This window comes from Cornus florida, unplaced genomic scaffold (assembly GCF_030987335.1).
Source record: "Cornus florida cultivar Cherokee Brave unplaced genomic scaffold, ASM3098733v1 CherokeeBrave_3.0.0_Hap2_Chr07, whole genome shotgun sequence".
Classification (NCBI taxonomy): domain Eukaryota; kingdom Viridiplantae; phylum Streptophyta; class Magnoliopsida; order Cornales; family Cornaceae; genus Cornus; species Cornus florida.
In genome coordinates, this window is record NW_026775577.1 from 8,482,687 (window position 1) to 8,540,697 (window position 58,011).

A 58,011-nucleotide genomic window follows, 5' to 3' on the forward strand; every position below is an offset into this window, starting at 1 on the left:
TGGAATATTTGAATCTTCAGTATAGCTCCAATTCCAATGAGATAGAGAACAACATTACTAAATCACTCATGAATATATGTGTATGCTCTCATAAATAAATTAAGAATAATCAGATTTGATTTTCTGAATTTTCTCTCTCTAGAAGGCTTTCTCAAAATATAGAATTGATTTTCCCTAAAGCCATGAATAAACCTAGAAGTCTAACAAGATTTATATAGAGTTTAGAATGTCCTAGTCCCTTGGAAAATATGAAAAATTTCGTGCATAGGACTTGGAAAGAAGTTGGGATCAAAAAGGAAACAATCAGAACAAGAAACTGAAAGTTCTAATGCTGTCTGGACCCTTCACTACAACATATTAGTTTTTTACCAGCAATTTTAGAAAAAGCGCTGGTATAGGTCTAATATTACCAGCGCTTCTTTTAAAAGCGCTGGTATAGGTGTAATGGTACCAGCGCTTTTTCTAGAAGCGCTGGTATAGGTGTAAATGTACCAGCGTTTTTTTCAAAAGCGCTGGTATAGGTGTCATCATACCAGCGCTTTTGAAAAAAGCGCTGGTATAGGTGTAATAGTACCAGCGCTTTTTATAGGAGCGCTGGTATATTGTCCCCATTTTTCCACTTCCCTCTATTTTTTTTCCCTCCTCTCCATTTTTTCCCTCCATTTATATATAGAATATTTGGGCCCTAAAACTACGTTGTTTTGTGGGGAATTAACATACTATTCTCCACTTTCCCATTTCAATTTGCAATAGCCCTAATCCATCAGTCGTTCTCTCGCCTTCTCATCACGGTCGTGCCTTCCATCACAACTCTCTCATCACCGGTCGTGCCTTCCATCACAGCTCTCTCATCACGCCGTTCTCTCGCCTATCTCAGCCGTTCTCTCGCCTTCCATCACAGCTCTCTCATCAAGGTCTCGCCCTTCCATCACCGGTCGCGCCCTTCCATCACCGGTCACGCCCTTTCAACACCGGTCAACGATTCAAACTTCTTCAAGTGAAAGCTTGAACCATCACTCTCTCTGTCTTCCTATTCCCAACCCAACCATTCCTATTCCAGACATCATCTAAGTAGATTGTGAAGCAATTTGGCTTCGAGTGCGTAGGGGAAGAAATGCCGTCATCAAGCCGGGAATACAGAAACAACCAAAGCAGTAAACAAGATCAGGTGGGTCTGATTTGAGATTTTTATAATACGGAGTATTATTATACCATGTCAATTTATAGAATGAGAATTCTTATATTTATATCATTGCGTATGAATAAAATTCATAAAAATCTAGAACAAATATTGCTTAAAGGCACTTCTATTTATTTATCAAGTATTATACGAATCATGAAACCATAATTTTGAGTTGATGAGGAATGAAATTTGTTGACAGCTTAGCGACCGGAGAATTTGGGAGCGCAACTATGATCATTGCATAGTGTTCCAGTGTAATAATTTTCTCAATGTCAAAATGATGAAAAAACCAAACTTACCATTATTTAGGTTGAGGTCATTGTCCATAGCAAGGAGATCTCAAAAGAGGTCGTACTCATAAAATTATAGTTCTATTGATGAAACAAAAGTTGTTTATAAGTGCCGTGTAACTAAATAACTTATAAGCACAAAATCAGTTTAATCACAATTGATCGAAAAATCACAGTATAAACAAGATCAGGTGGGTTTGATTTGGAATTTAGTTCACGCAATAACACATCCTCCCAATTTCAATGATTCTGCAACCACTATTTGATCTCATTCTGTACCTAAGATTGTTGTTTTCAATTTTTTTTTTCTTTGTACAGGAGGAAATAATCGATCGTAGCTTGGATTGTTGGAACAAGTTTTGTCGTTGATTAGTCTGATTTCGTTTTTCAAGTAATTTAGCCTTGGATCATAAATAAATTTAGCCTTTTTTTTTTTTTTTTTGTTAAATTAATAAATTTAGCCTTTTGTGTGGGTGAAGTTTGTTCAATTTAAGTTGCATACATGTTACCTTTCAAACGCAGCATAGTGTTTCCAAAAAAAAAAAAATCGCAGCATAGTGAATGCATCTGAGTCTATATGTGTGTGTGTGAGTGTGTGGGTGGGTGGGATTGAGGCGGTGGGCAAGTAGCTAGGAAATGTTATTGGCCATGTTATAATTGACTAACATAGTAATTTAAACGATATAATTGACTTTGTTGTTATCATTGAGAAGGACATTTAATTGTCTTAAGAGGTTTTGGAAACAAGTAACTCAAAAAATGTCTTACTATAATAATATTACATGTTACATTCGCTGATTCAGATCTGGAATATAAGCTCAACCTACATTTTTATTCCTATTCTAGCTTGTCAATTTTAAAAATAACAAGCAAATACGGAAATGAAAATAAATAGAACTTTTGTGTTTTTACACCGCCTTTGAAAAACTTCATAAATCTAACTAGCTAGAATTAGATGGTTTTTATGACCAAAGTTAGTGCCAATTATGGTGAAATCAATATATGTTACAGATAGTTTTTTATATGAGCTTTTCCCACTCTTATATATATTGTTTTTGTGAATAACTAATACTAACTTGATACAAATAAATAATAACTGATTGAGGGCATATCTTGAAGAACCAAGAATGCTTATGCTTCGGATTTTGATAAAAGAACGAATATGTCCAAACTGAGATATAATCCTAATAATTATAACTGTGACCATAGGATATTTTCCTTGGCAAATTGGGATTTAATCCCCAGTCACTAGGCCGTATAAGCCTCTTAAAGATAGCTTTACTATAAGTAAGAGGACTATCTTTGGAATTCAGAAATTGCTTCGTGTGGTTGATCTCCACAGAGGAAGTTTCAGTAAGAATGGCTTCATAGATATATCTATGGCGACCATCTGGTGCAGCATATTGTTGAGTTTGGAAATATCTGGATTTTACTTCCCAAGGATCTGGCATCCATTGCTCATCTTGAGAATCCAGTATCAGTACTATTTGAATATACCTTTGATTAGGTATCCATGGAGTTTCTTGTTCAAGAACCTCTTTCATGGTTGGTTTCTGTTGTTTTTGCTGGGAACTGCTGCTTCCTTTAGAAAGTGTGTTGAGCAGATCAGTAACATGTTCCAAGTATGGAAATTGATCATCAGTGAGTGGTATAACCACCTTGGCCTTAGCCTTGTTTTTGCCACAAGCCTTCGGAGTATTACCCCGGCCCTGCCCATGGGGGGGCGGATTCATGAACCCTGCAAAAATTCACGAGTTAGAAAATCAGGTAAAGAATTAGAACTGCCTTTAATATATTCAATAGAAAAATCAAAAGCAGATAAATCAGCTTGCCAACCAGCAAAAATCTGTTTGGACACTAAATTCTTGACATCTTTTTCCAGTACTTGTTTAGCAGCACTACAATCAATGCGTAACAAGAATTTCTGATTGATTAAATCATCTTGGAATTTATAAATGCATTTAACCAAAGAAAGAATTTCCTTTTTGATGGTTGAATAATTTAATTGTGCATTTTTCCAAGTTCCTGAAGTGAAGCGAACAAGCTCCTCTGTTCCTGTGTTTGGATTTTTCTGTTTAAGAATACCACCGTATCCAATATTGGAGGCATCTGTTTCCACAATTTTGAACCATGAAGAATTGGCTAGAGCTAAGCAAGGAATTTGTTTGGCTCTGAGTTTAATCTTCTGGACTGCCTTGGTGTGTTCCAAAGTCCATGGGGAAGGAGATTTCCTTAACCTGGTGTACAAAATTGCTGTGTCCTGTGCAAGATCTCTGTAGTGATTTCGAATATAATTCAAGCTACCCAGAAATTTTTGAAGCTGAGTTTTATCCTTAATTTCATCTGGAAATTTAGAAGCAAACTCAATACTGCGATTAATAGGTCTAATTTTCCTATCACAAATTTCATGTCCAAGAAATCTGACCTTAGTTAAAAACAGTTTTAGTTTAGGAGCAGAAACTACTAAACCACTACGGTAAATGACATCTTTGAAAATTTTCAAGTGTTTATAATGCTGATCTATGGATTTTGAAAATATGAGAATATCATCAATATAAACAATAGAAAATTCAGTAAAAGGATTAAATATGTCATTCAAAATATGTTGAAATTCTGAAGGGGCATTTTTTAATCCAAATGGCATCACTGTCCATTCATACTGTCCAAAAGGTACACAAAAAGCTGTTTTGTACCTGTCTTCTTCTGCAATCTGTACCTGGTAATATCCAGATTTAAGATCAAATTTAGAAAAGATTACAGCAGATTGTAACCTATCTAAAAGATCTTTGATGTTGGGAATTGGATACCGGATCTAACTCAAAGCAAGATTGAGTGGTCGATAATCAATAACCACTAATACTAACTTGATACAAATAAATAATAATGATAATTAAATGAAAGGTGGTTGAAAGGTATGGTAATGGCACGGCTAAGTTGGCAGCTTGTGCATTAAATTTCAAAACAAAGTCAGAAAGAGATATATACTCGTTCCCCCACTAATTAAAGACAAGTATGAAAAAACGTGAATAATACTATTTAGCCTCCACCACATGGCCATTGTGCTCCCAAAACAGGAACTTTCCAGTGAAAGCTTGAAAGCTCCAAATACATTTTACCATAGATACTTATAACCTTCAAATGTATCATCATGTTTAATTGCCTAGATGTTTTTGAAAAATATCAGACCTGAAGTGTATATACACACACACACATATATGCATGGAATTTTACATCTTCAGTAATATTACAATAGAATTTCATTGCAACAAATAATTCTCTCTTTCTCAACTACACAGTATAAAATAAAAGTAAAAAATAAATAAAATAAACCTACATACTACACAGCATAAAATAATGTTGGTTAGAGTGTTTGGTTGATAGAGTGAAACTCTTTAGATAGTTGATAACACTTGAAGATGGTAGGATATTTTATAAAAACTGGATAGTATCATTGTTGTTGGAATTTAGGTGGGATCGGTAAAATGTTTGGCTAAATTGTTACTTTTTTATTCTTTTCAAATACCTTGACTAAATTGTTATCATGTTTACCAATAATATTTTTCTTGTCCATATTTTTTATTTAGGTTCTTTTTATTGATTTTTCCTGAATTGTGCACTGCCTTTTTTAAACAATTTGATTGCATTCTCTTAAATGAATTCTCACTTTTTGTTTTCTTTTCTAGGAAGGATAAATAATAAACTAACAATGAAACGAATGGTTAGAGAAGTGGAAAAAGTGAGTGAACAAAATAGCGAAGCTTCAACTTCAAAATCATCCCAACCACCGCCGAAGAAGAGACAGGGCCCGACACGATGCAAGAATGTCGTAACCGCGACAACTTTATTACCATTAAGGTACATATATATAGATATCATCTTATATAGTTTACATAATTAGACTATATTCAATATGAAGGAGAAAAAAGGATTTCTATCTTTATTTTTGTACTAAACATCTACAATTGTTAATTTTTGTTTAGGGTTAATAAGTTTGGACAACCGATCGGCCCTAGAAGTGGTACATATACTAATTATTTGGGAACACTTGCCCGGAATGCTAATTTAGCTCCTTTGTGCTACAAAACTTGGTGGGAGATGCCTAAACGGCTGAAGGATGATATGTGGAACGTTGTAGAGGTAAAACCCTTTAATGATATTAAAATAAATTTTATGGAAAAAGTGGATTAACATGCATCAATTATCACATTTTCAGGGAAAGTATGATGTGGGAATCATGTCAAAACATTGGACAATATCCTCCATCGAAAAAAAATGGAGGGGGTACAAGTATGAAATAAAAAGTGAATATTACTCAGTTAGGGATATAGATGCAGAAAGATTGGCAAACCCACCACCTGATGTTGAAAAGGAGCATTGGGAATTTTTGGTTAGGCATTGGGGTACGCCTATGGCGAAGGTAATCCTCAATCTACCAATTTTGTTTAAAGTCAATGAGTTGAATTTATAGTTTACCTGTTTTCAGTCATTATTTTAGGTGGAATGTTAGAACGTTTACTTTTTCTCACTTTTTGGAGGAGGTCAGTAAAAAAAACAAAGAACGCCGTGGGATGTAGACAATGATGCATACTACAGGGACAAAAAGCTTTGCACGTATTTCTGCCGAGGTTAGTTGAAGTTTTAGTAATATAAATTATTTCAGTTCTTATGTCGTTGAATGATTATAAATGTTAGTGGTAAATAATAATATATATCACAATGTCTATGTTTCTTTTATAGATTGAGGAAGACGAAGGTATTCAGCTTTCTCGTGCAGATTTATTCATTTGCACACATATAAATAAGGATGGCAAAGCTATTGATGCTGCTGCTTCAGAGATGATTGTAAGTTTTCATGTTTCCATTTTGCACAAAAAAGGTCACGTGCCTTGAAGTGACCAATTTTAAAACTCTTTGTGGTGTATTAGGGGGTCACATGCCTTAAAGTGACCAATTTTTAAATCATCGGCCCATGTGGAGGCATTTTAATTTCATTGTTTATCATCGGCCCATGTGGAGGCAATTTACTTTCTTGTATTTGTTGAAAAGCATGGGAGTATGGGATCATTGTATGTGGAGGCTTCTTGTTGATTGATTTGTGTTGTGGAGGAGAAGTATTTGTTATTTATTGTTTGTTGTTTGTGTTAATTTCTTACTCATACCAGTGTAGTGGTCTTTTGAATCATGGTAAAAGTATGATATACACATATAAAGTTAAAACAAAACATGCACCATGAAGTTTTTAAGATCCATCATCACCAATCTCACTTGTTGTATATGACTACTAGAAGCAGCCAATAACATCTGCCCCATAAATGCCAAAAATTCAACCCAAATATAGCAAAGAGTAAAATTCTGTGAGAAACATAATTTTGGACTAACATAATTTTGGACAATGGTTAATATGATTTTGATTCTTAATATCAATTTTGAAATGATAAATCATTCAAATCAACCAAATAAAGTAGCTAAAACTAGTTACTACTGTATGACTTCCTAGGTTGGCAACTCTGCTCTAGATAGCGTCGGTTGGGCAGGACTATAGCGAAACTGGGGAAATCTGCAAAAGCCAAAAATTAAGTCAAGAACAAAACATAAGATTGAAAACAATGTAAGTGAAGTTCAGAAGAACAGAAATAAACATTTTGTATGTATGTAGCTCATGAAGGTTCTTTGCACTACTTTTTCAACGGAACATCTATTTAATGAACTAATCCAAATTGAACAGATGATAAGTTAAAAAGGAACTCATTTAGAATTATTATATGATATAGATGGATAAAAAGTTCCAAAACTAGTCCTCCGCTAACTCAAAAAAAACAAAAAATATAGTGTTAATTTAAGAAAATGTGGACACAAACTAAAGAATAGAGGGATTATGATAATTTGTAACACATATAATGCATGGGTATAGTAGTTGTCTTCTTTGTTTTGCAAATTCAAATCTTGTTCAAGAAGATCAACAAGCCCATTAAACTTAAGTTTGACCCTTTAATTTTAATTTTATGTCTTTTTAGTTTCTTATATTGTCATGCCCTAATTTTTTCTACAACATCCTAGGGGAATGTTCATATGAATGATGTGGATGAAGATGCCATTGGGTAAATAAGACTTTTTATGCGAAAATTTGTAATAGGGCCTAAAAGACATTAAGTAGTCATCTAACAACGAGTTTTGATGTGCTAGGTCAATTTAAGTGTGTAATGATGAGTTAAATGTGATTGTCCTTTGTAATGACATCCATGTGGTCTCACAAACTAGATTAATGGAATCATAGATTTAATAATAAATGAAAATGTGATAGGCACCTTACATGTCCATATTTATCCATATTTATGCATGATTGTAATTTTTAGATACTTATACCATGTTAATGACAAAATCAGTTTATTAATACATGAATGCACACACAAAAATATTTTTGAGGGTAAAGATCCTAGGGGGTTCTAAGAGTACTTGCATAGATATATATGGGTTAAGAAAATGTAATTTAAAAAGAAAAAGAAAAGCAGAACTTTAGAGAGATGCATGCAAAAGAGAGAAAAAGAAAAAATCAAAATAGAAAAACTCTAGTGATGAATATACATAAGGGGGAGTAACAAAGACAGTTAAGAGGCCTAACTTATGAAACAAACAATTTTTAGGAGGTCATTGGAATGTAAAAGTATTTATCACATTTTTTTACTAGACTTCTAGCAACAAACATATTTTTATAGTGTAAAACATTTTGTCACGAGCGTTTAGCAAACAACCAGGCGACAAAATTCTGTCTAGTGAATGAATCCCCCTTTTTTTTCCTTGAAGTACTGATCAGATTATAAAGCATTAAAGTTTTAACCCCGACCCACTATTGACAATTGCACTATATTTACAGAAAACCGCAACTATGAATCAATAAAGTGTTTTTTATACGAGTCTTTGGATTTCATTGGGACCTCCACAAAAGGTATATCCCATGATTTTCATTTCTGATCATTGGTTTCCCCCAAAGTCATACCAGAAATAAATCAAGACCTGCTCCAACCAGAAACTGGAGAGGAAATCAAGCTTGTTAATCCCGTCTATCTCTTACGTTGCTATCACTTACATTGCTTGCTATCATGATCTGAAATTGTTTCTTATTTCTAATTAAGATACTTTTGACTGCTATACCCTTCTCTTGTTTGTTATGTTAAGTTGCAATCCTTAAGTTCCGCCTATAAAATTGGCTTCTGACCATTGCTCCGGTAAATCTACAACTAACACAGTTAGATTTAAGTAGTGTAATTTCTTAACTTAAAAGTTTTTCAATTTAGAAGTTTACATTAACATTCATGCCTGATTCTTCACCTTTCATGTCATAATATTTTCTTTTTGGTGGTTTTACACCAGTTGTCTTGTGTCTTGTCTGTGTTTCAATAAAAAGTTAAATTGTTGCCTTAATTAAATGACAACAAACTAATCTGTCATTAACTAATACTGTCTTACTTGGTTTGCCACTCAAAAATAATCATATATAAAAATTATTTTTAACTTGTTTGGAACTGATTTTTTTATTTTTAAGAATTGTTAGAAAAACAAGTTACATGAATGTAGTAGTAGGTTTGTAGTGAATGGAGCTTTGGAAATCACTTCCTGTGCATCATCTTTGCCAAGTACTCGTATTACCAATTAACAAGTATCCTGAATTTGTAAGTAAAATGGTCCTCAGACACACACACACACACAAACACAAATAAATAAATGGGCCTCAGACTTCAGGTTGAAGCTAAGTACTATTATTTAGGTTCTGAAATGTCAGTATATTGCGCACAATTTTTAGCATTCCTTTAATTTCCATCATTTTGTCTGTAAATGAAGTGGGTGTGAATATTTTGAAGCTTTAGATTGTATGAAAGTTCAAAGGTATGTACAACTATATTTTCACATTGTGTGATGCACTGTTGTTTCAGAACACTTTGGCTTTCATCATTACCAATTTGTTATCTAATTACTTTTCTGTTCAGCTGTTTCTGGATTCCTGTTCTATTATTCATTTCATTAGATTTGTCTGGATGTTTCATAGCAGTATGTCATGGTAGTTCAAACTTTTTTTTTTTTTTTTTTGGCAGTAAAATATAAAAGAACTTCAAAAAAGTTACTCTGACTCGCCTATTGGCAGTTCCAATAATTTGTTCTCCATTGTAAGGGGAGAAGAGAGAACTGGTCATGTGTGGATGCTTGGCTTCGGGCCTACACCAAGCGATGGTTGGGGGCCCTCTCCAAGTAAAGTTGAACTAACTAATAATGCGAAAAAATCTGATGAGGAGGCACGTGCTGCACGTGTAGAATTGCAGGAGAGCATTTCAAAAATGCAAGCCGAGTATGACAACAAGTTGGAAAATTTACGAGCCAAATATGATAACAAGTTGGAAAATTTACAACAACAAGTGGCTATGCTAATGTAGATGCAACAACAAAATTGTAGTGGACAGGTATATTTATTATTAGTTTTACTCTTTACTAAATATATGTTTACTTATGCCAAGATTTCATGTATTTGTTTTCTTATTTTGAAGGGTTCTGATTCTTTAAATGCTCCTCCTAGAGTATCCCCAAATTCATTTTATAGTCGTGATGCCAATTCAATTAAGGTTATGAACTTTTAATTTCTCTTATATATATGTTAAATTTTCATTTATTATAATGTGTGCGTAATGAATTTATAAAAAATGTAGGGTAATTCAAATCAAATGGGCAACAAGACTTGTTGAAGTTGAAGATGGGGTTGTGGCTGTGCTTTTTGAATTTCCTTCGCTTTGGATGGGTTCTTTTTGAAAAACTTGTACTACATTTGTCAAAAATTCTTAATTCTTTTTGTCTTGACATTTAGTAGCTTTATTTAGACAATTTGGGTGGTATATTGGCAGGTTAACTTGTGGTTGTATTAGTATACATTTTTGCTTTTTGGTTTACATTTATCAGCTTAACTTGTGGTTGTATTAGTAGCCAATTTCGATGGTAATTTTCATATTGGCATGGTTAACTTTGTGGTTGTATTATGTAAAAACAATTTGGATGGTATTTTTATATTAACTTGTGTTATATTGGATAACATTTAGTAGTTGGTAGTTGCAATAGTTGTACTGATATTTTTTCCCAAAAACTATAAAAAATATATATATATATATATAAATTATTTTCCAAAAACTATTAAAATATATATATATATATATATATATATATATATAAAAAATAAAATAAAATAAAATAAAATAAAAAAACACCCCTTTACCAGCGCTCCTTTAAGAAGCGCTGGCATAGGGGGGGGGGGGGGGGGGGAAGAAAAAAAATTAAAAAAAAAAATTAAAATTATTTTTTACCAGCACTTTAGCAAAAAGCGCTGGTAAATACACTCTACCAGCACTTCTGTAGAAAGCGCTGGTAAAGTCTTTTTACCAACGCTTTTCCAAAAAGCGCTGGTAAATACTCTATGCCAGCGCTTTCCGGAAAAGCGCTGGTAAAAGGACTTTACCAGCACTTTTCCGGAAGCGCTGGTAAAGGCCTATCGACACTAGATTTACCAGTGCTTTTTCAAAAGCGCTGGTAATTGAATTACCAGCGCTTTTTTAGACTTTTACCAGCGCTTTTGAGCGCTGGTAAAAGCCAAAACTGTCTTGCTACCAGTTCGCAAATTGGCTACTGCTTCAAGATGGACTTCTGCTACCGGTTCCCAATTTTGCTACCGGTTCAAGAAGGTCAGAAGCCTTTTCGACGTACTTTGGCTACTGGTTCCCATTTCTCCCACCGGTTTAAAGTTGGCAGTGATCAACCTTTTGTGAACCAATGTTTTCTACCGGTTCTAAAGAGGCAGAATAGAAATCTTTGTTTCCTTTAGCCTTTTAAACTCTCTAAGTGTTCTCACTCACTCACATACCTTCCTAAAGCATTGTTCTCATCATCTCAGAGTGCAGTAACCCATGAACACTTGTGCTTCTTCAAATCCGTATCCGATCTTCAATCTTTGAAATTTTGAATAGAAAAATTATAACTCGATCGGACTTATTTTGACAATGAAATTAGCCAATTATAAAATATATCTCACAGTAAATAGTTTCAGTATAGCAGAAAGGAAAAAAAAATACAAATAAAAAGAGAAAGAAAAATAGCCTTCATACTCTTCCCTCACAAACCCGGTAACTCATAAAAAAAAAATAATAATTAAAAAAAAAAAAAGTGTTGGGTTTGGAGGTAAGGCTATTGATTTTACAATTTCAAAACCCTAGGGACATATACTACATATCGAAGCCCTAATTTTATGTGAAAAATTTCTAGTTATGTTCTTTAATCTTGTAAATTGTATGTTATTTGTTTTCCTCTCTTCTCCATTACCAAAATTTTAAATTGAAATATATAACAGATTATAGAGTAGTGAACCATTATCTAAGTCCTAAACGCAAAACCCAACACGTCAAAAAGATGATAAGGTTTTGGATTATTTTTCTTGGAGCGATCGGTAACAGAGCCATATGTAACAAAGCTCTCTCTCCTACGCTAATTGTGGAGACGTTTTAGTTTCCTGGTTTGTGAGGAAAGAGGAAGTAAGCAATCTTTTGTTTCTTATTTTATTTTCCCTTTTAGTTATAAACGTAAGGGAAACTCTTTCTATTTTTTAAAGTGTATGATGTGGCCAGCCACATCAGATTCGGGGACCTTTGGTGTTTAAAGGTAACAAATGTTACTACACATACTTTCGCCACTTATTTATGTTTTTCACCTATTTGATAACAAAAATATGAAACAAAAGACTACTGCTAAACCAACCAGTAGTTTTTGTTTTTCACCTTTTCCATAACAAAAATATGAAACGAAAGACCATTGCTAAACCAATCCTTAATTAGAAATATTACTTATTTATTTACTTTTTTCCTTCTCAAGAAATTCAAATATTCATTTAAATATTCATTTGCCCCTAAAATTATTTAAACCCTAAACTCCTACTTTAGTACTTTAGGAGGTTGATAAAATATCATTCCGTCTATTACTGAATGAGTGAATTTGGTATAATAATAATATGGTGATCTTATAATTATTCATGCGCGTGAAATACTTATACGAACAAATTATCAGTCATTTTATACAATACATCACACGGAACATCACGTGTGAGTCTTTAACTGAAAAAAAAAAAAAAAAAAAAAAAACATCATATGTGAGTGATCACATCATTTACAATATTAGCTTTTACCATATTCAATCCCAGCTAAAATTATTGAGTTGTATCAAATACAACTATTGTAAAGAGCACAAAAAGGAAAAATAAAATTTAATTGCATGATTAATATATGCAGCCACTGAAGTACCGACACGTGGTATACCCATATAAGGATAGTGATGCAGCTCTGAAATTTTTGAAGACAATACAACTGAAATGGAAATAGCAAACAAAAACGACACATCTGCTGCCACTCTCCCACATGGCGCGTCTACACTACTTTCCAAATGCAGTCCCTCCCTGTTCACATCCACAGTCTCTGAAACCCATCAATAAGCACGACACATGGACCCCACCTCCTCAGATCACTTAATTGCAATCAAATCAAAGAGATTTGCTTCCACGCGCACCACACTGCGCGTGGGTCACTGCCTTTACCAATGGGTTAAAAAACATGAAGCTTCAAAGTGGAAAGAACACCAACCCTAGCTTTCATTTCTGGTGTGGGGGTGCAGAAGGGTAATCCCTGAGGGTTCAAATAGAGAATCCAAGGAAGAACAAAGCTAAATACAGAACACCCTCTTTCTCTCTCATCACTTCTCTATCACTTTCTCTCTCTATAAATTCATACACATATACATTTACTTTATGGGGTTTCCAGTTTACACCTTTCTTTCTTGGTTAATTTGAGTACTCTCTTGCAGAAAGAAAATAAAACTGGTAGCTAAAAGAAGAAGAAGAAAAAGGGTACTGTAGTTATAATAATATATATAGATATATATCTATATTTAGTTAAATATAAATCATATTATATAGAAGTAGAGATAGAAGAGGAAATTATGGGAAGAGGAAGAGTAGAGCTGAAGAGGATAGAGAACAAAATAAACAGACAGGTGACATTTGCAAAGAGGAGGAATGGGTTGCTCAAGAAAGCCTATGAGCTCTCTGTTCTTTGTGAAGCTGAGGTTGCTCTCATCATCTTCTCCAACCGTGGCAAGCTCTATGAGTTCTGCAGCAGCTCCAAGTATATACTCTATCTCTCTATATATATAAATTTGTGTTTGTGTGTATAAGATCTGTAATTGACCTTGCTTTCTCTTGTTGGGTGCTTGGATTTATATGTTTTGTCATCAAGATTTCTCTTTTATGGGATTTTTGGTGCAATTCACATTGAAATAATAAACTTTATTTTCTTTTTTATGATTATTTCTGTACGATAATAACAACTAAGCCTTTTCTCAATTATTTGGGGATGATTATCTCTTATATTTTAATTTTAAAGTAAGTTTTTTATTTTTGTAATTTGGTATTGTAAAGGTTGTGTCTTGATCTGCTCACATCTGTGACTGATTCTTGCAATGAAGGTCTTCTTCGATGTTTCGCTTTGATTAATTTCGATTTCTTTAACAATTGCACATATTTGAGGTTTGCAAATCATCCGAGAGTTCAAAGAGGCTAGCGGTGAGTTGATTCTTCATTAGCAAAAAAAGAGATATGTATATATATATATATATTGTTTTTTAACCCTTCTGTTGCAGATCTTTCACTACCACTATATATATGACACACACCCAACAAATATGTATATAGTATTTGTATTTTTATACATACATAAATATATATACGGTACTAGCTTTTAATTCTTCCATGCATATGTATCTCTCTAATTCCTTTCTTTGTTTTGTATGCAATTTGAAATTAATATAGGGTTTCTATTAGAAGTCTTCATATATGTAGCTAATGATCTTTGATTTTGATTTTTTTTTTTTTTTCTCAAATGGTAACCGAGCTCAAACCCCTCCCCCTCCTCTCTCAGGATAGAAAGGTTATACCGCTAGGTCATTATACCGCTAGGTCTTTGAAATGAATTTTGCTGTGGATAGTTTATATGTTTAAGGGGGTTTAGGTGGAAAGAGAAGATTGTCCCTTTGATTCCATACCTGTGAATTTGTTAAAATCCTGAGATGACTAATTGAATACAATTTTTCTTTTTGTGGGCAGAACATCAATATCTGATGCAATGGCCAGATAGAGAAAGTTCTTTTTCAGTTTACTATTGTTTTGGAACCTAAAATATTTCACAGGTTTCAATGAAGCATGCTACTGCAGTATTTAAGTGATTGATTTAAATTGTGTCCTTTTTCACTTTAAGTAATATTGTTATTTTATTTGGAATTTATTGTTATTTTATTTCAGTTTACAGGATCTGATAAGCATTATAAATTCTTTGTTCTTTATGCTTTAAATGTGTAATTAGTAGGAATTTGTTAAAGTGCAATATTACCTGCTATGAAGACTGAAGTACTTCAAATTAATGTTATACGTTATTGATTTGACCTTTTAACACTAAAATAATCTTCACTTATTCCTTTTATTCTCACTTAATTAAGATCTGGTTTTGACAATCTTACTTCAAGATCATCACTTGTCATTAATACGTTTTGTTCTAACAATCCTCTCTACAATCAAATTTTTCAAAAAGATTGTCACCTGATATATATATATATATATATATATATATATATATATGTCAAAATAGAAGGTATAGAAAAAGCTGCTACAAAAGAAGCCTTGGCACCCCTTTGAAATTCCATGCACATAGAAAATTAATCTAATTGAAATTTGTCTAATTATAATAATTACAAAAGAAAATATTCCTAGTATATATAACATATAACAATATTTCAACGTTCTTAATTTGAAACATTTTCAAGATTCCTTGAGGAGATCGATTGTAAAAAATAAATAAATAGATATTGTGCTTGGTTTTGTTTTTTGAAAACTGAAAATACAAAAACTGTATAAAAATTTACTCGGTTGACAGTTTCAAAGAAATATTTTTTTTCGAAACTCAGTTGAATTCGAAAAGAAGCCTTGTTTCATAGAATTATGCTTTATAGTTTTTTTTTTTTTTTAGTTAAAGGGTAAGCTTGTATAAATGAAGAAAAATGTACAAGAGGGACCTATAAGATAGGAAACAACAAGATGCACAACAGCTGCAGAGACCCAGCGAAAAACAAGTGATAGGAATCCAGACCTAGCAAGCAAAATACAAAAAAGGCTACAGACTCAGCCTTCTGCAATTATGCTTTATAGTACAAGAGGGAACTATAATTATGCTTTATAGTTCTCTAAGAACATAATATGAAAATAGTTTTCTATTTTCTAAATCCTCAAGAACTATATTTGAGTGATAAACGAAGCAGGTACGTAATGTTTTACCAATTTTTCAATGAAGCAACCTAGAATCGATATGTAAATTTATTATTATTTTTTTTTCTTTCAAATAAGTTATAGAAGTATAGTTATCTGTCGGTCTATTTGTTAACCATCTCTCCAGGATTGTGAAAGATGCAGTTGGTTGCACACTTGAAATGTGTAATGAATTATTTGAAGAGTAATGTCATCCTGGGATTTGTGAAAAGTCAAATGAGCATTTTAATGAATCTTTTAATTCACTGGTTAAATAAGGAGATCAAGATCATGGGGATACGGGGCAGCGCCAGAAGGAAATTTTTTTAGTGGCAACTTGCGTTGGTCACGATCGAAGTGGCATCGATCGTAGTTGTGTTAACTTCGAATTTAGTAGGCAATGTCATGCACATAATATATTAGATGCACTTTTTTATTTAGCCCATTCTGTCTTGATTCTATGATTCTTATCATCTCCAATTTTTCTTTCATTATGAATAATTGAATCTAAATAACGAAAATATTCACTTTTTTTATATTTCTTGGTTCTCAATCTTTACTACAGCTTTATTTATATTTCTAAATTTACTAAAGTTATACTCCACAAGTTCAAATTTATTTCTACTTATCTTAAACTATTTTAATTCTAGAGTTTCCTCCCAACCTCTAATTTCCGCGTTGACTCCTTCTCTAGTCTCAACGATTAGAACATGTGTGTCTATATATATACACACACACTACGTATATGTTTAATGGAATCTCACAAGTCAAATGAAGTTCTTAATAGTCTGAAGTGCCACAAATTCTTAAGCGGTTGTATGACTTGTGCTATTAATATTTTCTTTTGAGCTTTTCAAATGACCATTTGGTCGAACAAGCAATTAGAAAACCTGAAAAAGTTTGTTCCGCGATTAGTGATTTTCTGGTTTTTTATTATTATTATTATTATTATTATTATTATTTTGGTAAATAAAAACAAGGATGGTTGTTGTTTTTTTTGGATGGGTAATTACCCTTGATTCATTTGTCTAGGGTTTGAAATAATATAATTACTTGAAAACTGAAAGGTAAGCTGAATGAAAAAGGAAAGAGGAATAATAAGGAAGAGAACTGGGGGACTGGTGTTAAAAAAAAATATATATATATATATATATATATATATATATTATTTTTCTTTTTTGGTAAGGAAAGCAAGTTGTAGTAAGGTAGAAAAATATACAAACAAGCTCCAGTGAGGAAGGGAGCAGCAAGGACTATCACAGTAAAACAATTACAAGAAGTAATAGAGCATTAGCATCTAGGACAGCAGACCGGCATAGAGGTTTGAGTGGCAGTAAAGGAACAGCTGGGAACTTCGATCTCTAGTTCCCAATGCCTAGCTGGTCTGGAGGCTTCCATGGTGGTCTGATAGTGGAGCTTGGGGAGATGCCAGCGTGCTGCGAGTGATCTAGCTGCTCTGCTGTCCTTAAAAGATCATGTGTGAAGTCTTAGTTGTGGTAGTAATGGAGTGAATGAGGGACTGAGGAGAGGAAGAATAGCATGGATGCTTGTTGCCAAGAAGAGAGTATTAGAAAGGTGAAAGACTGGGTGGATCCAAGAAGAAGATGCCCATGAGAGCATAGAAAGCTAGGTGGAAGGAGTGAATTGGAATTTGTAAAGCAATTGAAAGTGATTCCATATGGAGGAGGTAAATAGGCATTGAAAGAAGGAAAATGATTTTTAGGTTAATTTGATGAGTTTTGATTGGTCGAATATGCAAAATAAAAGGAAGTGGGATTTCTACTTTAGAAATGACCAATAAAAAATTTAAGAAGTATCACTACTCTAGAAAGAATAAGTTAGAAATCAAAAATTATAAGTATCACTACTCTAGAAAGAATAAGTGAGAATGAGATTCCAAGTGAGAGAGAGAGAGTTTACAAACCTTTGGGATCATTAGTTGGGCTAAACATCTGGGATCATTAATTATTTCTAGGTACTAAGGTATTATTCAGTGGTCTAGTTAGTAGACCGCCCAGCTCCTCCAGCGGGTGTGCTCGTGTTCTAATCTCCCTCATTTTAATTTGTCAGGATAAAAAAGTAAATAAAAAATAAAAAATTTGTAAGTACCCAAGATAGTATAATCTTCAGAAACGAAATATCACTGGAATTGTAGTTGATTTAACAAAATAGAAAAAGAAAAAAGAAAAACTCAGAAACCCTAAGAGCCATTTGTTTAATGGCTCATATGTTTTTCCGAATTACAGTTCCTCTTTGTGAGCCATGAGCTTGTTCCCTCCATTTAAACTGTTGATTTTGGTTAATGCCCCTTTTTGCCTTGTTCCCTTTGGGCCCTTGGAGGTGTTTTCCCCTCTTGTACGGAGTTCTTTCTCATCCCTAGTAAATTTTATTTACCCAAAAAAACAAATAAGAGCCATTATTCAGAATTCAACTTCAGTACTTCGTTCTCTCCAATGAATGCCACCAAAGGCTTTATTTCCAATGATGATTTCGAGTAGTGAAATGATATGAATTATCTTGAATGGTATCGTTTTATGACCTTTTATGAGTTCAACAGGTAAATTGAATTAGCTTGGTTGTGTTTACTATACCTTGATATGATCTAGCTGTGATAAATCTTTGAAAGCAAGGGTTAGGAGACTAGTTTATTGCTTAAATGGCTCTCTTGGTTACTTATCAAAAAAAATTGCTCTCTTGATTAAGCTTTATGCATTTTCCCATTAATTTAGAGATATATGAACCTGACATTCATACCAACTTTTTATTCAGTTCAGGTACAAATGCGTACATATATACATTCTTTAATCAAATTCTTGGAGTGGCCAAACCAAGATTTGTCACTAGAAGAAACTCAGAATTTATAATAGCAAGAAGTGAAAGTCCCATGAAAATTGTAATTGTTTATATTAGAAAAACCTCATTTAGACCTTAAAATGTTTGACTCAGTAAGTTCAAGCATGTTTCACCATATGCAAGACCCTAAACAGTGTGCCTCCTAGGAGCTTAGCACTAATATTATGCCAAAATGCACCATTGATGAAACAATTCGAGGAAGCCCTTTTGCAGCCCTTACTATTATCATTTCTAGAACTTATTTTTGTTCATATTGACTTGAAAGTTTGCGTGATTATCAAATCGAATACAGTATGATCCCTTTAAAAAAAATGCATTGTTCATGTGCGTGGATCCCCTCAATCCCAAAATCATCTCCTTCCCTTCATATAATTGGCCATAATAGTCTTGTTTCATTACTAGAGAACTAGTACGTACCATTGAAGCAATGCAGTTTCTACTAGCTACATGCCGGCTGTATTTCAAATTATGTTGCTTGTTACAGGATTGGAATTACTGAAGAATCCAAATATGGAATCACTCCGCAATCAATTAGAAGAAAACAAACACAAATAGCAAAGAATAGTATACATATAATGAAACAATCTCCTTATTCTATGTTCATATTCAGCTATACTAATCCACTTTTTTTCATTACTGTCTCAGCATGCTCAAAACACTTGAAAGGTACCAAAAATGCAGTTATGGTACAATCGAAGTCAGCCGCTCAGCTGAGGCCGAGGTAACTTTATTTTCTGTTTTGCCTTTAATTTCGTCACAGGGTTATAACGCCATCAATTAGCACAAAAATACAAGAAGCTTTTAGGTTCATTATCTGCTTGTTGGATAGTACTGATCAATAGAGAAAAAAAAAAGGGTCATTACCCAGTGTGATTTTCGTCAATCGAGAGTATTGGGAAGACAAACGCAATATAAACGAATCCTTTAGAATGATTTGAACCTGAACCAAGTGACTGCTCTCAGGATTCAAACTTATATTCTCATGCTTTTCATAGTTTGTTTCAATTATGTTCATTCTGTTTTCATGACTTTTAACATATTTATCTATTGTCCTGTCCTATAGCAAAGCAGCTACAGAGAGTACTTAGCACTGAAAGAGAAATATGAGTCGCTCCAACAATATCAAAGGTAATTAGTCTTCAGGACAAGTACCAAGTAATGTCAAATGTCGATATGGTCTTGAGTAGTTGAGTTCCTTATCTAGTTGAGGCACTAGATTATATGCCTAAATCTTATTAATTGCTATATTCATGGAACTTTGAATTCTTAAAACTGTAGACACCTTCTGGGAGAAGACTTGGGCCCGCTGAACATAAAGGACCTTGAACAACTTGAGCATCAGCTGGACTCATCCTTGAAGCAGATTAGGTCTACAAAGGTAATCAATCTTTTATTTCATCGAGTGCCTTCACTGTCTTTAAAGGAAAATGTTCCATTAATATTAGATTATAAATTTATAATGGACGAAAATGGTGGTTAAACTCAAATCTTTCATTCTTTTTAATGTCAAAATGCTGAAAATGGAAAAATCTCGAGGGTGGGAAGAAAATTGTGAGAAAGTTGATATGGTAAATCAGAAATGGTGCATTTCACGAGGTTAAATATATAATGAGGCCATGCAAACAAGGAAAATATATGCATGTGTGTGTATCAATCTTCCCCTGTTGCGAAAATTAACAGTAAAAGAAAACACAAATTCAAGCATATACAAGCATTTACGTAGTTCGTCCAAACTTGGGCTATTCTACATGGCAAGCTGAAATTTCACTATAATGAATAGCTGAAGATGCAAGAAACTCCTTCTATTCTTTCTCTCTCTAGAATTCTTACACCTCAACCCGAAAAAGATCCCTCTCCTCTTCATTCCAACTCCTATTTATAGATACTTACAAGATATTTACAAGATATTTACTAATTGCTGGACCTGGGCCTATTCCTCTGTAAGCCCTGGTCACCCTTGATGGGCTTACTCCCGCTCGGCCCATATGGCAGTGTCTTTCTATGGGCTGACCCAGCTGTTCGGACTGAAGGTTGTGTTTTGCGAGTCGGACCTGGCCCATGTCATCTGGGGCCTCCTCAACTGCCCCCATAATTGCCCCTTATTTAATAAGGGGTAATTATTGATGGCGTCTCATCATGACGCTGACGGCTCGAGATAACCACGTGGGGGAGCGAACGGTCAGATCCAGAATCAATGTTCCGGGGCTCGAGGGATTTCTTGCCTTCCCGACGCTTCGGCCCTCGGGCCCCCTTGCCTTTATAATGCTCTAGAATTCCACTTCACTTCCCTTTACCGTCTCCATCATCAGCCAAATCTCCCTCTTTCTAGAACTGTGCTAAGCCTTTTCCGGTGAAATCCTTCGAGAGTCATTCTCCCAGCGATCTTGCAGTCCTCCGAGGTTAGTTTCGTTCTTTTTACTTTCGGCAGGCTTCCATTTTCCCTCTTTTAGATTCTTCTAGCACTTCCACCATGGTTGTAGATCTGGGTGTTCTTCGTATGAGACTTAGACTTCCTGACAACATCGAAGTTAGGGTTTGCCCCCAAGACGTTAATATTACGACCGGCGCCGGCCTCCTGCCCGGCGAAGTCTTATTCACGAACCTTCAACTGAATGTTGTTAGGTTCCCTCTGCACCCTTTCTTTAGTTATATGTTCAATAGATTGGGGATATCCCCTCTGCAGGTCAACCCCAACTTCTTTAGGATCATATCTGTTATGCTCTTATTGATGCGTGACAGAAATCTGGACCTTGACCTCATAGACCTCCTTCTGTGCTATAAGGTCAGTAAGATCCGTACTAACGAGCCCTTCTACCACCTCTACCCGTTCGAGAAGATGTCCATATGCACTGACACAATAAAATCTGAAAAGGGTTGGAGGGATAGCATAGTGGGCATTAGTGGGGCTTGGTCTTCGCCGGCTGCAGAGGATTACCCAATCCCGAGCGCCTTTGGTGTCTGCTCTGTCTCCTCCTATAAAAAATTCAAATCCCATAAACATGACTGCCCCTGTGAAACATGCGTTCCTCGTTTTTGCACTTACTTATGCCGCTCCTTGGGAATACCTTGTGATGACTTGAGCTATAGTGTTTGCAGGGATAGGAGTAACTACTTGAAGAGATACGTTCTGAACGATATTCCTTCCTGCTCAGATCTCCTCACTTCAGACAACCTCTTTGCGCTCTCATCACTCGGCTACAATATGAGCAGACTGCAGATTCCCTCTTTTGGCAGGAGGAAAAATACTCCCCCAGCCACTCCTGCTACTGGGGCGACCTCCTCTCCAGCGTCGGCTTCTTCTTCAGCCACCATATCTGACACTGTCCCGAGCGCAGTGGCTACTAACCCTGTTGCCAGCGCCCCTGCTGCCAACCAGAACGCGCCCTCCCCAGCTACCATAGCTCCTGCTGCTGCGGGGGGCGGTCGGGACAAAGAGCGAGGCAAAAGGCCTCATCCTGACAGTGAAATCGATCCTGAGGAGGAGCCTCTCATTAGAAGGACCCGAGTCTCTGGGCCGGGTACTCTCTTGCACCGAGCGATCAGAGCTCCTTCTCCCTCTGGGCCTCCTGCAGCTGGTGGCTCTGCTTCTGCTTCAGGCCCCCCTTCTATCCCCAGCTTACCGCCATGGGCCCCTCGGTACACCTGAACGGATGGGACGTTCGTGAAACCGAACGAGACCATGCTGAAGGATGGCCAGACCGCTATGGCCTACTACAGGAGCATGTGGACTCCGAAGGACATTGAGGCGGCAAAGGGCCTTTCCCAGAAGGACGTGTTCAGTCGCTTTCCCCAATCTGCTATGGAGGTGACTTTTATTTTCTAACTCATGAATTCTCTTATATTACTTGGTCTTGCCTCCGCCCGTTCTGACTATTGGTTTAACCGTTCTTATTGTGCACCTATGCAGACATTGTTCGGGATGATGGCCATGCAGAAGCAGGTGGAGATGGGGAACGCCAGGGCCCGAAAGTATTCTGACAGCCTGGAGGTGGCTAATAAAGAAAACGACCTCCTTGCCATGAAGAATACCGAGGTGCTGGTTCGGCTTGACAAAGCCGAGCAAGAGAGAGATGTCCTGAAAAAGGAGAATGATTCCCTTCAGGATGAGAAGGACGCCCTTCAGCTTGAGAAGAGCGTCTGGCAGACTGAGCAGGAATCACTCAGAGAAGAGAAGGCAGAACTCCAACGCCTTCTAGCTGATGAACAGTCTGCTCGGATGGCTTTTGAAAAAAGAGCTCTGGACGAGCGTACCGCTCTGATCGACGCTATCAGCAGAGTGGGTGGTGGGATGCTGGCCCTTCACGCTCGGTTCTCCAGGGTCGGTGCTCTTCGGTATGCTCAAGGATTCCGGGAAGGTTTCGCCGACCGGGTTCCGGATGAGGGACAGACCAGCTCCACTCCGGATGAGGTAGACAAGGATCTGGGGATCGAACCTCTGGGGGTCTATGTCGACCCAGAACCCACCGAAGCGGAACGTATATTTGATGAGTGCCAGGACATCGCATCCTCAAGGATCATCACAGCTCCTCCTACCGCTCTGCCACTGACCGCTCCCCAATCGTCAACCGTGGCTCCCTCTGTAGCCACTGCTGACGCTGAACCCCAGCCGAACGACTCAGTTATTCACCTGGATTCCCCACCTCATGAAGGTGAGGCGGCTGATGGGGCCGAGGAGGCGAGTCGGCAAGACCAGGATGCTGTTGGTACTGAGGCGTCTAGCTAGGGCTCCTTCGAATTCTTTCAGTTCATATCTTCTTGTAATGATGGACATCTCTCTTTTGTAAACTAAATGTTCAATATTAATGAAATGGCCGAACTCTTTTTCTCTATGTGTTGTGCTCTGTTCAACTTATCTTCAGTACATACATATCTTTTCTCTCTTTTTCTTTTTATATTAGCTTCGCTGTGTGTTTGTACGGCAAGTGCCTGGCGCTCGGCTAGAATGCCACTTGCCACTTGGCTTTAAATTTTTAGCAAGTGTCTGGCGTTCGGCTTATAGTGCCAGCTGCCACTTATCTTGCTTAAGTGCCTGGCGCTCGGCCAGAATGCCACTTGCCACTTGGCTTTAAATTTTTAGCAAGTGTCTGGCGTTCGGCTTATAGTGCCAGCTGCCACTTATCTTGCTTAAGTGCCTGGCGCTCGGCTAGAATGCCACTTGCCACTTGGCTTTAAATTTTTAGCAAGTGTCTGGCGTTCGGCTTATAGTGCCAGCTGCCACTTATCTTGCTTAAGTGCCTGGCGCTCGGCTAGAATGCCACTTGCCACTTGGCTTTAAATTTTTAGCAAGTGTCTGGCGTTTGGCTTATAGTGCCAGCTGCCACTTATCTTGCTTAAGTGCCTGGTGCTCAGCTAGAATGCCACTTGCCACTTGGCTTTAAATTTTTAGCAAGTGTCTGGCGTTCGGCTTATAGTGCCAGCTGCCACTTATCTTGCTTAAGTGCCTGGCGCTCGGCTAGAATGCCACTTGCCACTTGGCTTTAAATTTTTAGCAAGTGTCTGGCGTTCGGCTTATAGTGCCAGCTGCCACTTATCTTGCTTAAGTGCCTGGCGCTCGGCTAGAATGCCACTTGCCACTTGTCTTTAAATTTTTATAGTAGACCATTGGAAAAGAAAATTCTTTTTTTTGTAAATTCCAGTAACTTGCTCATTCATACGTATTTGATTGACAACAAATAACATCCAATTAAAGCCAGAACTTAGCTTCTATTGGTAGTACCTCTTCAGAGACGTGGCGTTCCAGGGCTTGCTGACCAACTTTCCCGCCATGGTTTCCAACGTATATGCCCCTTTGCCAATGACTTCTGCAATTCTGTATGGGCCTTCCCAGGGTGGCATCATTTTTTTGACCATCCCCACCTTTCTTTTCAGAACCAGATCGCCCGGGGCAAAATCCCTGTGTTTTACTCTCTTATTGTGACTATTCGCCAGCACTTGCTGATACGATGCTAGCCTTATAGCCGCTGCGTCCCTCCTTTCGTCTATCATGTCGAGGTTCAATCTTAACATCTTGTCGTTCTGATCTCGACTCCATGCTAAGCTTCTGATAGTGGGGACTAAATGCTCAACCGGTATAACTGCTTCGGTACCATACGCCATTGCGAACGGGCTCTCCCCAGTCGGCCGCCTTGGGGTGGTTCTGTAAGCCCATAGAACGTTCGGGAGTTCATCCAACCACTTCCCCTTATGATCTTCCAGCTTCTTCTTAATGCAGGCGAAAATGGTTCTGTTTGTGATTTCTGCTTGTCCGTTAGCCTGAGGATGACTTACTGCAGCCAACTTCTGGTTGATTCCATACTCCTCCAGCAGCTTTCTTACTTGCCTGCTGTCGAGGTTTGTGCCATTGTCCATGACTATTGTTCTGGGAACACCGAAGCGGCAGATAATGTTGTTCCAGATAAATCGTCTCACCTGAGTCTGAGTCACGCTAGGATACGGTTCTGCCTCCACCCATTTAGTGAAATAATCCGTGGCCAGTAACACATACTTGTTCTGAGCTCTTGCAGTTGGCAGAGGACCGACCACATCCATCCCCCATTGCGCGAAAGGCCACGGCGAGGCCATTACGTGCAATTCCTCAGGTGGTTGGTGGATCATTGGTCCATATCGTTGGCACTTATCGCACCTTCGAGAGAACTCCTCCGCATCTCTTGACATGTTTGGCCAGAAATACCCTTGTGTCATTGCTTTATGCGCTAACGATCTTCCCCCAGAATGATTGCCACACACACCCTCATGAATAGCTCGCAATACCTGCTGCGACTCCGCGGGGGTGACACATTTCAAGTAGGGGCCAGAATAGGACCTTCTGTACAGCTGGTTCCGCACGATGGCGTACTTGGCAGCATTCTTTTTGAGTTTCCTAGCTTCATCCCTTTGCATAGGCAAAACGCCATCTCGAATATAGGTAATGATTGGGTCAATCCAACTCGGTTCATACGGTATGACGTTGACTTGCCAAGGGTCCGAGTCCATCGGTTCTTCGAAAATGGACGGCTGGGTCACTATTCCCACTGGAATCACCCTCGCCAATGTTTCACCGCAACTCGAAGCACTGCATGCTAAACGGTCTGCATCTGCATTCTGTTCCCTCGGCAACTGTATGAATTCAATCTTTGCAAAGTCCTTGGCTCTACGCAGAACGGCAGAACGATATGCCCCCATCATGTCATCCTTGGTTGCGTACTCACCATTTACCTGCCGAACAATCAGCTGCGAGTCACTATACACTGTCAAACTTTTGATCTGTAGCTCTCTGGCCAACTTTAATCCATTTAGCAACGCCTCGTATTCCGCTTCATTATTGGTGGCTCGGAACTCAAGTCTGAGTGCTTGGCTCAAGGAAGTACCCTCTGGGGTTTGCAGTTTGATCCCAATCCCAGCCCCCATCTGGTTAGAGGAGCCATCCACAAAAAGTTTCCAAGAGCCGCTTCTAAGGTCCTCTTCCGTATCTTCGGCATCACATTCTAGTAGGAAATCGGCCACCGCTTGCCCTTTAATAGCTGTTCTCGGCTCATACGTTATGTCAAATGAACTCAACTCTATGGCCCACTTTGTCATTCTGCCCGAGAGCTCTGGCTTGTGCATGAGCGTTCTGATTGGGAAAGTTGTTAGAACAGCTATGGGGTGGGATTCAAAATAATGCCTTAACTTTCTTTTTGCATTTACAAGTGCAAGTACCACCCGTTCGGCCTTTGAGTATCTTTTTTCTGCCTCCATCAGTGTTTTGCTTACATAAAATACCGGGTATTGCACCCCTTCCTTACAACGAATCAGAACGGCACTCGTCGCGACACCAGATACTCCAAGATATAGAAATAACTTTTCTTCCGGTTCTGGGGCTGACAGGACTGGTGGATTCTGCATATATTGCTTCAAATGAGTCAATGCCTGTCGTTGCTCATCCCCCCAGACCTGCCTTCCATGGCTCCGAATCGTGTCAAAGAATGGTTTGCAGTGGTCTGACAACTTTGAAATAAATCGACTTAATGCAGCTATTCGTCCTGTTAGGGCTTGCACCTCTCTGATCGTCTTTGGCTCGGCATTCTTAATCAAAGCCTCTGCTTGAGCGGGGCTAACTTCGATGCCCCTGCGGTTGACCACGTGTCCCAGAAACTGCCCGGAACTCACACCGAACGAGCACTTGGTCGGATTGAGCCTCATCCCATATCGCTTTAGTACATCAAATACCTCTTGCAGATGCTTCAGATGATCATCCTTTTTCCTACTCTTTACCACCATATCATCAATATAGGCTTCGACAATCTTACCCATTTGATTCTTAAAAACTTTGCTAACAAGTCGTTGATAAGTTGCTCCCGCATTCTTTAATCCAAAAGGCATAACTTTGTAGCAGTATGTTCCTCGCTCGGTGACAAAAGAAGTTTTTTCTTCATCTGCGGGGTCCATAAGAATCTGATTATAACCTGAATATGCGTCCAGAAAGGTTAAACGCTCATACCCAGTGGTGGCATCCACCATTTGATCAATCTTAGGCAACGGGAAGCTGTCCTTCGGACAGGCTTTGTTCAAATTGGTGAAATCAATGCATACTCGCCATTTCCCATTTTTCTTCTGCACCACAACGACGTTGGACAACCACTCAGGGTAGTGCACCTCTCTGATAAATCCCGCATCAAGCAGCCTATCGACTTCTTCTGTTATGATCTGATTACGTTCTGGAGCAAATCTTCGCTGCTTCTGTTTCACTGGTTTGAAATTAGGATTGACATTCAGGGAATGACAGGATACGGAAGGACTAATTCCAGGCATGTCGAGGTGACTCCATGCAAATACGTCGACATTGTGGGACAAGAAATCCACTAGCTCTTGCTGCTCTTCTCTGGTCAGTCTTATACCCACTCTGGTAGTTCGTTCTGGCCTGGACTGATCGATCTGCACATCCAGAAGGGGCTCCTCGGTCAAGTCGGCTGACTCCTCCACCCTATTCTGCTCGAGTGGAGGTTCCTGTAATTGCTATCTGGGGCTTGTCGACCGGACGGGCGCCTTTCCTTTCCCAGCATGCTTTAGTGTGACGGAATAACACTCTTTGGCTGCGACCTGATCCCCCCGAATGTCTATCACTTTATCTCCATCGAGCCCGAGGCACCTCATGACCTGATGCAGAGTTGAGGGTACACCTCGGACTCTGTGAATCCATCCTCTTCCCATCAGGAGATTATACGAGGGGTGAATTTCCACAACCACAAAAGTTTCCATAAGAGCTCGCTCTGCAGCTTGAACTTCTACTTCCACCATCCCGACGGGTTCCACCCTCTTCCCATCGAACCCTAATAAGGGATTTCCGGTGGGCTTGAGCCTCTCTGGTTTAATGTCGAGCCTGTCAAATGTGTCCCTCGGCATAACATTCGCACTGCTCCCAGGATCGATCAGAACTCTACGCACCAAGCAATCTGCCACTGTCAAACTGACTACCAACGGGTCGTCATGAGGCAGTTGAACACGCTGCAGGTCTGTCCAGTCGAACTTTATCTGCATTGACGGGCTCTGCTGGTGTAGAGTGGTCACATTGCCGACCCTTTTCTTCATCTGCGCCTGCCGCAGGCGCACCCGTAGCAGCTCATCTGACTCTTCACTAGGCTCGGGTCGACCATGGATAGCATTGATTATACGAACTGGTTGCGAATTGTGGGAGCTTTGTTTATGACTCCTTTTTATTTGTTCCACTGGTCGATTCTGCTCCATCGCCGAGCCTTGAACATAACTCGCAAACTCCCCTCTAGCTATCAACATCTCCACTTGCCTCCTCAGGTTCCTGCATTCGTTAGTCTGATGTCCGAAATCAGAATGAAAAGCACAATGTTTAGTTTGATCCCTCTGTTCGAGGGGTTGTCTAATTGGCAGTGGTGGATGAAACTTGTCCTTGTTCTCCTGATACAACCTCGCCAGAGTGACCTTCAGCGGAGTAATCAACTCTTCCTCCCTGGACCTTTTTTCGGCCTTCCAAGTGGTCTGACGTTGCGGCTGAGCCTGCTTCTGCCTGATCTTTGCCTTGGACTTTTCCTCGGTCGACACAAGCGACGTTGTCCGAGCATTAGCTGCCTCCTCTTCTTCGAGGCGCACAAAGCCATCGGCTCTCTCATTGAGTTCATCCATGGTAGCTGGCGTATTCACTACCAGACTGGTGTGAAACGGAGTTCCGCGTGTCATGGCTAACTTGAAGGCTTGAACTGCCGTAGAAGGATGGCATTCGATTACCATACTCTTAGTGAGATTAAACCTGGTAAGAAAGGCCTGGAGCCGTTCATCCTTGTGTTGCCGCATCGTGAACAGGCTCGAGATGTCCTTCGGCGGGCGTTTGTTCCCATAGTACTGGCTTATGAACCGATCACACAGGTCCCTAAAACTGCCAATGGAGCTCCTAGGCAAGTTTTTGAACCAGCTGAGCGCCGGTCCGGCCAGGCTTGTAGGGAAACATTTGCACATTAAAGAGTCGTTTTCCGTATTCAGGGCCATTTTCAACTGGATATGATACACATGATCGATCGGATCGGTTGTTCCGTCAAACAGAATAAAGACTGGCATAGCAAACTTCCTTGGATGCGGCGCATTCAAGATCTCGTCGGTGAATGGTGAATCCACCGTCCGAGCTGCGGATCGGAGAGCTTCATTCTCTCTCTGGAGTCCAGCGGTAGCTCTGTGAGTTATGGTTCTGCCCTCCGAACCGTGATGAGTGACAGTAACCATGGAGGGCCGGTAAGACGGATCGAACGACCGTTCCTCTATGAACTCTCTCTGCCAAGGCGACGCTACTCGACGGCGATCTACCTCCATCACTTCCTCTCGGTCAAACCTTTCCCGCTGCGGATCAACGTGAGTCGATCCTTCGTGATCTTCAACTCGACGAACATTTGGCGGCAAATTGTCCATCATCCTTTCATCACGGTGGTGAGCTGACTGATTGTTCTCGTTCTGATCGCCTTGATGCGCGATACTAGATGGAACACCTCCTTCTCCGACCGGAAGCGGATGCGAAACTGCAGGTATTTGCCGATGCTGCAGTCCAGCTTTCAATTCTGCATTTTCTTTTCTGAGAGCTTCAATCAAGTTCATCAACTCTTCAAGCTTTGTTTGCTGGACAGCCTCAATCGGATTGGAGCTTTCACCTATCATTATTCCCGAACGGAGTAAAGGCATTAATCTCAAGTTCGCAAGTAGATCTGAGCTTCGTGAGTAGGAATTTTTAGATCTGGCTTCTAATTCTCCGAATTATGCTCACTGTTTACAAGATCTGAATTGTCTGAACTCTAAATCCGTCAGATCCTGCCACAATCGAGCAACTCGTGGTTGCGTAGATCTGAAGTCACTCCTGCCAAAGCTTCAAGAATCGTAATTCCTCCAGAGTAGGTCACAATCGCTCAGATCTGGATTCAAATCCGCAAGATCGAGTCTCGATCAACCGAATTGGTTTGAATCCATTCGATACTCCTCATTGATCAACCAAACTTTCATGCGTTTCCCACAGATGGCGCCAATTGAAGATGCAAGAAACTCCTTCTATTCTTTCTCTCTCTAGAATTCTTACACCTCAACCCGAAAAAGATCCCTCTCCTCTTCATTCCAACTCCTATTTATAGATACTTACAAGATATTTACAAGATATTTACTAATTGCTGGACCTGGGCCTATTCCTCTGTAAGCCCTGGTCACCCTTGATGGGCTTACTCCCGCTCGGCCCATATGGCAGTGTCTTTCTATGGGCTGACCCAGCTGTTCGGACTGAAGGTTGTGTTTTGCGAGTCGGACCTGGCCCATGTCATCCGGGGCCTCCTCAATAGCAAAACAAAATTAGAGAGTTTAAAATGAATAACCACTGCCCCAACTATACTGCAATGGAATTAGGGTTACATAAAAAGTGTGAAATTCTAAAACACTTCCAAAAATTCAGGTAAGGTGTAGAATATTATCAGGCTTCGGACTTCCTATCACCCTCCAACATCTAGTATAAGCGAGAGTGCAAGACATAACTGGAAGATCCACTTATTTAGCTACAGATGCCTATATATATATATTTGACTTTCATAAAATATACGAATAATTCAATGCATGTTGTTATTTATTTATTTATTTCCCGGAAATGAAAGTAAACACCCACATCCACACCTACAAATGCCCTTTGTGTGGCTCAAAGTCTCAACCTCTCCCTATGGACAGAAGGGATCATACCACCTGCGCTAGAGACCCAGTGGTGATTCAGTGTACATATATCTTACTTGCAAAAGCAGCAAAATAGAATGCGCCCCTTCTATATTCTCCTATGTCATGTCTTTTTTATGAATATTAGATTCTGGAATTTTATGTTAACTTGGTCACTAATTCAGTGTGGAAAATCAGCTTGCACTCCTAAAAATAGATATAGATATTGATACCATCTTGCTTAATTAGATCAATTATATTGCAGGTATTAGTTACAAAACTATACATCCCTCCTGATGCTAATTTCTTCTGTAAAGGAGATTGGCATCATTCTAATATGTTGTTATTGTTCTTGCATGATAGTGAAAAAAATTCATTTAAGGAACAACTCAGTTAATTTGGCTTTTTTATTGAAGTGTCTGTGTATCTATTGGAATTATCTAATTACTTTCCAGTAGTTTGCCACTTAGCATTCCAACCTTAACACCGGTCAATCATGTGATTTCAATAGAGACAAAGTATCTGCTACAAATAACTGGGAACTAAAACCTCACAATCTTCTTACTGTAGAAAATCTAATCTGAGAACTGCTTCATTAAGCATCTTGTTGCGCCTTGGATGGATAATCAATGTGGTATAAACTTTTAAAATATGGTGTAGATCAATTTGGTAAAATGAAATGAAGAATGATCTTGATTTTGAAATAGGATTTCCTTGCAGTGTTATATGCAAATTATGAATTATCATCATTTATTGACAGTTCATTTAAATGGATCATTAAATACCCTAGCTATTTTGGGACCATGATGAAGTTTATAAGATCTTTTCTTTCCTTAGAATAATTGTTCATATCGACCATATATATGCATATACATATATTTATACAGTTTACAAATGAGGATTCCCTCTCTTGTGAGAGCACCATGGTCCCCTTCCTGTGAAGATTTTATTGGCATGAATACATATTATCAGGGGGAAAAAAATTTAATGTTCTTTCATGCGTGTTGCAAGTTTATATCAGGGAAAAAACATTAAATGTTCAAATTTGTTCATTTATATGGTTTAAGGGTTTGATGGTGGGTTTTACATTAATTTGCATTTTGATTTATATACGCTGTGGATTGTAGTAAGGAAGGCATTGATTGATACCACTTTGTACGAAGCTAATTATGAAAGAAGGAGAATTAGTGAATAACACTTCAACTTTTTAATATAATCTCAAAAAATAAAATTTACAAAAGAATTCTAGAAGGATAGGGGGCAGCTATGTTTAGACTTGGTTTTCTCATCTTCTAACAAATTGATTTATGTTTTTCACAATCTCTTGAAGTTCTCAACATATTTTTGGTTTAATCTTCCAACATTGGCTTTTGGAAGAAATTATTAGATTATCTTAGAACATTTGGTTCAGCCCAATCAAAACTCTCCCACTAAGAAAAGTGGATCCGAAAGGTTAAATAAGATATTATAAATAAATAAATAAAACCCGAACATATATTTTGAGAAAAATGTTTTGCAAGCCCAATACTAGCCGAGAGCATCCCAACCACGGAAGCATCCCATGGTTGGGAGAAATAATTTATTGCTCGGTTCGTATTAATGACATGGTATTACCAATTGACTAAATACTGACGCATAGTCTGACTCACTAAATGACTTATGTGACAAGATATAATTGATTGATGACAAGAATGACATAGTATAAATGGTGCAGGAAGTCTTTCTTGTTGGTTGGGATGCCCAGCACTTCGGTTGAAGCTTTGGGCTTATTTAGCATTACTCTTATTTTGATTGGACGGTATTGGTTTGTGGTGAAAGACCATTTAATAATTTCTTGGCTTTCACATAGATCGCATTTATAGTTTACTGTCATTTGGTACAACAGGAGGGGCACTTGGTCTATGAACTATGAAGACAGTCTAGAAGATAGTTTATGACACTGTCTGTGTTTCTGGTTGATCATTCAACAACTGTATTGATTTTTTTTTACTTTTGTTATACAGTAGCAGCTTTATCTTTTGTGTGTGTTTATCCTATGTTTCTGATTTGAGAGAGCGATATATAGAGAGAGAGATCAGTGTACTGTATCGTATTCCCTCTTTAAATGTTGGTCTTTGGAACCTGTTCAAATTCCAATATTACTTTTGAAAGTTCTTATCTTTTTAGGAGAGCTTTGCTGTAATAGTACTTTTAGGAGACACTGCTGACTATGATTTCGACCTCTTTGCAGACCCAATTTATGCTTGATCAGCTTTCTGATTTTCAAACCAAGGTACCTCACCTGCATTTGGAATAAAATTTCTTGTAAATCAACTTATATATATATATGCTTCCATTATTTGACATAAATTACTATTGTTCAAATACAGGAAAGGATGTGGGTTGAGGCCAACAGGGCATTAGAGAGGAAGGTACTAATCTAATGCAAAATTGACAGATTATGTGTAAAGTTAATATGCCTAAGTTTGATTTACTGCAAGCTTTGCATGTTACTTGATTTAGCTTGAATAACATGTTTTCCCCTGTATAATACATATTTTATCTTATTGTTGGCGAAAATTGCTAAGTTTTTCATTAGTTAGGATTCTCTACAGTGCACTGCAGCATGCTGTATGAGTTTTCAATGCAATCAAATCTAATTGGAAGTAATGTGTTGAAACATGATTACAATACATTAGTCAGTATTTCAACACCATTACTTTCAGCTTCAAATAATGTGTTGAAACACGATTTATTTGTATTGAAAACGTACAACACAGCCATATTAGGAAATCCGCTATAACAGAGGTTCGAGGTGCATTTTCATGTATTTTCGGAGGTTGTTAAACTATATGCATTTTAGATGTCCACAATCTGACAAGGGGACTGTTCATAGATTTTCCTCACCTTTGTTTATAGATTTTTTTAGATTAAATATGTGCCCTTCAACAATTTTACCTATTCTTTCTTCTTGTATCTTTTGAGCCCAATACCCCCTTTCCATTCTACAATAAATTTTACATATAATCTGCTGGTGTTTGGCAGCTGGATGAAATGTATGCAGAAAACCACCACATGCAACCACCATGGGCAGGTGGTGATCAACACAATCCCTTTGCCCACCACCAGCATGCTCAATCGCAGGGGTTCTTCCAGCCTCACGACTGTGATCCCACTTTGCAAATAGGGTAAGCTTTTACATTTCAATCCATATTTTATACTCTAAATGTTGGTTCAATGGCTTATTTAAACATGCTCCAAACATTTTTTTTTTCGTATACAGGTATAATACTGTAGGTACAAGCCAAATTACAGCTGCAACTCATGCCCAAAATGTGAGCGGATTAATCCCCGGGTGGATGCTCTGAATTGCTCTCAGAAAATTATCTACCAGGTAAATGGATTTTGGTGGGTGATGATATGTAAATGGATTGGCTTACCATATGTATCCTATAATAAGAGGAAAAACAGCAGTGACTGATTTTCAGACCACTATGTAACCATTGGACATGGCTTTTAAGACCTTATAGTACTTTTAATTTGGTGAATGTTGAGAGACCTGATTTCTCTCTTCATTTGAGAACAATTTGACATAAGGTTGTTTGACCATTTGAAAACATGCAATGTATTTTAATTTGGTGACTGTAATATATATATATATATATATATATAGTGTTGTTTGTAAGATTGTTGACCTTATTCTCTCATAAGTGTTGATTTTCTACTGCTTATATAACACATAATGTCTACTAATTAAAATATGCTTTCACATAATATTTGATTTTGAATGATCATAGGACTAGTTTTGATGAAATATCAACTCTGTATAAATATGTAAAAGTCAAAGTAGTATTGATTGACTGAGCTTTGATGTTTGAATTGGATCATGAAAATTTTCAAATAAAAGTTTCTTTCTAGTGAATTTTTAGGGTTCAGTCAAATTAGTTCCATTTGCATTTTGCAATACTAATATGTTCATTTGTGTGACTGTTGGAAATGTTGTTAATATATAAAGCTGAGTGCAGAGCAGATCTTCAAGTTGTTAATTCACTCAAGTCAAATAATATTTCAACTGTTTATGTTCATATTTGTATTGCAATGAGATAGTGATAGACATATGAACCATGATAGAGTCAGGCATGACAGAGAATGCAGAATGACCACATACTCTGTTAGTGAATGATGAGGTTATGATGATGTAAGCCATCGATGTTATTTATCACTTACATAAATTAAAAAATAAAAAATTAAATAAAAAAAGAAGGATGCTTTATCATTTTTCGAATTTATAATCTAGAATTTAGAAGGTCTCACTCCAGTCACTAGCCTGCCTTCAGCATTCCCCTCCTTGCAGTTAAGGTAACGACTTTGGGCATGGCTAGCTCCCATAGTGTGACGGGCGGTGTGTACAAGGCCCGAAAATGAATTCACCGCTGTATAAATGATAGACGATTACTAGCGATTCCGGCTTCATGTTCCGAATTATAATCTAGAATTTAGAAGGTCCTTCCTTAGATTGGTCCCTCTTAACTCAACAAATACACCATTTTCATTCCAAAACTAGAATGAGGTTAAAGAGTCTTAGATGTTTCTACCAAAATGAAGATTACCAGTGTTGGATTGCAGGTAAATTTGTACATTGAACTTTGGTCATTGAAATATTTTGTTGTATAAAGATATTCTAGGAGAAAAAAATGTTAAATTGAAAAGTAATTTGACTGTCAAAACTCAAAATGATTTTCAACTTTTTCTAGTCATATTAATACTTTTTGTTAATATTATTACAATCCTAGCAAGAAATCCCCGACGGTGAGTAGAGATTCGTTGTGTTCGATACACCGTGTACTGGGCTAATCTGAGTCGTGCATACACAACACGTGCTAGCACATGCACATCACGAATGGCTTAGATTAGACCCGTGCACGGGGCGTAATGAATATTTATTCCCTATAAAGAGAAGAAATATCAATAAGTTACAAAACTTGGTAGGTGAATTAAGTTCACCTCCTAAATTCTATTAATAGAAATTTCAACTTTTACACGAGACTTGCTTAGGCCTCAGAGACTTGGATCATCTCATGCACCGAAGAGGTCTTGCATTCCAGTAAAGGTTGAGATTGCATCATCATTTAACGAGAGTTGACTATATTAAATTTTCATCGCAAAATCTTGCCTAAAACCATAAGAAAAGCTATTAGGTACTCAGTATAGCAATTATTAAATACCATTGACGAATCAAAACACTCCATTTCCTACCATGAAGAGTTGAGACCATGAACACCCAGATTTACACCTCAATAGTTGGAAGGCTGTTGTCATTTGAGCTGGTTGACCTAAAGCCTAATAAAGCAAATATCAACACCAGAATTTAGTCACACCAACAGTTTGGGAAAAGAAGCAATTTTGTTCCACTATAAATTAAAAGACAAAAGTTGTGTCATTTTAAGAAATATCACTAGGCTGGTCTAGGCCAGCTAAGTGATTAACTTTGTCTAATATAATCATCTATCTATACATATAGATATAGATATAGTATTTGATTGGGACTACTGCATTATTGGGCTTTCCTTTGTCTGTCTTTTCTGGTTCCTATTAATATTTGCACATGCATTTTCTTATATTGGACATCAGTCATTATCTGTGGGCTTTCAGCCCGTCTATTAATCACATGATGGTGTTGTTGAAAAAGACAAACTTGATGTAAGACGAATTGGATCAATACCATTTTCCATTGGGAGTGGAATTTGACTTGACTAACCCGAGTAATTCGAGTTTCGTTCAGAAATTTTACTCGTAGGATTTAAACCTTAGTTCCCAAATTTATTTTAAGGCTCCATTTAATATACGTTTTATTTTTGTTATTTTTATTTTTTGATTATTATAATGTCGATTTTGACAACAAAAATATGTTTGGTGCGGCATTGTTTTATTTTACACCGTGCAAAAACACTTCGTGAATAGTGACCCAAAACCAAAACACCAAAAACTCATTTTTTTTTCTTATTTTGACAATTGTTAATGGTTCAAAACCATAACAGTAAACAATTGTTCGTGACCTAAAGTCAAAATTTTCATAACAAAATATCATTCCCAAACGTACTTCCGATTTTTTTCCAAAACACTCCTACAACAAAAACACTGTTTCATATAAAAACAGAACGCCTAAAACATAGCGCATGCCAAACGGGCCTTGATATTTAAGCAAATGTTTGACAAATTCGAGAAAGCCAAATACAAGAACAATTTGTAGTATTTATATTTTTAAAGCTATATGTTATTCATATAAAATAAAGTTGAGATTGCAAAATTTATTTTTTGGTGGAATAATAATATTATTAGTAAGTATTAGCCATTTTCACTTGGTTGTTGTAAGAACTAGAAGTAAATAACATAGTATAAGTTTTCTTGCAAAAAGAAAAACATATTATTAAGTTAAGTTTATGAATTACTCCGCAAATAATAAAGAATACAAGTCTAACAGCAACATTGTTGAATCCCACTATTTTGATATCAGTTCTGATATATGCAATTGTCTGTATATGTTTTTATTTAAAAAGCTATAAATTATTTGTCCTGACTCTGAGATTATATTGCGGCACATAGGTTGGTAATTTTTCTTGCATGATATGAGTGGGATTTACTTCATTAATTTTTATTTATTTATTTATTGTTAAACCTTCTAACTTCTAATTTGAAAATGAGAAAATACCAATAGACCGCGTGCTGGTGATTTCACTTCAAGTTATTGTTCCTGTTTTAATGCATAAATTTTAACCTTTTTTTTTCTTTTATTGGCTCGCAAGCATTTAACATCAATATAGTATGCAAATAGCTCATATCTCCCTATAAGTTCTGAAAACATTTTAGGAGCGAACAATGATCTTCCCTCATTCAAACATTAATGGAGTGATAAAAATATAAAAATGCCCTTCCTACATTAAAATAAAAATAATAAAAAATTTAATTAATGTAAAATGACTATTATGGTCTTTATTAAACGACCCTGTTAGGAGAGAATGAGATTTATATAAAAATAAAGGGTAAAGACATTTGCGAAATCAAATAAGGGCATTTTTGGTATTTAATACAATTAGATAGTCATGTGACCCATGTGCGTAACGGTATATTTCTAATACTTGAATGTTGAAAAGTCCAATTTTACAATATTTATAAGTTTTCAAGAAATTATATATCCAAAATAAGAGAGAGTGAGTGTTATTTGTAAGGTTGTAACTCGGGCGGGTTGGACAAATTTGAGGTATAACTTGAACCCAACCCATCATACGAAATGATAAACTAAAACCCAACTCTAACCCTATCTTTAACCTTAACTACTCAATCCAACCACAACTCATCCTTCTACTTTTAAATTAAGGCTTGCAACTCAGACTTAAATTTCGGGTAAAAACTTCGAGTTAATTTGAATTACTCATATGACTAATTCGTACACTAAAAATTTAACATGATCTTTAATTAGTTTTAGATTAAATTACTCTTAAATAAGAAAAAGTTTAAATACTTTTTATAAATTTTTAATAAATTACAAACAAAGTTTTAGAAATTAATTCTCCTAACATTTAACAAAAGAAGTTAAAAAGAAAAAAAGTAATCATACTTTAAATATTATATGTAATGTATTTAGAAGTAAAAATATACATGAAAATAATATTAGAATTCGAATTCGGATTTACTCGGATTACTAGCACTTCAACCCAAGTCCAATCCTAATTAAATTCGAGTTGAGATTTTTCAACCCAAACCTAACCCTAATTGTAAAAATGATTGTCCAAACCCGTGAAAAATTAGGTTAGGTTCGGGTTGAGTTCGAGTTACCCAACCCAAGTTACACCCCTAGTTATTTGCTCAAAAAGTATATACATATATATTTTTCCTTAGAACACATGTATCGGCTCCAGAATATAAGCACTATTGAAGTCAAGAGTGCGGTTCAAAGGTAAGATCTTAAAAACTTACTTCCTAAATCCTTATCAACATCGCAGCGCCTCTGGGAGCCTCAAAAAAATAAATCTTATTGGTGTTTTAAATACTTAACCTTATTTTATTTACTAGAACAATTTTTAAAAACCCGTGAAATCTGTTCGGTATGGTACTTTGGGTTTGGTACTTTGGATTTGGGGAGGTATGACTTCTTGACCCGCCCAATCTGCCTAAATTCTAACCCTAGGAGTTTACATAATTTTTCATCTCCAATACTTGGTGATGCTTTATTGTGTAGTTCATAATGCGTCACGTCAGCTAATTAATTTTTGTCTTGTTTTTTCAAAATAAGTTGATGAAAGATGAATTGATGCCGCATTGAATTATAAAAGTAACGAAGAGGATTCAAATTCGACAAATATACCAGGAGGAGGTTTTGTCAAACAGTCAAACTCAAGATCCAAATTTTTTTACTTGGACCACATTTTTTGTTCTCTCCTTTTGGCTTTTTTTTTTTAACTAATTATTAAAATAAACTTTCACATAACAATCACTTTTTTTTTTTTTTTTTTTTTTTTTTTACGATATACTAATAAGAATACATATCATTCTACTGCTAACGTGGATCTATAACAAATAGATCAAAATGTTCTTTATTAATTATTAAATCAGAAATAGTAATTAACCCAACATTTCTATTTGATAAGTGAATATGCACACCCACTATTGATTTGATAATTAAAAAATAAAGTATTTATATATTATTAATTCACATCAGCGGTCAGGATGATTATACATTTTTATTGGTGAGATTTAAGCATTGTCCTTTTCTTTTCTCTTTTCTTTTCTTTTTTTAATTTTATTTTTATCCAAACAGACCTAATCCCAGTGAAAGTCTTGTAAACAAATAGATAAGATAGGATTTTAACCGAATGAGAATGATCACATTATGGAAAATTTAACTAGACAAACACTTGCCAAAAGTGATTGTGTAAAACTAAAAGGTGTCTAACAACACTTCCCAAAAGTGTGATCATTATAATTTAATAGTATGTCTCCTACACCCCAAGTTAGCATATCCATATAATAGAGAGAGAGAGAGACATATATATCAATATTATATATGTATCAATCTGAACTAATCAATCCATCATTAGTTAAATTGACCACTTGTCTAACTTCCCTTAATTGGTAATAGAACATATTTTATTACATGTACCATAACAAGAAGTAACAATGATGCAGGAAAGGGTCAAACACTCACACATAGAAGAAAAGTAGTAAAACCAAATTTAGAATAAAGAGAAGAAATAGAAATGTTAAGAGGCTCCATTTGGACAACCTCTGTCAAAAAAGAAGAACAATGGCAGCTACAATGCCTCATTTAGCCCATCATGTAGTAAATCAAAGGTAGGTTTTGGAGAGAGAGAGAGAATATATACTACTTATATACTTGTATGCTCGGTATGTACAACGTGGGTTGGGATCTGGGGCCTCTGGTTCACATTTCACATGTTGTTGTCCACATACACAAAATTATGTTTTTTATCCGTACATTTAGGGTTTAGTTGTGGTCCCTATTCTTCTTAGGCTCCGGTTGTGTAAAAAAAATTGACCCCTTTTTATCTTGTCAGAGTTTCGTTCCAATTTCTAGTCTCTATTGAAATCCAGTGTATATAAAGGTGTTAGGGTTTGTATAGTTCAGATTCAATGTTGAGAATTCCGAAATAGAGATGGAGAGAAAGAAAGGGTGTATTTGGAATTTCCGGTTCGAGAGACTTGTAATCTTTTTCTCATCTTCATTGTAAATGTGGACCATGAATCGAATTACATTAAATTTCATGTTCTGCGGGGCCACATTTGCAACAATCTGCCTCATCCAATTGGGACATTGTGATAACAACTTCAACAAGCAATGTTATTAGGGTTATGTTTGGTGCAGGATTGAGGGGCTGTACACATAAATTTCATATATGAAAACCTAAGAACAAAATGTAAATAAATAATTAAAAAGGTAAAAAAAAATTTGTAAGAGATTCTATTAGAACACATAATTTCATTCTAATTAAATTTTGTTGGAGAGTCTGTACGTGCAAGAATTATGATAGGTTGATCTTGAACCAGTGGTTAAATGTTATTCTAGTTATTTGAAAAAAGACTCAAATAGATTTTCAATTGAGGGCCGGCGAGGTTTGATTTCAAACAGTGTGTTAAAGGCCTAACGTTCTTGCTTTTATTCGTTTTCAGAAACTTTGGAATGTTTGTTGTGAGAGAAAAGAAAATAAGAGAGATAGATAGAGCTAACTACTCATCATATTTGATTGATTAATGAGGGAAAATAAAGGAAAATATAGTATTAACCTTAAATTGTGTTTTGGAGGAAAAGCCGATGGAGAGAAATGGAAGAAAAAGACACTAATAACCTTAAATTGTGATTGGAAAAATTATTGTTTTGTTTTGTAAGTGAAAAGGACAAAATTGAAATTCACTTCATTTTTTTAAAAAAAAACTCAATGCACTCTTGGAAGAATGAGAAAATCATTGTGTAAGGGGTTAGTGTGACGTCTCACGTCGCCTAAGGGTCGGCCTTAACCATGTAGAAGTGTTTTGAGAAAGACCATATGTAATACCCCTAATTTTAAAAGGATAGTCTCGGTATTTATTTATTTGTTTTAATTATATTTTTAATTATTTAATTGATTATTTGACTAATTGCTTATGGATTTAATTGAATTAAGTGTTACTAAGTATTTGATTATGTGTCTATGTATTATTTATATTTGTCTATATGTTAATTGTTTAATTAGATTATGTGCTTAAACGGTGTTTTGATTAATTGTAAATTAAATGCTTACTTTTCTTTTATTTTTCTTTTATGGTTATGATTAGTAGTAATAGACCAACCAATTGGGTCCCATGGACTATTTGGATAGGAGGTTGAATGGATACGAATTATTATCCATAGATAGTTGTGTGTGTGTGTATATATATATATTATATACATATATAAAAGGGAAAATAATTTATTAATTACTTTTATGGTAACTTTAGTAATAATATTTAATCTGATATATATGTTTTATATTTAAATAATAAAAATATACTTAGATTTGATACGTATTATGTTTTAAGTTACTTTATAATATTATGGTAACTTAAGTATTATTGGATAATACATTAATAAATAATGGGTAATTTATTAATTACTTTTATGATAACTTGGGTAGTAATATTTAATCTGATATATATGTTTTATATTTAAATAATAAAAATATACATAGATTTGATACTTGTTATGTTTTAAGTTACTTTATAATATTATCGTAACTTAAGTATTATTGGATAATGCATTAATAAATAATGGGTAATTTATTAATTACTTTTATGGTAACTTGAGTAGTAATATTTAATCTGATGTATATGTGTTATATTTAAATAATACAAATATACATAGATTTGATACGTGTTATGTTTTATGTTACTTTATAATATTATGGTAACTTAAGGTATTATTTGATAATCCATGAATAAATAATGGGATGTGTATATATACGTAACATATTTTACTTACTTTTTTAATATTTTTATTTTTATTTTTTCTTAAGTTGACTTAGATTGGGAAAAGGGTTAGGGTTAGTTTATTTAACCTATAAACATATAGCAATAGGTTGTAAAAGGGGGTTAGAAATATTCACGTGATATATTCTCGAAAGAGAGAGTTAGAGAAGGAAGGAGGAAAAAGAAGGAATGATGAGAAAAATCATGTAGAGAAAAGATCAAGGAATAAGAAGTTTAACTTTCAATCCGAAAGTTTATGGCAAGTTCTTCTTCTATCTTTTTCCCTTTGATTCGTATTTCTGTACATGCCTAGGAAATTTCATGATTTATTAAACAAAAAAAATTAAATAATTATGCATGTTTAATTGGATTAGAACATATGTTTTATGAATTTGGTTCATCTCTGTTCTTGTGTTATGAATTGATAAATGCATGATTTTGATTTGATTTCCGGTGTGAATTTTTACATGTTTAAATTATATATTTTTCATATATGTGGAATGATGGAACGTAGAAACATGCCTAGGATTACTAAATATTAAGTAGGAACTAGGTTTAGGTTTAAATAAATTTAAATAGACTCAATCATAATGATGCTGGCTATTTGAATGTTTTAAACAAACGAATGGATTTAATCTTTTAAAATGTTTTAGCAATTGAGATTAAATGTGTAGGATGAATTGGATATGACGAATGCTTATTTGACGGTATAATAAAATATCATCATGTATAAGATTCAATTTGTGTAGGACATATAATATAGGAAGCTTAAATAAATAATAAGTCATTCCTATTTTGAGATAACTTGATATCATATTATCATAGTTATTTTTAGATTGTTCGATATATTTCCTTAAGCATTACATCAATTATTGGATTGTGTGGTTTAATGCACCGGTATGGGACAGTAGCATTCTAGGGACGGATTAACTTATCAGTTAAGTCCTACCTATTTTATATAAGGGAATGGATTAACTAAAATGTTAAGTCCTACTTATATTCAAGTCAGATCAGCTGAACAAGTTGAATGACTTATGAAAGATTAATTTATACTGGATAGGATAGTTACTAGATTTTATATATATAAGTAAGGTGCCATGATATGAGTTTGAGTCTTAGGATCAGTGGTTAGGGCGCGTATATCGCCAGGGATGTGTAACTAGATATAGTGTAGTTGTGTACCCTAGTAGGTCTAGGTACTCATGCCCACTATATGTGCGTTTTGTATGTTGCCTACTATTCAGGTTGAGACAACCATATAGTCTAGTGAGGTTCCTTTAGTGTATGTATATATATGTACGAACTACTAGTTACTGTTGGATTGACTAGAATGTATACGTGTATCGGATCTCTACTTGGACTGTAGTAGAATATAACTTTTCTGTGGGCCTGACCCACCATTATATTTCAGGTGTTCGTCAAGAATAGAGGTTATTCGTGCTGAGCGGGGATCAGTCTACTTCATTCTTCCGATGCTACATAGGAGTTCCTTTATGATTCAGTTTCCTGATTTAGACAGTTATTGTTGTCATTTGTTTAGTTTGGATTTTCTATGGGTCCACACAGTATGGATTCCCGAGTTGTATTTTGGAGGATCAGTTGTATCAGAAGAGTTTATTAATTAATGAAAATATATTCTGAGATTTATTATTAGATTATCATTTTAGTTTCTTGTCAACATTTTATTTATTCTTCTTTATTCTTTTGTACTCTGTGTTCATTTATTGCCGATTTTGTTTTTGATATCCTAGGGTATTTGGGCGTGGGCCTGGCCAAACCGCATTCGGGAATCTAGGGGTATCACAGTTTCTTCCCCCCTAACAAAAGGAATTTCGTCCTCGGAATTCGCTCTTACTTTCTTCCAGTATGCTTGGAAACTGTGACCGAAAAACATCCTCCTATTCCCAAGTAGACGCAACCTTACTATGAAGGCTCCACTTAACTATAATATACTAAGTGGTATACATGGTTCATATATTGTAAGAAACACAATAATCATACAATGCATAGGTTGTGTTAAATAACAACGTAATCCTCCCATTTCAACAAAGGAATGATCTACATACCTCCAAGTGCCATAAAATATACGCACAAACGCCTATGCACCCAACGTTAATAATTTGGTAACGCTAATCTAGAGACGACTGCCTCAATTGCGAAACACAATCATCTAAAAGTCAATGTAATAAGTAAAATTGACCTTTCTTCAAAAATCGTCTTTCTTCCTACACGTAAGACATAACGAGCAAACTACTCCCTGATAGAAAATCTAGTATACGAGGTCGACTATTTACAACATCCCACTGCTGCCTCCAAATTATGCGCAGTCCATTACAAAGGGGAGTATTTCTCTTCAACGTACTTTTAAATGAAGTCAAGGTCTAATTGTACAACCCTTGCTTCCATTTCAAACCAACAAATGAGAGGTATGCACGAGGTAATATACAAAACCTCAAACGTTGTCACCCCAACCTCCTTGTGCTAACAATACCACAGACAAAAACTGAAAAACGAAGTAAATGCTTCCAATTATCCATTAAAACATAGGATATATGCCTCAAGCATATCCTTTATGGTCTAATTTAATCTCTCGATTAATTCCTCTGTCTATAGATATGAAGCAAAATTGCTGCTCCAAAATCGTTATAAAGCTCATTCGAAATAGCACTTTGCATCCATTATAATGGACATCCACATTCTATAACACCACTATCACTGAACTATAGAACTACTATTAATTTCTAAAATAAGCATCACTCAAATTTATGTCCTCAAGCGATCTTTCCCAATCCACCACTCGGATTCCATATGGAAAATTGAAATTCCAAATCAATGTCGATCCTTCCCAACGACCGTCACTCCTATTTAGTTCAACTTCCATATTTGTTATAGGAAGTGGTTAAAGATTCCTATGATATCCGATGATCAACTTTCCACCTTTGTAGCAGGTTTTACACTTAGGGCAATTATATACACGTCCATATCCATACCTGTTCACCAAAACCGACATTTGATGTCATGATGTACCTTCTAACCGTTTGGGTGTACCAAGAAAAATTATAAATTTCCATCTCAGTCACCCGACCGTCATATCACTATTTACAGAAACAACTAACACCTTCTCCAGTACCTTAAACTCTATCTGAGTAAGTGTAATAACCCTAATTTTAAAAGGATATTTCTGAAATTTAATTTATTATTTAGTTGCATTTTATGTGATTATTTGCTTAAATTGTTGTATTTAATTATTTGTTAAGTGTTTTATTTTGTTTATTTGTTTAATTGGACTTGTTTGTTTTAAGTGGTTCATTTTGTGTTCAGTGTCGTTAATTATTTAATTGATTTTTTTTAATTGAATTTAGTTAATTATTTAATTGAATGTATTTAATGAAATTTAATTATTTTTCTGTCTTAAACTTAAACGTGACTGTCATTGCTATTGCTCACATATAGTTTTTACATTAGGTTTAAACTTTATATGGGTAGCCGACGTTGTTTATAACACAGAATGGTTTATGGGCCGAGTTGGGCTCTGTCTCTAATCTTACAAGGATTAGGGTTTTAGGGATTAAAGCTTCTAAATACACCATGATAATAAGTCTAGGGTTACGATCAAAGCACTTAGTTCACAGACGTAACAAATAAACAGAAGGTTGGGAGCAGAGTATTGAAAGGTCTGTCAAAGGGAGAAGTTAGGAGGACAACGTGGAAAGGCTAAAGGCAAGTTCTAACCTCATCTCTTTCCCTTTTACTCGTGTTCTTTGCAAGCCTAAGTAGTTTCAGGAAATCATTAAACGAAATTAATTGACTATGCATGTTTAGAACTCATTACATCATTATGTGTCGAAACTTGTTGTAAACTGTTTGTCTTGTGTTCAACTGTGTAATTGTTCTTTTAAATTACTGGTAATCAATGCATAAGGGAGGTAAATAGGTTCTTTCTGGGTAGGTCTGAACATAAATAAAAGTGTTAGAAGCTGTAACAGAGGAGGACGGAAGTAGTTGAGTCAAACGGAGATGAAACAAGCAGACAGAGGAGAGGGGGAAGAGGAGACGGCTCCAAGGGATGATGGAGCCGGCTCTACATGGTTAGGAGCCGGCTCTACCATGTTTGGAGCCTACTCTACCATGGTTGGAGGCGGCTCCACCTTGTGGGAGCCTGCTTTCCTTGTGTATTTTTCCAGTTTTGAGTTTCTGCGAGTTCTGAACTGATTTTTGACATGGCAAATATGTTTAGGAGCTGTGAATGAGAATTGTGGTTGATGTTTGAGATTAATTTAGGTCTTCAAAGGGCTAGTTAATGCAAATTCAACCAATTAATATTATTGTTTAGAACAGTATTAAATTTCTAAGAAAACTAATGGACTGTCTTGGTGATTTAGGATTTAAACTACACAACTTTAGGTGTAGCGGTTTATTTGGGAATGGAATTAGGTTCTGTTCATGTTCCTGTGGTGGACTACAAGCGTGCAGGACAATGGAATGAATTACATGCCTATAATGTATGAAAGATGTTGAGGATACAATAAGGATATGGGCCGGTTATGGTTCGCGGACGTGGCATCGGGGCAAATAATTTAAATACAGCCCATGCAAGAGCACCACAAAATGGGCCAAGCTCGGAGGATCCACCGAAGAAGACCAAGCCCATTAGAAAGAAAGCCCAAAACTGATAGTCCAGCAGCATTTGTAATTGCCTATAAAAGGGCAGTGAAGAGAGAAAAAAGGGGATTCTAAATGGAAAGTGTAATGAAACTCTGTCCAAAGATAGAGAGAAAATTCTTTGCATCTTCAATTGGTGTCGTCTGTGGGAAACGTTGGAGGTTGATTCTTGTTTGATCAACGTCGTGTTGATTCAGACTGATTGGTGATGACGAAGTTGATGTCTAGAAGTTTAATCCAGATATGAGAGATTGCGATTTGCTCTTGAGAGATTCTTGATTCTTGATTGATTCTGAGAAATTGGCATTAGGTTTACGCAGCTGTGATTCACTCTATCGCGGCTCGATCCAGTAAGTTCAGACGCCGAAAAAGCTCTGATCTATCGAAGGGAAAATAACTCGTAAAATTTGAGTTCAGATCTGACGTGATTCGCGTCAGCAAGACTCAGATCTAACTTAGAATTTATGATTCATGCCTTTGCTCCGTTCTGGAATGATGACTGGGGGTGAAAACTCCAATACGGTAGAGAATGTCTAGCAGATGAAACTTGATGAGTTAATGAGCATGATCGAGGCTCTCATGAGAGAGAATACAGATCTAAGGACTGAAATACAGCGTCAAGAAGTTCCGGTGAGTCCGCGACCGCTCCCGACAGGAGAAGAAGTTGCACGTACCGATGCGGCACATCACGGTGAGGAGGTAGGGAACAATCAGACAGATCTTCACCACGAGGAGGTCCGGCCAAACGATTTGCCGCCAAATCCTCGTCGTGTTAATGATCGTGAAGGATCAATTCATGTGGATCCACGACGTAAACAGATGAGGCGAAACGAAGCCATAACTTTTGATCCACATCAAGAAATGCTCAACCGAGGAGAAGTAATGGAGTTTGATCATCACAAAGCTATACCGCCGTGGCACAAAGAGTTTATTTAGGACAGATCATTCGATCCGACTTATCAGCCTTCTATGGCGACGTTCGACTATCGCAGCTCAGAGAGGAAATTTGTAGATCAAAGAGCAATCGCAAGGTTCCAGAGGGAAAATGAAGCCCTCCGTTCAGCAGCTCAAACGATTGATTCACCGTTCACCGATGAAATTCTGAATGCTCCGAGTCCGAGGAAATTTTCCATGCCCGTTTTCATTCTGTCCGACGGAACGACCGATTCGATTGATCATGTGTATCACATCCAGTTGAAAATGGCTTTGAACACTGAGAATGATTCCTTGATATGCAAGTGCTTCCCTACAAGTCTAGCTGGACCTGCGCTCAATTGGTTCAAGAACCTACCGAGGGGCTCAGTGACTAGTTTCTGAAGCTTGTGTGATCGGTTCGTAAGCCGATATTATGGAAATAAGTGTCTAGCAAAGGACATTTCGAGCCTATTCATAATGAAACAACACGAGGATGAGCGTCTCCAAGCTTTCCTAACCAGGTTTAACCTTACTAAGAGTATGGTGATTGAATGTCATCCTTCTACGGCGGTTCAAGCGTTTATACTGGCCATGACTCATGGCACTCCATTCCACATAAGCTTGGTAATGAATACGCCGAAGACTATGGATGAACTTAATGAAAGAGCTGACGGATTTGTGCACTTGGAAGAAGAAGAGGCAGCTAACGCTCGGAAGACGTCCATCATATCAACAGAGGAGAAAACCAAAGCAAAGATCAGACAAAAGCAGGTTCAGCGACAACGTCAGACCTTGTGGAAATCTGAGAAGAGGCCTAGGTAGGAAGAGCTGGTTACTCCATTGAAAGTCACCTTAGCAAGGCTGTACCAAGAAAATAAAGATAAGTTCCGATCTCCTTTACCAATCAGACAACCCCTTGAACAGAGGGATCAGTCTAAGCATTGTGCATTTCATTCTGACTTTGGCCATCAGACTAATGAATGCAGGAACTTAAAGAAACAGGTAGAGATGCTGATAGCCAGAGGGGAGTTCGCAAGTTATATTCAAGGCCCGGCGGTGGAACAGAACCGACCAATGGAGCACGTAAAGAAGATTCAGAAGTCGAATTCTCACAATACGCAACCAGTTCGAATAATCAATGCAATTCATGATCGGCCTAAGCCTACTGAGAAGTCAGATGAACTACTTCGAACACGCCTTCACCAGGCACGATTGAAGAAGAGGATAGGCAGTGTCAACACTCTGTACCAACAGAGCGCATCAACACAGATAAAGTTTGACAGAACAGATCTATTGCGTGTTCAGATCCCTCATGAGGACCCGTTGGTCGTTAGTTTGACAGTAGACGAATGTTTGGTACGCAGAGTTCTGATTGATCCTGGAAGTAGTGCGAACGTCATGCCGAGGGACACATTTGATCGGCTCGAGATCAAGCCGGATCGGCTCAAGCCCACTGGAAATCCTTTGCTAGGGTTTAATGGAAAACGAGTGGAGCCCATCAGTACGGTGGAGGTAGCAGTGCATGCTGCAGAGAAGGTTCTGATAGAGACCTTTGTAGTTGTCGAGATTCATCCCTCTTACAACCTTCTGATAGACAGAGGGTGGATCCACAGAGTTCAAGGTGTTCCTTCCACTCTGCATCAAGTAATGAAATGCCTGGGGCCAGACGGAGCCAAGGTGATTGACATTCATGGGGACCAGGTTGCAGCTAAGGAATATATTCAGTAACGCTGAAGTATGCTGGAAAAGGGAAAGCTCCCATCTGTTTGGCAAGCCCGAGATAGCAATTACAAGAGCCTCCCCCTAAGAAAATTAGGGAGGAGGAGCAAGTGGACTTGACCGAAAAACCCCTAATTGATGTGCAAATCAATCGGTTCCGACCGGAACGAACAACCAGTGTAGGGGAATGACTTGCCGTGGAGGAGAAACAAGAGTTAGTTGATTTCTTGTCTCAAAAACGCCGATGTATTTGCATAGAGCCACCTAGACATACCTGGAATTGATCCTTCTGTATCCTGTCACTCCTTGAACGTTAATCCCAATGCAAGACCTGTAAAGCAGAAGCAGCGACGGTTTGCTCCAAAGCGCAACCGGATCATAGCCGAGGAGGTTGACAGGCTGCTTGATACGGGATTTATAATAAAAGTGTATTATCCTGACTGGTTGTCAAACGTTGTTGTTGTGCAGAAGAAGAATAGGAAATGGCGAGTGTGCATTGATTTCACCAATTTGAACAAAGTTTATCTTAAGGATAGCTTTCCGTTGCCGAAAATTGATCAAATGGTGGATGCTACTACTGGGTATGAGTGTTTAACCTTTTTAGATGCTTATTCAGGTTATAATCAGATCCCCATGGACTCTACCGATGAAGAGAAAACTTCTTTCGTTACCGAGCGCGAGACCTATTGCTACAAAGTCATGTTATTCGGACTGAAGAACGCCGAAGCAACTTACCAAAGACTTATTAGCAAAATTTTCAAGGGTCAAATAGGGAAGACTGTGGAAGCTTACATTAATGACATGGTACTAAAAAGTAAGAAGAAAGTTGACCATCTGAAACATCTACAAGACGTATTTGATGTGTTGAGACAGTATGGAATGAAGCTCAATCCAACCAAGTGCTCATTCGGCGTGAGTTCTGGTCAATTCCTGGGACACGTGGTTAATCATAGAGGCATAGAGGCAAGCCCTGCCCAAGTAGGAGCTCTGACTAAGAATGTCGAGCCGACGACAGTCAAAGAAGTGCAAACACTTACGGGACGGATACCTATATTGAGCCAGTTCATTTCCAAATTGTCAGATCGCTGCAAACCATTTTTTGACACAATACAAAGCCATGGCAGACAAGTTTGGGGGGATGAACAGCGCCTAGCATTAACTGCTCTGAAAGAATAAATGCAGAACCTTCCGGTCCTGTAAGCTCCAGAACCAGGCGAAAAGTTATTTTTATACCTCGGGTTATACAGCATCGCGACAAGTGGTGTTTTGATCCGTTGTGCAGAAGGGAAGCAATATCCAGTGTTCTATGCTAGCAAAACGATGATTGAGGCCGAACGACGTTATTCAAAGGCGGAGCGGGTGATACTCTCGCTAGTGCATGCGAAAGGAAAGCTCAGGCATTATCTTGAATCCCATCATATCATCGTTCTAACCACTTTCCCTATCAGAATAATCCTGCACAAGCCAGACCTCTCAGGAAGGATGACGAAGTGGGCCATAGAGTTAAGCTCATTTGACATAACATATGAACCCAGAACGGTAGTCAAAGGGCAAGCGGTGACAGATTTTTTACTAGAATGTGATTCAAAAGACATAGAGGAAGACCTTCGTGGTTGCTTGTGGAAACTCTTTGTCGATGGATCCTCAAATCAGATGGGGGCAGGCATTAGGATCAAACTGCAGACACCAGAAGGTACGTCCTTAAGTCAAGCGCTCCGGCTTGAATTCAGAGCCACCAACAATGAAGTGGAGTATGAAGCACTGCTGGCAGGACTTAAGCTTGCCAAAGAGCTGAAGGTCAGGAATTTGACTGTCTTTAGTGACTCGCAGTTAATTGTTCGGCAGGTGAATGGCGAGTATGAAACCAAAGATGAAACGATGGAAGCATATCATTCTGCTATTATGCGGGAAGCCAAAAACTTTGAAAAAATTGAGTTCATCCAAGTACCGAGAGAGCATAACGAAGATGCCGATCAGCTAGCCTGTAGTGCCTCGGGTTCTGGAGAAACATTAGCAAAGGTGATTCCAGTAGGAATATTAAACCAGCCATCCATTTTTTAAGAACCTCCGGGCTCAGATCCTTGGCAAGTGAATGTTATTCCATATGAGCCAAGTTGGATTGATCCAATCATAAGTTACATCCGGGATGGTACTTTGCCTGGGCAAAGAGATGAGGTTAGGAAAATCAAATCGAATGCTGCAAAGTACGCCATAGTGCATAACCAGTTATACAGGAGGTCTTTTTCTGGGTCGTACTTAAAGTGCGTCACCTCCACAGAGGCTCGACAGATACTGCGAGCTATTCATAAAGGTGTATGTGGAAACCATTCAGGGGGAAGGTCTTTAGTGCACAAAGCAATGACGAATGGTACTTCTGGCCGAACATATGGCGAGATACGGAAGAATTATCCAGAAGGTGCGATAGGTGCTAAAGGTTCGAACCACTGATCCACCAACCACCTAAGGACTTGCACGTAATGGCCACACCATGGCCTTTCGCACAATGGGGGATAGATGTGGTTGGTCCTCTGCCAACTGCAAGAGCTCAGAACAAGTATGTGCTGCTGGCTACAGATTACTTTACTAAGTGGGTGGAAGCAGAGCCGTACCCGAGCGTGACTCAGACTCATGTGAGACGGTTCATTTAGAGTAATATTATTTGCCGTTTTGGTGTTCCGAGGTCAATCGCCATGGATAATGGGACCAACCTTGACAGCAAGCAAGTAAGAGAGTTGTTGGAGGAAAATGGGATTAATCAAAAGCTGGCGGCAGTAAGTCACCCCCAAGCTAATGGAAAAGTAGAAACCACGAATAAAACAATTTTTGCTTGCATCAAGAAGAAGCTTGAAGATAAGAAAGGAAAATGGTTAGATGAACTGCCGAATGTCTTATGGGCTTATAGAACGACCCCCCGACCAACCAGAGAAAACCCATTCGCCATGGCGTATGGTACCGAGGCAGTTATACCGGTCGAACACTTGGTTCCGACAGTCCGAAGCTTAGGATGGAACCAAGAGCATAACGACAGTATGTTGAGGTTTAACCTCGATATGTTAAAGGAAAAGAGAGATGCAACGGCAGTAAGGCTCGCATCCTACCAACAGACACTTATGAATAGCCATAACAAAAAGGTAAAGTACAGGAACTTTGTACCAGGTGATCTGGTTCTGAAGAAGAATGTAGGAATGGTTAAGAAAATGGTGGCACCTTGGGAAGGCCCATATAGAATTGCAAAAGTCTTAGGGAAGGGAGCTTACACTTTAGAAACCATGGCCGGAAGACTAGTCAACAAGCCATGGAATGCTACGTCTCTGAAAAGGTATTATCAATAGAAAATCGAGTTCTAATTTTATCATTGTTCATTTTCAAATTGTGTACACACGAATGTACGAAATTTTGAAATCTATAAAGAGCTATCTTCTTATGAAAAAATTGAATGTTTGAAAATTTGCAAAGTAAGTGGCACGTGGCACTATGAGCCGAACGCCAAAAACTTGCCAAAAAAAATAAAAGAGTGAAAGTGGTAAGTGGCATTCTAGCCGAGCGCCAACCACTCAGCAAAGTAAGTGGCACTTGGCACTATGAGCCGAACTCCAAAAACTTACAAAAAATAAAAATAAAAGAGTGAAAGTGGCAAGTGGCATTCTAGCCGAGTGCCAACCACTCAGCAAAGTAAGTGGCACCTGGTACTATGAGCCGAACGTCAAAAACTTGCTAAAAAAATAAAAGAGTGAAAGTGGCAAGTGGCATTCTAGCCGAGCGCCAACCACTAAGCAAAGTAAGTGGCACCCAGCACTATGAGCCGAACGCCAAAAATTTGCCAAAAAATAAAAGAGTGAAAGTGGCAAGTGGCATTCTAGCCGAGAGCCAACCACTCAGCAAAGTAAGTGGCACCTGGTACCATGAGCCGAACGCCAAAAACTTGCACAAAAAATTTACTGTGTGGAAAAGTGACACACTGGCTGAAGGCCAGTCACTGATATACAGAGAAGAACCAGATCAGATAACATTGAATCATTAAATCAAGGGATTTATGGTAAGAGTTCAATCAAAAGTCGGCCATCTCATTAATGATGAAGTTTAAGAGTTACAAAAAAAAATGAGGTATACAGATGGCAAAAATACAAAAGAAATGAGGTCAGTATATCAGAAAGGTTCTAGCTAGAAGCATTTGCCCCGTCAGCTTCTTGATGGTGCTGAACGGCCTCCTCATCATTGTTGGCGTTACCATCCTCACGGGGAGGAGAATCGAGCTGAATGACAGAATCATTCTGCTGAGTTCTATCCTTAATAGCATTGGAAGAATCATTCTGCCTAGGGTTATCTTCAGCAGCAGTGACAGATGGAGTCGCGGTGGATAGAGGAAGAACATCCAAAGGCAGAGCGGTAGAAGGAGTAGGAGTGATCTTGGAAGAGGCAATCTCTTGGCACTCATCAAATATGCCCTCAGCAGGGGTGGAGTCTGGATCAGCATAAACACCTGGAGGATCAATCTCCAGCTCTCTGTCAACCTCATCAGGGGTAGAACCAGTCTGACCCTCATCCGGAACACGATCAGCATAACCCTTTCGGAACCCCTGAGCATATCTGAGGGCCCCAACCCTGGAAAACCGAGCATGCAGAGCTAGCATACCACCATTTACCTTACTGATGGTGTCGAGTAAAGCATTGCGCTCGTTTAGAGCCCTTTTCTCAAAGGTCATCCGAGCGGATTGCTCATCACTCAGAAGGCGTAGAAGTTTTTCCTTTTCAGCCTTAAGGGATTCTCGCTCGGTATGCCAGACGCTCTTCTCAAGCTGCAGAGTGTTCCTTTCATCCTGAAGAGAGTCTGTCTCCTTCCTCAGAGAGTCCATCTCCTTTTCAACTTTGCCGAGCTGAACCATCAACCCGGTCTTCTGAGCAACTAAAGCATCGTTCTCCTTATTAGCTGCACCAAGGCTGTCAGAGAGCGTACGAACCTTGGAATTCACCAGCTCAACCTGCTTCTGCATGGCCATCATCCCGCACAGGGTCTATAGAGATATACATGACAACTGATTAAGCAGAGCAGATGGTTAGAAGAAATCAAATGTAAAAACTGTATAAAATTTATTGACTGAGAAGCAGAAGTTACCTTCATGGCATATAAGGGGAACCGGTTGAACACTTCCTTCTGAGATAGACCCTTGGCTACTTCAATGTCCTTAGGAGTCCACATGCTCCTGTAGTATACTATAGCGGTCTGACCATCCTTGAGCATGGTCTCGTTCGGCTTCGCAGATGATCCGTCTGTTCGAATGAAGCGAGGGTTCCATGGTGCCGATCCAGAGGCAGAGGTATGCCTAGAAAGGGTAAGAGGCCTAGTCAGAGGAGGCCTGGTTAGAGGTTGCACGGATACATTTGGTCCAGAAGGCCTAACCCTCTGTGACAAAGGAACGTCATCAGGGCTAAGAGCACTCTCAGGCTGATGCCTTTTTCCTCTCGTCTTTTCCCGTGCGGTAGCAGTAGCAGAGCTGGGAAGGTTGCTGACAGAGGGGGTCACGTTCGGGTTAACGGTCGTAGTATTGGAGATCGAGTCGTTAGCCGTCACGTTCGGATCGGTGGAAGGAGTGGTATCAGAAATAGTGGCAGAAGAAGATACTGAAACTGGGGAAGAAGTTGCTGCAAGGGCAACAACGGCCCTGGGGGCAGCCTTCTTCCTGCTAAAGGAAGGGATCTGGAGCTGACTCATTGTCTTACCGAGGGCTGAGAGAGCAAGGAAGTTGTCTGAAGCAAGGAGATCCGAGCAGGAGGGAATGTTGGTCAGAACGTACTGCTCCAAGTAGTTATCCCTATCCCTGCACACACCGTAACTCAAATCATCACAATGAATGCCTAAGGAACGGCATAAGAAAGTACAAAAGCGAGAAACGCAAATCTCGCAAGGACAGTCACTCTTATGGGTTTTGTATTTTTTATATGAAGGGATAGAACACTCTCCAAAAGCGCTCGGGATAGGGAATTCCTCTGCGGCTGGAGAAAACCAGGCTCCCCTAACCCCAATTATATTTTTCCTCCAACCCTTCTCAGACTTGATTTTATCTTTGTAGATAGACCTCTTCTCAATTGGATAGAAGTGGTAAAACAGTTCATCAGTTCTGATCTTGCTAACCTTGTAATAGAGGACAATATCTACGAGGTCCAGATCTAGACCTCTGTCACGGTTCAAAAGCAACATAACAGATAAAACCCTAAGGAAATTTGGGTTCACTTGCAAAGGGGAAAGTTTCAGTTTATTAAAAACATAGTTAAAGAAGGGATGCAGAGGGAACCTAAGGAGGTTAAGATGAAGGTGGGAAAATAGAACCTCGCCGGAAAGAAAGCCGGCACCAGTTCTAATATTCACCTCTTTCGTGCAATTTCTAATTTCTATATCGTCAGGAAGATGAAGTCTCATGCGAAGAACATCTAAATCTATAGTCATGGTGAGAATGAATGAGGATTTTAAGGGAGAAAAAGAGGTCTTCCGAAAGAAAAGGGCGAATAAAACTAACCTCAGAGAGAGAAAATACCAAGGGTACTGCAAGGTCGCTAGAAAAATGAGCTTTTACAAGAGATCGCCGGAGAAGATTTGAACAACAGTAAAGCAATATGGAGACTGTAAAGAGAATCGATAGAACGTCTATGAAGCTTATAAAGACAAGGTGGGCCCGAAGGCCGAGGAGTCAGGAAAGCGAGGAGTTTTTTGAATCTCGAAGTACTGGCCCCCAAATCCAACCGTCCATTCTTCCATGCGATCTTCTCGAGCCGTCAAGTCATGATTAGCAGCCTCTAATAATTACCCCCTAATTAATAGGGAGTAATTATGGGGGCAGTTGAGGATACAATAAGGATATGGGCCGGTTATGGTTCCCGGATGTGGCATCGGGGCAAACAATTTAAATACAGCCCATGCAAGAGTACCACAGAATGGGCCGAGCTCGGAGGATCCACCGAAGAAGACCAAGCCCATTGGAAAGAAGGCCCAAAACTAATAGTCCAGCAACATTTGTAATTGCCTATAAAAGGGCAGTGAAGAGAGAAAAAAGGGGATTCTAAATGGAAAGTGTAATGAAACTCTATCCAAAGATAGAGAGAAAATTCTTTGCATCTTCAGATGTATACTTACATTAACTGTTTTATTCACTCCTAAATAACTATGTAGTATTATGGGATAAGTATGTAAATTTGTAAAACAAATCTGTCATGCTTACTTGGATTTAATTAAAGGTTATATAGATTATCTGTATTATCAATCATGGATCTGGGTGAGTAGTGTTAAATAGGTTTGTTAAATAACAAAGTTTTAACATGCTTAATGTGAAGCAGTTGATGTTTACAATTGAGCGATTGACTGTCGATTGTTGGATATACTATATTGTTAATAATTATGTTTATTATTTGTATTGTCAACTGTGGATTTTGGATTACTGTTGGATATACTATATAGTTGATAATTACAGTTATTACTTGTGTTGTCAACTGGGGAGGTTGGATTACTTGCACCGGTATGGGACGGTGGCATGCCTAGGTTTGGATTAGTTTCAAAATACTAAATCCTACCTACACGGAATAAAGGAATGGATATTAAAATAAATCCTACTTATAATTGAGTCATATAAGCTGAATGACTACTCGGATTACTCGTAAGTTATGTTAAGTCAAAAAAGCTGCACAAGCTGAATAACTAACTGGATTTTTTTATGGTTAGGACGAACTTTAAATATATGTTATGGTACTGCGATCTGAACTTGAGTCTCAGAGTCGTCGGTTAGGGAGCGTATATGCAATAGGATGCGTAGCTGGATATGAGAGGTTGAGGTATACTCTGTTAGGTCTGGGTACTCATGCCCACCTTTAGGTGCGTTTTCAAATGTTGTCTTCTATTCAGGTTGAGACCCCCTCCATAGTCCAGTGAGAGTCTTGTAGTGTGAATATACTTATGTAAGGACTATTAGCTATTGTTGAATTGCTTAGGAGGTATATGCGTATCGAGTTTCTGCTTGGATTGTAGAAGGTTATATCTTGTTTGTGGGCCTGACCCACTTCTATTTTTTAGGTACTCGTCAGTTCCAGACTTAGATCTGATTATGCTGAGCAGAGATTACTACTCACTCTTCTGACGACGTAGGACTCTCTCCGTAGTTTATTTTTTTTTTATGTTTCTTTCAGTTATCGTTATTTTAGTTTGGATTATTATTAGGGGTCCACTAGAGATAGATTCCCGAGTTGTTTAAACTATTGGAGGTTTTTCAGATTATTGGGATTTAAGTATTAATTTTAAAGAATTTTATTTTAGTTTCTTTCAGCTTGTAATATTTATTCTTAATTCATTTTGTCATCTATGTTCGCTTTTAAAATATTAATTGTTTGATATTTCCCTCGGGTTTAGGCCTGCGCTT

At 37.7% G+C, this 58,011-nt stretch overlaps 1 protein-coding gene and 1 long non-coding RNA gene across 2 annotated transcripts; both read left to right on the plus strand.

The window, feature by feature from the left end:
* The first annotated feature begins 9,761 nt into the window (after positions 1-9,761).
* Positions 9,762-10,474, plus strand: LOC132267441 (uncharacterized). The gene is made up of 2 exons (XR_009469009.1): positions 9,762-9,923; positions 10,008-10,474. It is a non-coding gene; the product is annotated as an uncharacterized LOC132267441 (long non-coding RNA).
* A 3,008-nt stretch (positions 10,475-13,482) lies between these two features.
* LOC132316013 (agamous-like MADS-box protein MADS2) lies at positions 13,483-34,505 on the plus strand. The gene is made up of 8 exons (XM_059814495.1): positions 13,483-13,667; positions 19,334-19,409; positions 19,752-19,816; positions 19,967-20,066; positions 33,072-33,113; positions 33,211-33,252; positions 33,866-34,008; positions 34,104-34,505. The coding sequence occupies exons 1-8, from the start codon at positions 13,483-13,485 to the stop codon at positions 34,186-34,188; spliced, it is 738 nt and encodes a 245-aa protein (XP_059670478.1). The 3' UTR covers positions 34,189-34,505.
* The last annotated feature ends 23,506 nt before the right edge of the window (positions 34,506-58,011 follow it).

What these genes read in the sequence shown, in the direction of transcription:
- LOC132316013 (XM_059814495.1), top strand. Translation starts at nt 13,483, where the DNA reads ATGGGAAGAGGAAGAGTAGAGCTGAAGAGGATAGAGAACAAAATAAAC. An exon ending in GAGTTCTGCAGCAGCTCCAA is followed by an intron (nt 13,668 to 19,333) that starts GTATATACTCTA and finishes TTACTGTCTCAG; the next exon opens with CATGCTCAAAACACTTGAAA. An exon ending in AGCAGATTAGGTCTACAAAG is followed by an intron (nt 20,067 to 33,071) that starts GTAATCAATCTT and finishes ACCTCTTTGCAG; the next exon opens with ACCCAATTTATGCTTGATCA.